Source organism: Hemiscyllium ocellatum, chromosome 11, assembly GCF_020745735.1.
Source record: "Hemiscyllium ocellatum isolate sHemOce1 chromosome 11, sHemOce1.pat.X.cur, whole genome shotgun sequence".
Classification (NCBI taxonomy): domain Eukaryota; kingdom Metazoa; phylum Chordata; class Chondrichthyes; order Orectolobiformes; family Hemiscylliidae; genus Hemiscyllium; species Hemiscyllium ocellatum.
The window spans coordinates 71898030-71970118 of NC_083411.1; the positions used below are offsets into that span (position 1 = coordinate 71898030).

The window sequence follows — 72089 nt, forward strand, 5'->3', positions numbered from 1 at the left end:
AACGTTGTTAAATAATCACATTCCTATGATTCTCCTCTGAGTATCATAATGTCTTACTTTCAATAAAAAAAATCGAAGACAGAGTGTATCATATGATAACATTAGCAATGTACTCATATTGCACACAAGTAATTTTGCCAAAACAGTGACTCCCAAGCTATTACCACTATGTTATGACTGGTCCCTGGGCAAGTGTCCCCCAATTTGTCACAATCCCAGGTGAGGAAGGATGAATGGCTTCCCTTCTTTATTCAACACCTCCTTTATTTAAGAAATACTTCCCTCATGGAAAGCTTTTCTTGGCACAACATATTTATGTTTAAAAGGTACTGAATTAAACAGGTTTCCTTGAGTTGAAGGAAAACATGAGTTTATTAGCTTCTAAAACATGAGAAAATAAAACATAATGTAACACACCTACACGCAGATCGGGAAATGAGACATGAGTCCAAAAGTAAAAGTATAAAAGACCAAACAACCTTTAGCTTGACCATGACAAATAGGTTGTGAAACCTTGTAGCTATTGTGACAATGCTGCTCCTTTAACAAGGTTATGTTGTCCTTAGCTTTTTTTCAGAGACAGACTCCAAAAAGTCTACGTTGAAGGGTTTTTGGGCCAGTGTGATTATAACTAACAGGTCAGTGCCTCAGGCAACACACTTTCAAGTTTAAAAATAACACTTGTACAATGAAAAGGGAGTGGCCAGTTCTCCCAGCTCAGCTTTTTTCTGGTTTGCTTTGGTTTTAGCAGTCTGGCTGTTCAGAGCTGCTGGGTCAGGTGTTATCTGGGAATCCAGTAGGAACAGCTGCATGGAAAAAAATGTTCCATGCTGAATCTCTCTATCATTTCTCTCTCCTGTAAGAAATTGTGTTTGATTTTACCTTTTTTGCCAAGGGAAGTTTATGGGGATTGTTGCTGGAATTTGGACCAACATCATTAATTTGGGAGAGTCTGTTGGGTTTTGAGATAGATTAAGTTATTCTGCAATCTGTTTTCTTTTGTTTTTTATTCAATGCTCTGTAAATAAATTTTGTTTTGTTTGAAACTAAGTGGTTTGACCAGCTACATCACTCCTGGAATATCCACTGTACATCTGCTTGAAACAACCAGCAAAGCTATGGGCCGAGCTACTTTCTTGAAATGTTTTGAGGGGTTCTGGCCTGGTTCATAACAGTATTAAGGTGGATGATTCTAATAACACTGTCTTTGGCAAGTGAATGGTGATTTGGAGATAAAAGTAGAGATTGCTGAACAAGCTCAGCAGGTCTGGCAGCATCTGTGGAGAAGGCTCAGAGTTAACGTTTCGGATTGTGTGATCCTTCCTCAGAATGGTTTTGTTTCTGATTTTTGTGCATTAAAAACCGAAAGAACTGTGGATGCCGTAAATAAGAAACAAAAACTTTTGAAATTGCTGGAAAGGCTCAGCAGGTCTGGAAGCATCTGTCCATGTTTCTGGTCGAATGACCTTTCCTTGGAACGATTCTGAGGAAGGGTCACTGGACCCGAAACATTCACCCTGGTTTCTCTCCACAGATGCTACCAGACCTGCTGAGCCTTTCCAGCAATTTGTGTTTATGTTACACATTTGTGATGTTTCTCTCAAATGATTCAGCCTAATTTTAAATTTGAATCGGGGGAGACTTAAGCCTCTTCTAAGCTTGCAACTGAGCACAATTAGCAGGAACACCTCAAGGATGATAAATTCATCTTGGAGACTGAATCAGTTTTGTGGAGGGGACTTATGTAGAGAATGTTTTATCAACATTAGTACAAAAGAGCATAGAATCTCTATTTGCCACAGATGATATTTGTGCTTAAAATTTTGTAACCTTTTGCAGCTGTTATGACAATTTCAGATGAGAGAAATAAGTCAATCCAGCTAAATTTCTGGAGTTTTACTGATGTACTTTTCCTTTAACATTCTGTTCTGAAGTAGAACAAGAATCATTCCTTCACTGTTTCTTATCAAACTGTTGGAACATCCTCCCTCACAGCATTGTGGATGTGCATGCACAAAATGGATTACAGTGATCCTTGAAGGCAGCTCATCACTACATCCTCAAAGGCAATGAGGGAACTGCAATAATTACTGGTCCAGCCAATGAAGATTACAGCTCATGAATTTATATAAAGAAAAATGACACCCTCAAAAGTTAATATTATTGTGTACAACATGCTTCCAGACATTTCTGGTTAGCAATAAAACACCAAAGTGTACAAGGCTTTTATTTTGTCTTTTTCTATTTTTTCTCTTTCCTGTAAGCAGGAAAATAACCAAAGATATTTGCTAAGTGTATGGGGGTAGAGTGTGATTATAATCTGGGAATGGTAAATTTCTGAGCAAATGAAATTATCTCACAAGTTACAGGATATTTGGGGAAATTAAAGCATTTCAACTTAGCCCACACATATTCAAACAGAAAGAAGAACTAACTGACATAAGCTAATGTTTATAGAGTAACCGACCTTCAAACTGCAGATAACATTACAGGAATTGTTTTTGTTTCATCCGGATGTGATTGAGCACTTTCTTGTGATATTCCAACTAGTTAATGTTTGATGTCGTATTGCTATGACATAGGAGAGGAATTTCAAAACACTCGGACGACAACATTTAGTGGATCCCAGAAGGTCGGCATTTACATGGTGAAAGTGCTTTAATCAAAATTAATTTTCTCCCTTACTGAGAAACTGGAGCAGTTCCTGAGACTCTCTTCAGTTCTTTCATGGGATGAATCACCAAATTACATGGAAGTTTCGGGAAAAGAGTCCAATCATTGTGAATCATTAAAATAAGTTATCTTTGACCCTTTTGCTGCTGTGCACAAATGTTAGCAAATTCCATTATTTTCCTTGTGACTTCAGAACCAATATATCCACTTCCAGCGGGTGTAAGATGGTAAATGAGGGGATGAGAAAGCAAAACACATTTTAGCATTAGAAATGAAAACCAACGTTAGTCGCATCTTATATTAGTGTCCCCAGACCATAGAATCATGAAGTAATGCTGACATGCCTATTGTTCTTCATAGATCCAGAGATATTACTACAATCTCATAGAAAGGGAATACTCTAACTTGGGAGTCAGTGTATTGGCAAAATTAAAGGAGGCTAGGACACAAAGCCTGAGGAAATTCAGGGCAACGCTCCTATACCAATTTTCCTGTGATCAAGCTGAAGAGAAATTAGCCAAAATACATCAAATTTTAGAGTTGTGCAGATAATTTAGTTTAAATTTAGTGACCTGGATCTGCTCAGCATACAGTAAAGTTTCATGTCAATTGGTCCCATCAACTTGATCAAATTAAATTAAATCATTGCCTGTTTGAACAAACATCTTGGATTCATTAGAATAAATCTATCCAAATATTTCTTCTCTGTCAAAAATGAAGATCATAGAAGTAATTTTCCAAGTTGATGCTGATGGCTGGTGCACCTGGAAAATCTTTCTTCTCTCATACCTTAAAACATTTAAACATCATTATTTATGGATGACATATGTAACTAGAATGGTCATGTCCACAGTAGTCATGCTAGATAAGACCACACTGAGCATGTGTGATTTGATATGGTCACTGTTTTGCAAGAAGGATAGAATATACCCAGCAGGAGGCATGTATCATCTAGAAAAAGAAGATCCACAAACTTCAAAGAGCTATAACATCCTCAGGGAAGGCTGAACAGGAGACTGAGAACAATAGTTTTGAAAGGATTGGGACAGAGATGGTAATGGCTATGGAGCTGAGTTGTGATAGGAGGGGGCCGAAGGGGCCTTCATAAATAAGAAAAAAACTGAGCTGAGGGAGCGATAAATGTAATGCTGGGAAAGATTAAGTAGAGAAATCCTCTCCTCCTGCAACTCGTCACTTCATTCATATGTTATTACCATTGTGAATCTGCTACTCCATCCACCCCTTTCAAGAATTGTTGTTGCAACCCCTGTTCTCAATAAATGAAGCCTAAGCCTCTTCATGCTTTCCAGTTATGGCCCATATCTAACATTGTCTTCTAGTCCAACATTCTGGCATGGGTTGGTGCCTTGTAATTACACATTCACTCAATTTTATTTTTCATTCCAGTCCTCTAACCTTACTCCTCCTTGTCATCTTGCCTGGAACCATGCTGGCCAAAGCCAAAAGGAATCCAGTGTAACTTTGACCAGGATGGTCTCACAATTCCTCATTATCTCTTCTCAGTCTCCTTACTGCTTTCTGCCCAGTTAACCATTATTTCTCCTTCAGTACCCCTGTCACTTCATTACAATCAATCTCCAAGGCAGTGCTCTCTTCTCATTTCTGTCTTACTTTCATCAAGACAAACATTATATCGTATCCAGTAGCCTGTCCCCTTCCACTTACTTATATTTTAAAATTCCTCACTGATTCATCCTTAACTCTTTTTCTTCCTGTTACTGTGCTGTTCTTCATTGACATAATCCAGGAGTGGCAATTAAGCTTTCATGTTTTACACTGACAGTACGAAGTGTTCTGATCCAAGTCAATACTGGCTAAGTCAGATCCCAGCTGAAACCTGGCTTGATAGATCATATTTGATTTGCTTTGGTTTTAACAAAGTATTAGCTTATTAAAATTAAACATGCAATGCTGCAGAGTTTGCTTTAATAATTAAACAGAAGTTTATTGAGAAATAAAAGGTAAAATAGAACAAATCAAACTATCTATTCATGAACAAATTAAAAGATTTTTTAACATACAGTAGAAGGATATTCCCAAAACACTCCTTTATAATTTGAAAAGGGAAGAAATAGATTTTTATATGCCAAAGACACATCCCTGGTACAGTTCCTCAAAATACAGCTTACACAGCACCCAAAAACACTACTGACACATTATTCACATCAGAGTCCCTGTTTCTAACATCTTAGTAGATTTAAGTCACTTATGATTTTAGTTTATAGACAGATACTGCAGATAACTACTTCCAGGAACTATTCACATACCTGAGCTTAAATGCGTTCAGTTTCCGGTAACCTTTTCAGAGTTTATTCCTAACAATTCTGGTCTAGGAATAACATTAACATTTAAAGTAATCTAGTTTCAATCTCTTCTCAGGAGCACAAGTCTATGCAAAGATTTTACAGGATGAAAACTCAAAATAAAACACAATAAAAATTTTCTTTCTCAAGAAAACTCTTAATAAAATAAACATATAACAGGATATGTAATCAACACACTCTATCTTTTGTTTTGCAAAAAAAAACCTTGAAGTTGTGGAAGTCGCATGATGAGGAAGCCATTTTGATGTCTGCTTTTAAATGAGCAAGCAGCTCTTGCAGACGGAGTTCCTTGAGAAAGCTATCAAACCAATTGCCAGTCATCCAAGCATGAATACATTAAAAGTAGAAGATCCTGAGAGAAAGGAAATGCTAAAACTCTGTTCCAATGTCGAGTTCCAAGAATTAATATGCCAAAGTTTGACTACAATGACTGTCACTGCCTGCTCAGTGTTTTGCTTTACAAGAGTCTTGCCTTAACCTGAAAGGATTGAAACCATCTAAGAAACTACAGGCCTGAATGATAAAGATTGAATTAATTATAAGTTGTAACAGAATATCTTCATCATTTGTATGTAGTCTTCCTCTGCATGTTGTGTTATTTTCAGAAAAAGTGAGTAAGATTAAGTATACTTTTTTGTTTTTAAACTGACTAAAGCTTGCTGGTAAAATATTTGGAATCCATATTCTGGTAGTAGTTAGATGCATCTGCCTTGACCAATGAGCGTACTGATCAAGGGTATTAAAGTGAATATATAATTTCTATAATTTTATGAACAATTTTCATCAAAGATAAAATAACAACTTATGAGCCACTAATTAAATTATGCAAATATATTATTTTGAAGCACTTGTTTCTGGAGAATGTGGTTTACTAATGGTACAGATGAACAATTTACCATAACTGTCACATAATTGCTCAGAGCAAATTATGCACCTCAATGCATTTAAATGTTAGATGTTGATTGATCTGACTGTGAAGGTACAATTATTTTAATGAGAAATAGCTTGAGGAAAACTGAGAAAAATCAGTTGTTTTCAGAATGATCGGATCATTGTAAACAGTTATATGCATGATCTAAACCCTATTAGCGCTATCTGGTGATATGATTATACTTTTAACCCACTATTACATTTTTATTAAATTTACTGATTATAGCAAAATCAGACGTTATGGGGGTTAAATTTAAGATGAAACTAGGGAGGGGTTGAGGGGTTGAGGGGGGGCTGTACATGCCTGCAGGTGATTATGAGGAATAATCTAACAGAGGACCAAATGATATAATAAATCATGAAAGATAAGAGACATGAAATCTGTTGTTACTTATGATCTGTTCGGTTACAATTTTGTTGTAATGGAGATGCTGGGGGGTGGGGGTGGGGGGTTGCGGGGGTGTGGTGATATGTAGGCAAGATGCTTTTAGCCAATTCCTTTCCTGACTGCAGCTTTCCTGAAGTGATTACTATTATTGCTGGCATATTATACTGTTTTATCTTGTTAACCTTGGCACTAATTACCAGAAAATCTCTACCAAATGACTACTGTATTCTCTACTGAACAACGTACTCAACTTTTCAAAAGTAATTCATTCTACATTTCAGGATATGTCTGAAAGATGTGATAAGAGACTGCATAGATTTAAGTTATTCTTTCTTATTATATAAACAACAACAGATGCTTGGGAGTGTGCTTTTTGGGCTCCAAGTGACTTTCAAATTCAGATGTGGAACAATTGAATCTCTTTCTTTTTACAGACTTATTCAGGTTATACCAAGTGTGTAAAAAACATTGACTCACTCTTCAAGGATTGAAAGGCTTTGATCATTCACTGTCATATTCTAAAGCACTAATGTTATGAAAGCAGGAGAGTTAAGGTAGTCCACACATGCTGGTTCCTCTGAATTAGAAATGGGAATTTACAAATGCCAGTCTGCTAACATCTCTCAGTGAGCAGAATTAAACCTCTCACCCAGTTACAGTAACTAGGACTGTAGGGTGTAAACTTAAAGGGGTCTGAATCAATTTCCATCCTGCCTTCATCTTCATGTGGTCTATCTCTGACTCCTCCCCTTCTTTGATATCTCTGTTTCCATTTCTGGGGATAGGCTGGCAAGGGAGTTTCTCCGACTCCCTCGCATTTGTTCTGAAGATGGCACCTTCTGCAGGGGGACCCAGCATGTCCACCTTTTTCTACAACTGGGAATTCCTGCCACCATGGCTGACAGAGGTCTTAGCCTTGTCGGAGCCATCTCCTGAGCTTTTGCCCTCACCCCTTTCTCTTCCGTCCAACAACATTGGACTTATCCACCTTATCCTCACTTATCCACCCCCACCTGCATCCATATCCAAGTGAGATACCATAGACATATATTCCCCTCCCACCACATTTTCAGTCATTTGCAGGAACCATTTCCTCCATTCCTCCACTCCCAACAGCTCCCCACACCCATAATCGCAGAAGATGTAAACCTACCCATTTTACCTCCTCCCCCTCACTATCCAAGGCCCCAGACACACCTTCGAGGTGAAACAGTAATTCGCCGACACTCAATTTAGTCTATTGTATTCACCACTCGGTGAAGTGAGATGAATATATGCTGTCCATCTACTGTGTTCATTTTTTACCCTCATTCACTCTCATTGTCTCCCACTCTCCAAGACACAATGGGGCTGGTTGCAACCGATTCCCCTTGAGCCTTTGTAACCTGTTTGATATCAGTTTCCACTGTTCTCCATCACCCATAGCCATCAGCTGCTGTTTAATTTCTGTCAGGCTTGATCGTGGTCACTTGTCCACACTCCCTTCATTCTCCATGCTGCCTTGCTGCATACCTGGATCAGTTTCAGATTCCTGATGAAGGACTTTTGTCCAAAACATCGATTTTCCTGCTCCTCATGTGCTGCTTGACCTGCTGTGCTTTTCCAGCACCACTTGGCCCCACTGTTCACAGCATCAGTGCAGTCACACAGCCAGGCAGCTTGCTTTGCTGCTCAGCGGTCAACAGTCAAGGGAACGATGTATAGTGTGCTGCATTAATCTCATAACTTCACCATCTGACAGCTAGTGGGCAAGTATACCTCACATGCAGCAAGCAAGCAGCCATGTCTCAGAGTCTTCGGGGAGTAATCCTCACCAAAACCCAAGGAGGCATCAGTCAGTCAGATGTCCTTGGCACAATAAGTTAAGGGCAGCTTCCTGCACCAGTCCAGGGGATTGGCCATGATTTGGGTGTCCTTGGTCAGGGATCCATACCTCCACAGTGTAAGGAGTGTTCACAGTCAGTTCTCTGGCTCAAAAGTAGCTATTTTGTGGGGGATGGGCTAATGTGGTCAGGGATATATGCAGCCACGAGTCAGGGGCCTTGAAATTTCTTTTCGGAGTCTGTCTGGTTAGCTGGTGGGCCCCGGTCAGTTTATTTGGTCCATCCACAGAAACCAAGGCAGTGGTGGTGGGGGATGGAGAGGGTTACTGTACAAAAAGGAGACTTGGGAACTGTTCTTTGTGATTGGGCTCTGAAGCTGGACGGAAGACAGATAACAATTGTGAAGCGAACAGCTGTTATTATAGGTGGGGTACAATAAAGCATGGATGGGCATCGGGTAAAGTGAAAGGAGGGGCCATCCACTGTCAGGAGTACTCTGGCTTCAAGGATTGGGGGCAGTGAAGGATTACACTTGGCATGGTTACCACAGATGCCAGGAGCAGGGGAGGATAGATGGTCTGGTGTAGGTTCATGTAGATGGTTGTCCGTGGACGTGAGGAGGCATGAAGCCTAAGGGCTTCAAATTGGAAGGGTAGCAGGAAGGGGATCTGGATGTTGGGGGCCCAGGCAACATGCAGAGGTGGAGGTTATAAACCCATGCAGAAGGTCATTGATTTTCTTGAGGCAATACTGGCCATTCCTGTGCAGACTACACTGATCCAGGTAGCCACCTTGGATCACAACGCCAAGGTCTGGTGGCAAGGCCTCCTTGGGAATGAGTATTTCTCTTCATTACAACCTCAACCAGGACCTCCAGGTTCCTGTCGGTGAATCATGGCTTCTACGTCCCTTTCTCCCTAGTTTTTGCACACTGCCTGTCACTGAGCAGGACAACTTCAGAATGCAATTGCACGTCTGGGCACACAACGCGCTTGTAATTATGCTGTGGGGCACCAGGGCTGCTGGTCTTTCAGTGGATATCTGTTGATTGGTGAGTTGTTCCAGAATGACACATGGCAAAATGGGGCTAGAATTGGATGAAAGGGATGCAGTAGGAGCAGGGCAGGAGGTTGATCTGGTGAGTTTGGTACGACATCATGGTGAGTCATACTGCACAGCCTCAGATTAAAGTATCCCCAAAAACATGACACGACTGGCATTTATCCACAAGAAAATCAGCTTCAGCGCATAGGAACAGGAGTAAGCCATTCATTCCCTCAATCTGTTCCATTCAGTCGGATATAAATACAGTCAGTGCTGGAGAAACTTAACAGGTTTGGCAGCATCTGTATTAATGTTGTGAGTCCTGTGACCTTTCTTCTGAAAAACCCATCTGTGGAACTGCTTGCCTAGCAGAATTCTGCTCATCATGATTAGTGAAACATACAGCAGGGATCAGACATGCCATATGGAAAACTGACCGTTCATTAACAGGAGATCAATTATTTTTACCAAATGCTAGAAAATTGGTGAGTCTTGATTCAATGCATCCTTGCACCGCTGTAGAGAAGGCTGGTTTCCAATTCTCAGGTGTTCACATTAGCTCTCACAGCTGAGGACAGCTGATATCAAGTAACTTCTCATCAATGATGAACTTTGTCCTCTTTATTTCTAACTGAGACACAGCGATAACTCCAGGTGTTACACATATCAATGAATGATGATTTTAACATTGGGTTAAGCATTAATAAATGACCTCATGCATTACTGACAACATGCATGTATAACCAGGTTGACTGAAAGATTCCAGTCCTTGCGTAATCTTGCTAATGCTGGTGAATAAGGTACGAAAACTGTACCTGGTGGCATTGAAGTCAACCTTTGAAACATTCTTCCCAAAATGAGTTGATTTGTCGAGTGTAAAATGTGAACTGTTGAAATAGGGGCAGGAGAACTTACTTTGTGCAATAGTCACCACACTTGGCTGCAGTGAGTAGATGTGACTTAAACCCATTTACGTTGCCTTGGTAACATGGGCCTAATGACCTGCCTGATTCCCTGTGTCAACTTATGAGGCCTATATAACTGCAAATTTGCATCTCTGAGCTGCAAAATTGAGACTGATTCCTAATGAAGGCTTTGCTCTAAACACGCATTTGTTAACTGAAACATCAGCATCAATTTATTAGTGGAACATAGCCCTCAAGGTGCAATTTGGCACCAAAACAAATTGGGTCATCTTTAGTGTCGGGTCACCATGTGCAATACTTGAAGTATTTGAATCCGTTAATACAATATTTAAAACAGCACAGCAAACAGATAAAGACAAACAAGTCATTTATAATTTGAAGGTGAAGTCATTTATAGGATTGGAACATTCAAAGTCACTGTTGGGTCTGTACACTATACAGCCAATAGCATAGCCGACGAAGGAATTAAAAATACTTCAAATTCTCATCTCAAACATTGTGTACATCATTTGCTTGCTCCTAAATGTTAAATATTACTGAATTGGAAACTGTTCATTAGTTAGAAATGAAAAATGCAATCCTTTGCAGCAAATGTTTATTTTAGGAATGGTATTATTTAACTACTGACTCAATCTATAACTCAGTCCCAAATTAATGAATAACTTCCTGGTAAAGATATCAGACTGTTACAACATTCACATTTACAGCAAAACTGTAAATTGTGAAAGAACACACTGGTTTTTTGAGGTAAGAATTTTCACTGTTTAATCATGGATCTGCCGCAGATAAGTCAGAGAATGTATTATCCTAGCCTGTATAATGTAGAATATAAAATAAGGGGCATCAATTTGCAATGATTCAATAAGGCACATCTTAGTTGTATGATCAAATGCGAAGCATGCGTGAAATTCAGACCTCCAGATTCATGTATATTTTCAGAAAAAAAGATGTCAATCAATGGTTTTTTTCCTCATTAAAAAGTGGTTGTTTAATTATAATATTGTTCTTAAAGGCTTAGAACAGAGAGGTAGATGATACGGAAGGTCTTTCTGATTGCATAAAAGTTAAACTTGGATAGCATCTTTTCTTCCTTTCTTTCCTATGTTCTAAAGTGCTTCAAGTTCAATGAAGTACAGTACTTCTGAAATGTCATCACAGTTGTAATGCTGGCAAACACAAGAATGAATATATATTCAGCAAGCTGTCGTGTGTAAAAAGGTTGGATATTCTGGCCATGATTTACCATTTTGAAGTTACAGTAAGGCAACAAGCATCGTTCATGGCATCATATCCACTCCTGTTCAGGATGAGTGATCACAGACGATTGCACAATTCTCAGCTGATTACCTATGCAAACGAGATCACCACACCTTGGCACCTCTCTCATAATCAGCAAAGTGGGTGACTGGAGATCCCCTCATCTATCAGGGGACCACACACCTATAAGCTGTGGATTGCAGTCAAGGTGCTATTGATAAATCTCTGGGATGGTGAGGGTGACAGTTAGGACAGTTGAGGGTAGTGGAGGTGTCCAATTTGCCAATTGTCCTGATGAATGCAAGGCAAAAAGCTTCGGCAAAACCTCTTTTCAGCAATACTCAAGTTCTGTGTTACCGAACAACTGTGGGCGGCACGGTGGCACAGTGGTTAGCACTGCTGCCTCACAGCTCCTGAGACCCGGGTTCAATTCCCGACTCAGGCGACTGACTGTGTGGAGTTTGCACGTTCTCCCCGTGTCTGCGTGGGTTTCCTCCGGGTGCTCCGGTTTCCTCCCACAGTCCAAAGATGTGCGGGTCAGGTGAATTGGCCATGCTAAATTGCCCGTAGTGTTAAGTAAGGGGTAAATGTAGGGGTATGGGTGGGTTGCGCTTCGGCGGGTCGGTGTGGACTTGTTGGGCCGAAGGGCCTGTTTCCACACTGTAAGTCTAATCTAATCTAAACTATTTGTCTAGTCAAGCCTTAAGGCAGAGGATTGAAAAGGTCAACATCTGATCTCATGCCATGACTGTATGGTTGAGGGACCACTTAGGGAAATTAAGTTTAACCAATGAGTGTGGAGCTGGAAAAGCACAGCCGGCTAGGCAGCATCCAAGGAGCAGGTGATTTGACATTTCAAGAACAAGCTTTCCATCAGGAATTATTCTTGGTGAAGACCTTATGCTTGAAATGTCGATTCTCCTGTCCTCGGATGCTGTCTGACTGGCTGTGCTTTTCCAGCACCACACTCTTTGACTCTGATCGCCAGTATCTGCAGTCCTCACTTTCTCCTAAGTTTATCCAAACCTCAAAAATTATTTTATGTGCTGTATGCGAAGGAATTTTAACAATGAATATTCAGGTCATGCAGTAGGTTGTAATTGAGGGCAACATTCTGATCCAAACACCTAGTCAGCAGTCTAGTGCTTTAATCAAGATGTCTGCCTTCAATTGCATTCTATTGTACTCTCATATGTCCACTGTTATCAGCATAATTTGAAAATGGACAACAGAAATTACACCAGCAGTTTTAAATTCCACTGAAATTCAAAAGAGTAACGAAATGCAATATGATGCCTGTGTTCCTTTCTAACTGATGGAGGTTAATGTATGTAATTGTACACAGAAAAAATTATCAATAATTGATCAAATGTTCTCTGCTGGTTGTTAACAGCAGTCTGATTTTGTCCAGACACAGCTGTAATGCTCTGTTTTTCTATTGGATGATACATTACATTGAGGCCCGAGCTTAATTTTCAGGTGAGCATCAAAGCATGCATGACAGTATTTGAAAAAGGGAAATTCAACAAGGTAGGGTCTGGAGCTCACTGCCTGAAAGACATCAATTCTGGATTCCTTTAAAAAGTATCAGGAATGCTGCTCAAGTGGCATAACCTGCAGGTCTATGGACTAAATGCTGGACAGCAGGGTTAGTCTGCTCGACCCATTTCAGGCTGATATAGACCTGATGGACCAAGTTGCCTTTTTCTCAGCCATAACACTTTATGATTTTATGATCAACATCTCTTAAAAAGGATTATTGATCTCTTATTATTCTTTTTGGGACTTAACTATACATAAGCTGCTATTATCACAACAATAACGATGTTTTGCAGTAACCAGGTAGAGATTGGAGTCCTGCCTGCTTCATTTTGGGCTTCCCAACAGAAGAGAAAATTCAGTCCTTTGCATTTTCTATATTTGGGTAATTTGATAGAGTCAGTTCTATTCTTTCAGACATATCATAGCTAAACATTTCTAGTTTATACATACTTAGTGAGGAGGTCTTATGGTATAGCGACAGTTTTCCGACCTCCAGCCAGAAATTCCTGGTTCAAGTCCCACTGCAGGCTATATTGACCACTGAAATTGTAATAAGGTCAAATAGTTTGATTTTCTGCCTGTAAATCTTTCTAATAAGATTGATGGCAAGTGATGATTGGGAAACTCTTCTGGTTTGCCAGCCTTTAAATTAAATTACTTATAGTGTGGAAACAGACCCTTTGGCCCAACAAATACACGCTGACCATCCGAACAGCAACCCACACAGACCCATTCCCCTACATCTACCATCATGGGCAATTCAGCAGGGCCAATTCACCGAACCTGCACATTTCTCTTTGGACTCTGAGAGGAAACTGGAGCACCCAGAGGAAACCCATGCAGACACTGGGAGAATGTGCAAACTCCACACAGTTGCCTGAGACGGGAATTGAACCCGGGTCTCTGGCGCTGTGAGGCAGCAGTGCTAACCACTGAGCCACCGTGCCACCCATTCCCTTTAGAAGGGAATGACTAATTACTGCAGTACTATGTGCATACGTGCGGATTAAACCACTGGCAGTCCATAGTCCGACCCTCAGAAATAAGGCTTTGTTAAAGGCAAATGGATTCAAATGGTATTCTAGAGCACCATTTCAAATGATACCTCTGAAAAAATACGCCTTATTGTGACAGATGTCAATAAGTCGTGTCAAGTGTTTTAAAAGCTGTTGCTGAATAAATGCATTATATGAACATTTCACCCTGAAAAAATCTCTGTAAAAGAAATGTTCAGGTTGTTCTACTCTGCCTACACTGTCTATTCTGAGTCTCTCTCCAGACCTCCCGGATTTGCTGGATAACATTAAAGCTCTCATTATTGGCAGTAATCCAGAAAAAAATCCTTTCAACCATGACTGATGATGTTCTGGAAACTCATAATCAAAAAAGACCTGATTTAAATTCTTCTTGGATGTATGAGTCCAACTCATGAGATTATATAGTTTAGAATAGCTCCAAGGAAATCAAACACCTCATTAACTTTTCCATGGGATTTCAACTTTATTTTCCCCATGAAGCAGCTACACGTGGATGGGATACAACGTCAAACTTTGAATTATATTCTGGATATGAATACAACATCCTAGCTTTGTTTGAATGTTAACTGGGCCCAATTATATCACAACATCAATGTGAGGAGCCTGGGTGAGCAAAAAGCCAAGGCCTAGAGAGATTTTAACTCCTTGCCCTGAATTCCATACTGAGGCCTGACTCCCACTTAAATCCAGCAGGAATCATTGCTTAGTTAATGAGCAATAGCAGGAATTGGCATGGAATGGTGACTCAGTGGTTAGCACTGCCATCTGATGGTGCCAGGGACCAAGGTTCGATTCCAGCCTCAGCAGACTGTCTGTGTGGAGTTTGCACATTCTCCCCGTGTCTGCGTGGGTTTCCACCGGGTGCTCCAGTTTCCTCCCACAGTACAAAGATGTGCAGGTTAAGTGGGTTGGTCATGCTAAATTGCCACATGATGTACAAGCTAGGTAGACTAGCCATGGGAAATGGGGGGGGAGGTGCTGGGATTTGGTGGGATGGGGATGCTGTTTGGAGGGTTGGTGTAGGCTCAATGAGCCTGAGAGGCACTGTCCACATTGTAGAGATTCTATGAACCTAGCCCATTAGTTAAACCACCATATAGGTCTTATCAGAGACCAATCAACACACTGGAACAACATTGTTCCACCTTTCATTGTGCGTTCTTATAGAATTAAACAGTATATTTATGCATTTGGGATGAAATTGCAGCTGTAAGTTTCTAACACTATTTCATCAAATGAAAGATTTTATATTTATTCTTCAGGATTCACCCCACCCAGTAATGTCTATGATTTGCTTGGATGACTTTGAGGCCTATGCTGAACGTTTCCTCCCTTCAGCAGTGTGGGATTTCTATGCTGGAGGTGCAGATGACTGTGAATCAAGAGACAGGAACCTGCTAGCCTTTAAAAGGTTGGTGTAATGTTTTGCACTCTGAATATGTGCCATGTTTTATTAAAGCAGTGTACCACGTTATCTTTAAACCACAAACACAATAACAGCATGACTGAACACTCCTAACTTGAACAAAGACAGAGTGCTAGAGAAACTCACCAGGTCTGGCAGCATCGACAGAGACAAAAACAGAGTAAATGTCTCAAGTCCAATGACCCTTCATCAGACTGGAAAGGATAGTAATTATTATGCTGATGATGGTGAGGGAGTGAATAGAGTAAATAAAGATGGAGGCCAGAGAGCGTGAAAGACAGAGAGAGAAAAATAGAAAGGGACAGGTAAACAGAGATCTGATAATAGTCCAAGAGAGAGCGAGGAAAACTAACCAGGGTTCTCATGCAAAGTGTGAGCAGTTGAAAATGGGTCGACTATGCAGGAACAAGGTGAAAGTAAGGACTGCACATGCTAAGCTGGAAGCTTGGAACTGAGGCAAGGTGGGGGAGGGGAAATGAGGAAACTGGTGAAATCCACATTGGTGCCCTGGGGTTGAAGTGTTCTGAGGTGGAAGATGAGGCGTTCTTCCTCTGGGCGCTGGGTGATGAGGGAATGGTGATGGAGGAGGCCCAGACCTGCATGTCCTCAGCAGAGTGGGAGGGGAGTTGAAATGTTGGGCCACGGGATGGTGGGGTTGATTGGTGTGGGTGTCCCGAAGATGTTCCCTAAAGCGCTCTGCGAGAAGACGTCCAGTCTCCCCAGTGTAGACGAGACCGCATCGGGAGCAACGGATGCAATAAATGACATTTTTGGTTGATTAGAGTCAACATTAGAGTGATGCTGGAAAAGCACAGCAGGTCAGGCAGCTTCTGAGGAGCAGGAAAATCAACGTTTCAGGCAGGAGCCCATCATCAGGAATGAGGCTAGAAGCCTCGGGGGTGGAGACATAAATGGGAGGGGGGTGGGACTGGGAAGAAGGTAGCTGGGAGTGCAATAGTTGGATGGAGGAAGGGGTAAAGGTGTTGAGGGATATATTTCCCTCTCCATCCCCATTCACTTTCTACAAAGACCATACCCTCCATGACTACCTGGTCAGGTCCACGCCCCCCAACAACCCACCCTCCCGTCCTGGCACCTTCCCCTGCCACCGCAGGAATTGCAAAACCTGCAAACACCTCCCCCCTCATCTCCATCCTTTGCACAACCAAAAATGTCATTTATTGCATCCGTTGCTCCCGATGCGGTCTCCTCTACACTGGGGAGACTGGACGTCTTCTCGCAGAGCGCTTTAGGGAACATCTTCGGGACACCCACACCAATCAACCCCACCATCCCGTGGCCCAACATTTCAACTCCCCTCCCACTCTGCTGAGGACATGCAGGTCTGGGCCTCCTCCATCACCATTCCCTCATCACCCAACGCCCGGAGGAAGAACGCCTCATCTTCCACCTCAGAACACTTCAACCCCAGGGCACCAATGTGGATTTCACCAGTTTCCTCATTTCCCCTCCCCCACCTTACCTCAGTTCCAAGCTTCCAGCTTAGCACCATCCTCATGACTTGTCCCATCTGTCAATCTTCCTTCCCATCTATTCACTCCACCTCCTCTCCGATGTATCACCTTTACCCCCACCTCCATCCACCTATTGCACTTTCAGCTACCTTCTCCCCAGCCCCACCCGCCCTACCACTTATCTATCCACCCCCAAGGCTTCCAGCCTCATTCCTGATGAAGGGCTCCTGCCAGAAATGTGGATTTTCCTGCTCCTTGGATGCTGCCTGACCTGCTGTGCATTTCCAGCACCACTCTAAACTATGAAGGGAACAACTCACACACAACAGGATTTAGGGATATGGGGATGGATAAGTGATGTGGAGGAGAGTGATTGCATTTTAAAATTGTTAAACTCAGTACTGAGTCCTGAAGGCTGTAAGGTTCCTGAGTAGAAGATGAGATGCTGTTCTTCCAGCTTGCATTGAACCTCACTGGAACACTGCAACAGGTCTGACATATAAATGTTGGTGTGGGAATGTGGTGGTATATTGAAGGAGCAGGCAACTGGAAGCTTGGGGTCATTTTTATGGATCAAGTGGTCACCAAGTCTGCATTTCATCATCCCATAATACAGGAGACTGTATTGCGAGCAGAAAATACAGTCGACTTGATTAAATGAAGTGCAGGTAAATCGTTGCTGCACCTGAAAGGGGTGTCTAGAGCCTTGGATAGTGAGGAGGAGAGAGGTAAATGGGCATATGTTACATCTTCTGTGATTGCTTAGGAAGGTGCCATGGGGGTGTGGGGAGGTGTTGGAAATGGAGAAGGAGTGGATCGGGTCCCAGAGGGACTGTCCCGTGTAGAAGGTTGACTAGGGAGGGGAGGCGAATGTATACCTAGTAGTGGTGGAAATGGTAGGTTGTGATTCTTTGGATACAAATGCAGGTGGGGTGGAAAGAAGGAGCAAGAGACCATATCGCTGGTATGGGAGGGAAGAGAAGGACTGAGAACAGAAGTATGGGAGATGGGTTGGACTCAGCTGAAGGTCCTGTCAACTACAGTAGCACGGAATCCTCGGTTGTGGAAAAAGATGGACATTTCTGGGGCTCTGCTGCAAAGGTGGCATCATCAGAATAGATGCAGCAGAGACAGCGAAACTGGGAGAATGGAAGGGAGACCTTACTGGAAGCAAGGTGTGGGAATGTATAGTCCAGGTAACTGTGGGATTCGGTTGCTTTGTAATGGAAATCAGTGGGCAGCCTATCCCCAGAAATGGAAAGAGAGGAAGGAAGGGAGAAGTCAGAGATAGACCAAGTGAAGGTGAAGGCAGGGTGGAAATTGGAAATGAAATTGATAAATTATTACAATTGCACATGAGAGAGGGAAACAGCACCAATTAACACTCCTAATTCCTCTGACAAGAAAGGGCTTTCACAAGTTATGTTATGCATGAATCATTCTCTCTTAGAAAAAAATTCCAATATCACTTATCAAATCAGACTGTGATTGACACAAATTTTTGTGAGTTTTTTAAATATTAGGTGGATCATCAGTCGAATGGCCAGATTCTGAAATAACATGCACAGCTATTATCATTAATCTGGACTGTTCCAGTGACCATTTGGGATGTTTTCCTATTTAAGATGCTAATAGGTGAATTTCAATATTATTCACCAAAACAATAAAGTTTAAAAAATACAGTTGTCTTAGTTTCCCACTGGCTAAGTTTATTCTTCAAAACCTTTCAGCTTTCCTAGCAGTGACTAGGACAATATTTTCCCAGGATGGGGGAGGTGAGAAGGATGCTGTTTACCATCCAATTAGGGGAGGTGGCAAACTCTGAAAGCTGGAGGGGACACGCAGAGGCTTTTGCAGCAGGCTGCACTAATGGGTCAATAAGGGAGAAAATTCTTCAAAGTGCCTTGTTCGTACCTCCCCCAATTCCTTTGGCCATACTGCCACCATTGCTGGGTTATGGCTGACCCAGGAATTGACAGTTGGATTAATCAGCCAGTAAGCAGACAACAAGACAATGATCACAAATCAACACAATGGGGAGACTTCATGGTATAGTTAAGATAGTTAACAATCTGCAAGCTAATAATTGCAATTAATAAATGTACCATTAGCATTACCCTTTGATGTGAAGGGCACTGCTTGTGACTGGCCACTCGGGTGTTTTCCTATCTTCCTGGTGGTGGAAATTGAATAAAGATTCATGCATTTTGAGTCTCTCACTGTGTCTTACACCTGCACACACACACCATGGGTGCTGGGGAACAATAAGCACTACCGCAGTTAGGCGGTAGTGTGGGGGTTAATTATTTTTAAAAAAGGAGAAAAAATTAACAAAAAAAGAAAAAAGAAAAAATCAGGGGTGTCAAACATACTGTTCAGTCTGAGAGAGAGCTGGAAAAATAAATAAATAAATGTACCATTGGTAATTAAGACAGCACAGGCTGTCAGATACCTGACAAGTGAAAGTTGCTGGTGTTGCAGTGGGAATTTCAAAGCTGTGTTCCACAGAAGGATGGAAGAAGTTTATAAAATTGCAGATCAGAGCATGGGCCAGCAGCCAATGACTTATTTTGTCATTTTAACCTCCGTACAGAACAAACTTGTTGACTTTGAAATCTAGGTTGTGTGAAGTACATGACAAGAGCAGCCCAATCTGGCATCACGAAATATAAGCAGTACAAAATTCCTTGTCCCTGTTACTCCTTTAAGTCTATTGCTTCTGCATTCATTAAATTAGCAAATTGGATTAACCTGTCTACTTTCTGACTCTGTGTTGGTACAAGCAGTATCACTTGGATTTAAAAAAAAAGGTCTTGAATAACAAGGGAATTGGAGTGCACCATAAACCTGTCTATCTATTGCCTGGGAAAATATAATCATCATAGAATCCCTGCAGTGTGGAAACAAGCCACACTGAACCTCCAAAGAGTATCCCACCCAGACCCATTCCGCTCCTACTCATGCACTTAACCTCTACATCCCTGAACACCATGGGCAATTTAGTATGGCCAATTCACCTAACCTAGACATCTTTGAACTATGTTAGGAAACTGGAGTACCCAGAGGAAACCCAAGCAGACACAGGGAGAATGTGCAAACTCCACACGGACAGTCACCTGAGACTGTAATCAAACCTGGGTCCCTGGTGCTGTCAGGCAGCAGTGCTAACCACTGAGCCACTGAGACACTGTGCCAGCCCTGAATACTTATTATAAGATGCTCTTAAGACAAGGAATATTTCAGAAAAATAATTCAATTTAAACTTGCACCAAAAAAAAATCAGCTAGCCAGCGTATTATTCTGGAGTTAACCTGGAATAGAACAAGGTTAATGCTTATCTGTCTCTAGATAGTGTAATTAAGCCTTCATCAGTTTTCAATGAAGTTCAAGAAGTTGGATTCTTGAGCAGAGCAAGGTCAAGGGAGGCGTCTTCCTTGGATGCTGCCTAACCGAATTTCCTGTTCCTTGGATGCTGCCTAACCTGCTGTGCTTTAACCAGCAACACATTTTCAGCTCTGATCTCCAGCATCTGCAGACCTCACTTTTTACTGTCTGTAGGCACCAGACAAGCCATAGTATTACCAGTGACTGAAGTAAAAAGACTAGTCTTGCCACATAATCAGACAAGGCCCATGTGCCACATTCCCTCATGATTAGCCATGGCGTGATTGCTCTTTTCCACCCCCTCAGGAATCCTGCAGACTTCCAGCTATGTTCCCATCTAAACTCCATCACAAATGCCTTTAATTAGATTGGAATACGTTAACTTTCCCCGTGTTTCTCTTTTTTTAATGGGGTTTCTAATATTATTGATCTGTTTACTTTATAATTTTGCATCCTTTCTCCACAACCTGACCAAAAAGGGAGATGAAGTTGTACCCACTCATCCCTTTTCAATGTAATGTACAGTGCCAGAATAGTGAGAACGTGATGCTTTTCTTTCTATGATGGAGAACATCCAATATTGCTCTCCAATGCTTTTAGTGGCAGTGCTAACTCATTCGTTGAATAGGGTTGTGTCTCCTCTCAAATAATCATTTTTGCTGGTTTAATTTCAAGGTTTTAGATTTGAGAAATATCTTTAACGTATCTGAGGTCTGTGGAGCATTCACTACCATTAGATATAGGTATCCAGCCACAAGTGATCATTACTGAAAAATGTGTTGCTGGAAAAGCGCAGCAGGTCAGGCAGCATCCAAGGAGCAGGAGAATTGACGTTTCGGGCATAAGTCCTTCTTCAGCCCTAACCCGAGAATGCAACTTTAAAAAAAAGCTTTTGTAATTTACACATCGCTTTTCTAACAGATGAAAGGCTTAACAGACGATCAATTTTTCAATGTATAATTTCAGTTACATCACACTGTAAATGTTTGCTATAAATTCTGTGTTACGATCGAGCCCTCCACTATCACCTGATGAAGGAGCGTCGCTCCGAAAGCTAGTGTGCTTCCAATTAAACCGGTTGGACTATAACCTGGTGTTGTGTCCTTTTTCACAAGTGATCATTACACAAATACAGAATAAAGAAAGAAGCAAAGTCAGACCAGTTATATGAATTCATATTTTAGATAACTCACAAAAATATAATAGGGGCATTAAGTGGCTTGTGGTTTCAAGGAATGAAGAAAATGGATCAGGAAGAATTAAACACAGAGTAGAGTGAAAAGAGCATATGAAGTTTGACATTGGGAACATCTTGAGAAAATATTATATAATAATGAAAGAAACATGGGAGGGTGGGCATCGGAAGGCTTGTATTCAGTCAGAGATTGGAGTTAATATTTTAACTGCTAGGCCAGAAAATTTATAATGTGACTAGGTAATAACACCATTCAGTTTAAATATCAAATTTCATCCAATGCAGTAACCTAGAAAAATTCTGGCATAAGGAGGCTGGATTTATGCACAATGCTTATAATAACATACATCTGGGATGTAGGTCTGACTATAATTCAAGCTATCTGATGTCAGACTCTGCATGAGTAGAGTTGAACTGTTTTAAATACCATGAGAACTTGGAATTGTAGCCTTCACCACCTGCCTTGGGAGTTTTTGTTAAATGGGTGATCAGCTTCATTAAATAGCTGAGAGAGGAATTTGATACAAGTGTGTTAACTATTTATGGAATAACATTGCACAGGAATTTCCACATTTATATTTTCACTCGGCCTTGATCCAGAACAAGACTGCTTCCTTTCTTATTGCTGCTACCTTTTATGTATTAGTAATTCTGAATGTGCAGTGAGATTTACATTTTGTTAGTTTGACAAAGTAGGACCATGTTTAATGGTCATCCCCTCATTGCCTGGAGATAATGATAGTGGGCCTTGGTCTTGAACCATTACAGCTCTTGTGTTGATGTCAGTCCCACACCAGAGCACATTCTGGGATTTTGACACAACAGAGAGAAAGGACAACAATACATGTCCAAGTCGGGTGTCTGACTTGGGGTAATTTGATGCACCGTTATTCCCATAAATGGCCGCTGTCATTATTCTTGATGGTAAAGGATGGACAATGGACAATACACAGTTAAAATTTTTGCTGTAATATATTCCAAAGAGAGTTTAACACAATCGTTACACGAGGAAAGGGATTCCTGCTGATTGACATCATTGATTGAGGCCTTGTCTGAGATAATACCAAACGTGTCTTTTCATTTTTCTGTATTTTTGATGATGGACTGAAATGGGAGAACTGTTTTGAAAACCAAGGCCGTGGAAAGGATTGCTGCACTATTTTAAAGCGAGTTACTTGACACTCCTTAAAGGTGCTGTTTACGGTCTGTTCTAGCAGTGGGGGACGTTACTACAGACCAACTGCAGCCAGGGGTATGTACAAAGTGAGATTCAGATGGCAATAATTATCTGACTAGTCTGTGGAATGGTAATCAATTGTCAACGAGAAAAGCCATCTGCCTGCCAACAGCTATGTGATTGGTTCTCAGATAACTGAATATTTGGTCAGAAGCTATTGGCCCTTTGAAAAGGAAGGGGCTGTATTTTCCTTTGTGGTAAAAAAAACACTTCAAGCCTGAAGAAAATCAACTTATTGCCTCCATTGGTTGCTGTGAGTTGTGGCTTTTAACTATAAGTCAGGGATATTCTAAATGCAAACCAGTCACCTCATACAAACAAGTGAAAGTACCTGCAGAAAGAAGATCAAGTCCTGACAAATTAAAAGGATCATCTCAGTGAACCCTGTGGACAGGGACCATCGAACTTCTCAGTCTTTTCCACCGCCCATAATACCCATTCCATTAGTGTCTGACTGTATGTGAGTATAGGGGAGTTTTGTAAGGAGGTTCGGGTTTTAATAAGTAGGGTTATATGTCAATAGTGCGCAATGGTTTATCTGTAGTGAGAATCTATTTACAAACTGATTTGTAAGTCTGTACAAATCTGGCCTGTGCTTTCTGTCAACGTATATCAAAAAAACAGAAATACTAGGGGATTTTGTGTAGTTTTGTAAAACCATTAACTTCTGTGATGACTCTGGGAACAGCGGAGCTTCAGTTCGAGTACAGTACCCCAGTGCTGCATAACGTAATCTTCGTGAGCAACCTGCCCAGAAGGCAGCCCATTATTAGTGGAAGAGACATGGTCTGTGATTGAAGCAGTGAGAAGTGCAACACAAGTGGTTTCCCTCAACCAAGGTGCAAACTGAGCCCTCAGGTTGGAAATGGCAAAGGATTTCAGAAGAGACTGACTGGAAAGAGGGGCAGTAAAGACAGGCTGGCATATTTGGTGGAGTTGGAAGAAGAGTTGAGGTGCTGAGGAGTTGATTGAGGGCGGGATGAGGATCGGGCTTCTGGGGTTAGAATGAGAGTCAGTCTACTGCTTTGTGGGAATGAAAGTTGGGTCTTCTTGGGTCATGGTAGAGGAGAGGGAAATGAGAGTTTCGTAATAAGCAGCTTTTTATAAATTTACAATTAAGTGCCATTCCAAAAAGCAGCTTTGTTGCTTGACATTTCTAAATGGCAATTTTATTGGTTACTTATTTAAATTACCAACATGTTGCTTTGCAACTATTCTTTTTCAAATATTTAGAGTGTGGCAAAACCTTTTCATCTTTATTAGAATGTGCTCACTGGCCCAGTGTGTGAGAGTAATGGGGCCCTCCCTGTCTGTGAAAGGTATAGTCAATCCTGTTCTAGAGATATAAAGCTGCATTCACACATCCATTAAGTATCCATCACACTGCTGGCTTGAGTCATAGAGTCAAAGAGATGTACAGCACGGAAACAGTCCCTTCGGTCCAACTTGTTCATGCTGACCAGATATTCCAACCCAATCTAGTCCTACTTGCCAGCACTTGGCCCATATCCCTCCAAACGCTTCCTATTCATATACCCATCCAGATATCTTTTAAATGTTGCAATTGTACCAGCCTTCACCACATCCTCTGGCAGCTCATTCCATACACGTACCACCCTCTGAAAGAAAAAGTTGCCCCGTAGGTCTGTGAGAACTGCCTCTGTCAATCATGATTATCTTCTTTGATACCAGCCATGGGACGGATATCCGATTGGACCAACACATCTTTAACCTTTGTTTTGTTGGACTCCCTAACAAATTGTTCACTCCATTAGCTAATTAAGAAATGCAGAATGGAATGCTCTGTTTGTGGGATGTCTGAAGTTGTCGATGGTGACTGTTCCTCAATTTGAGGATAAAGTCAACTCCTTTTCATCAGTATCTACAATGGGTGTTCATGTGACAGATACTTGACTCACAGATCCCAGGCAAATGGGACAGAATAAGGTTGTGGGATCCAAGGTGTGCTTTGTTTTCTTTACTTCTCTGGCAGCACTCTGCCTCGTCATTAAGACATGGGGTGGAATCTCACAGGAGCCAGAATATCATGGCTCTCTCTGGATCAATGCCAATGAACACAATGATTACAGCATTGTTACTGCAATCTACTTCTTTATTTATCACTCAGCCAGTGTAACAATGCAGCGTAAAATTGCATCAAGTTATAACACAAAGCTGTCTTAGACTCACTACTGAGACTTAAGTTTTACCCACACTGGTGAGGGATAGTTGTTTAGCTGAAGTCGCTCAATTGGGTCTGTCCTCTGAGCTCCAAGCTCAGAGTCCTAATTCTGTGATGGTTGTTCCAAGGTTATCACCCCCAGATGTCTTCAATAGTTTTACTTCTATTTATTTTTCTTAGTCTTCCAAAATGTTCAATCATTTCTCCTACCCAGGACACTCATGACTCTGGGATTATCCATCCAAGGCATGGGATGCATCTGTTTCATTGTCCTCTCCTCTATCTTTGATATCGTAGCCTCCATAACCAAGAAGGTCGAGTACCCCTTCTCATCAGATGCCTATTTAATCAGCACTGTCTGGTACCACCTTGCACAGGAGGCTTTTGTTCCTGGGGATTTGGCTTCTTTTTCCATCATGCTTGTAGAGACTTAGCTGTTAACCATACTGGTACAGTGTAGGAATTTAGACGCTGCCATTCAGTTAGATGGGCCATAGCGGGAATCTAGAACATAGCATCTGACATCGAAAAAGGCCTATCTCAATGTCAGGTGAAACTGGTTTTTATATCCCAACACAATTTTGCACGTTAAGACAAGATTAGTGTGAGACAGAGACAAGATTGAAGGGAATTCTTGATTGTTGACAGCCTAATGAAGTGCGGATCTGGCTTCAATAATATGTATCGTCTTATCCACTACAAACAAGCTAGATACCAAGAAGTGGTAACATGGAGGACTGAGAGGTTGCCTGGCACTTACTAGTAAATATCTCCATCTGGGCACTAGATACCAGCATCTCAGGCTATAATCCATGGGCACCAACAAGTCCAAAGACTTTGACATCCGAAGGTTGCCAACAGGACACATCCTAACCCACTCACAGTATGTATCTGCATGTTAAAGTTGCACTTTAGGACACACCATTAACTACTATTCAAATGCTGTTGCAAAGACCCAGCATTTATGCAGAGAGACATGAACCCAGCTCACAGATCAGAATAGGCTGCATCTCATGGCTGCTCACTTGCTTCTTAGTACTCAAGCCACCTTTGGCCTACATGGATACTCACAATATTCCTGCTTTGCCTTGACTTTGTGCGCTTTCCCCCCAGAGCTACCATGTCACTTCTATCTTGCTTTGCTGTTTAGTGCTAACGCAAATTCAGGGACTTGACATGGTTGTTCGCAGTCACATCTACAGAAGTAGCCTTTACTTGGTGGGTGTGAGAGGTCCCAGCACAGTAAGTCAAGGACCAACCTTTGATAGCAGTCCAGAGGATTGGACATAGAGATCTGCCCCCTACTTATTGTGAGGTTGGGATCCTCTCCTTGAAGGGGGTCAGGAGCCAAATGATAGGCAGTCTACCACCTGTCTTGATTCTTTCTGCCCTATTGTGGACTGCTTCCTCCTTGGATGAGAGCAAAGGAGGGATTGAGTGAGATGAAAGTGTTGGCACAGCTGTTAGTGCTGGTGCAGGTGCCGTTAAAATGATGACATGTCAAGAGTGAATGAATAGGTTGCGCAGAGGAATTTTTGCCTGAATTCTTGTCTTCAATATGGTTGCTCAACAGTCCTTTATTTGAATAAGGAGAAGGTGGCAAAGACATTTCAAACGGAATTTCTCTATCCCTGTGTATTGCTGATACAATGCAATCCAGCTCTCACTGCAGTACAGGAGTGTGGTGATGATGCAACCCTGTGTATTAGACCAATAATGAGTACAGGCAGTCTTCATGGCCTGTTCCGGAGTCTGTTCACAAGTGCTCGTAAGTTAGACATTCATAAATCAGTGACCCCAATATAGGGCATTCTGCTATAACGTGTGTTTTGTCAGCATGAGTTAGCCATAACGCGAATGACAAATTGTGGCCGTTGTTTGGATAATGTGTACATTTTCTGTTAGTGATCTTCTACAGTGTGATTTTCTATAGCAGTTTTCCATAGTATGATTTTCTATAGCACAAAGTCACAGAGGAACACAACAGTCACGTTACAGCAGAATGATCTGCAGCTAGACTTGCCATTCTAAAGTGACATCCTGGAAACACTAGGTGGCATTATACTGGTACAAACTGACAAGCTGCAAACTAGCTTCTACTACTGTCCCCTAATGTCAGGTCACAAACTACAACATTAACACACAACATTCTATTGAAAATCTTAGTGAAACTAAGGAGATAAATGACTATTCCTGATTAGAACATAGAACATAGAAACGTACAGCACAGGAACAGACCCTTCAGCACACAATGTTGTGCCGAACATGACACCAAACTAATCCCTTCTGTTTGCTCTCCGTCCATATCCCTCTGATCTTTGCATATTCCTATGCTTATCGAAAAATCCCATAGATGTCCCTATTGTATCTATATCCACTACCACCCCAGCAGTGCGTTCCAGACTCCTACCACTCTCTGTGTAAAAAACATGCCCCTGACATCTCTTTTGAACTTTTCCTCTCTCACCTTAAATGCATGTTCCCTCTTTTTAGATATTTCAGCTCTGGGAAAATGATTTTAAGAACCACTCTCCACATTGACACCAACAGGCACATGGCTGCTTGTTTAGTTGTTACAAAGGCAACAACTTTTAGCAAAACCTACCAGCAAAAAATCTGTCAATACTCCTGATCCAAATGACATGTGCGTATGCCAACTCCTCATCAAGATTGCTATAGCCTTGTAATTTATGATTTTTGTAACAAACCAACAAACCTGATTTTAGTCTAGCAAATCACCCTCTTCCATCCTGATAATAGCTGAAATTCAAAATTAATACTTCTGTTAAGTGACTCTTGATCAGATGTTTTTTCTATTAGAGTGAAAAGAAGGCAAATTTCACACTATATCTCTTACACACAGCACTGAACATTACATGAGGGGGTGCGCGATATGTACTGCTCTTGTCTAATGAAGGTTTTCCATTGAATTGCACATTGCTCTGGGGAACATTTAACCTTAGACTGCTCACAGCTTTTAATCCCTGTTGACTTAATTTTCAGACTCAAAAATGAAATGTTCTTTTTTAACTGCTATGTAATAAGCACATTAAGGGAATTTGAGACAATCTCACTGAGAATGTTAGAGTTTAATTATCGCATAACCTGCAGGATTAAGTGTCCTCTATTATGGGAACATTTAGTGATTTTCTGCAGCTGCTATGTGTATGTACACAAATGAGGAAATTAATGTTTGGAAAGTTAAAGAGAAGTGGATTGTTCCACAAGATGATATAATAAGCAGCTTTCTGCTTTGTATTGTACATATAGTTAAGGATGTATCATTGTCCTCAGATGGCTTAACTTCTTTTTAAACCATTTGTCAGATGCAGCTATGAATGGTTCAGGTCAGCTAGAAAACGCCTATCAAGTCTGTCATTTGCATGATGGTTTGGTGAAAACTATCCGGGTATTCTGTGGGCAGACACACAACAGAATTCTACTAAAGTTGCATTTAAAGCTACCTGACTGAGATTAGCAATTAGCCAGTCCAATTCAGGCAAAATAGATATGGCCTTGAACATGGTGCTTAAGAAGAGTGTTGTGATTCCAGTTCTGACATTTGCTTTGCAATTTAAACAAAAAAAACAGTCATAAACCTTAATAATGCATGGTTCCTCATCATGCTACAGAGCAGTAAATGGAAGACATGTGACTTAGTAAAGGGCTGGCTTTTGTGTGGGTCTGGTTTACGTTTCAGAAACTTGCAGATAAATGATCTCCAGACTGTCACAGCCAAATCCAGACAAGTAACAAACCTCATTCGCCTGCCATCTGGGGACTGGAGTTCAGCTGTACATGGGAGAGACCACATTGCTGTTGTCTGCCCACTCCCACTCTCATTCAACACCCAACCTTGGACTTTAAGTTCTACTTATAATTCAAAAAGAAACAACCAATAGCTTTCTACTGGTGTCATTACGTTATTGTATTTTACTGGCACTTAGAGTGAGACTTAACTCGTACAGTCATAGAGGTCAACTGCACAGAAAAAGGGACTTTGCCTTATTGAGTCTGTGTCATTCCACCCACCTAAATATTTTAATCCTGTTTTCCAGCACTGGTCAACAATCAAAATCCACCCACAAACACTGAGTTAAACGTGAAAATAACCAGCCTTTAAGGAACTGCCTAAACTGCCTAAGGGTGGCACAGTGGTTCAGTGGTTAGCCCTGCTATTTTACAGCTGCAGGGACCTGGGTTCAATTTCAGCCTTGGGCGACTGTCTGTATCAGTGTCCAGGAATGTGCAGACGAGGTGGGTTAACCATGGTAAATGCCGGGTTACAGGGATGAGGTGGGTCTGGATGGGATGTGCTTTGGAGGAGTGGACCTGATGGGCCGAATGTCAAGCTTCCATGCTGTAAGGATTCTATGAGATCAGGCAATTAATGTTATACACCCTGGACCACTGCTACACAACCATTAAAGATGCCTACAGCTCCATCCTCCATTCGCACTTTGGAAAATCAGATCACAATGCCGTGTTCCTCCTCCCAGCTTACAAGCAGAAGCTGAAACAGGAGGATCCTTCACAGAAAGTAATACAGTGCTGGTCCCAGGTAGCGGAGGAGCATCTCTGGGACTGCTTAGAATCAGTGGACTGGACCACATTCAAGTACTCAGCAGAAACCTTAGACAAGTACATCACCACTGCCACGGACTTCTTTAGCAAATGTGTGGACGACTGTGTGCCAAAGAAGTCATTGTGGGTATTTCCCAACCAGAAACCTTGGATGAACCTGGAAATTCACTACCTACTGAAGATCACACATGCAGCATTCAAGTTGTTTGGCCCAGACCTATATAGAAATTTCACATATGACCTCTGCAAAGCCATCAGGGGTGCTAAGAGGCAGTACCAGACCAATTTAGAGGCCCAAATCAACCACATGGACACTCGCCATCTTTGGTGAGGCCTAAACAACAAAATGGGATACAAATGAAGCAGGGCAAGATAGCAGACAAAGACGCATCCCTCCATGATGTGTTCAGTGTTTTCTATGCTCGGTTCAAGCAGAATGCCAGTGGTGTCATGTCACTTGTCCCAACAGCCCCAGACACACTGGTCCCCTCCATCACCAATGCAGTTCGGACTTCCTGAGAATCAACACAAGGAAAATGACAGGCCTGGACAGTGTCCCCAGCTGTGCACTTAGACTCTGTGCAGACCAGCTGGCGGAGACATTCACTGACATCTTCAACCACACCTTCCTAACAGGTGAAGTCCCTAACTGCTTCAAGAAGGCCACCATCATCCTCATACCTAAGAAAGCACATACAACATGCCTTAATGACTACCACCTAGTGGCTCTGACCTTCATTGTAATGAAGTGCTTCGAGGGGCTGGTCATGGCCCACATCAACTCCAGTCTCCCAGTCTGCTTCGTTCCCTACAATTGGCCCACTGGTGTAACAATTCCACAGTGGATACAATTTCCCTCACCCTGCACTCGTCCCTGGAACATCAAGGACACCTATGTCAAACTCCTGCTCATCAACTACAACTCCACCTTCAACACCATTATCCCCTCCAGACTGATCTAAAGCTCCGTGACCTAGGTCTCAGCTCCACCCTGTACAACTGGATCCTCAGTTTGCTGACCCATAGACTACAATCAGTGAAGATGGACAACTGCACCTCCTCCACAATAACCCTCAACACTGGAGCCTCCCCTCCCCAAGGATGCATTCTCAGCCCCCTACTGTACTCCGTGTACAGCCACAACTGTGTAGCCAAATTCTGAATGAACACCATTTACAAGTTTGCTGATGACAACATGGTGATAAGACAGATATCTAACAATGACAAGTCACAATACGGAAAGGAGACAGAGAGCTTGGTGACCAGGTGCAATGATAACAACCTGTCTCTCAGTGTCAGCAAAACAAAAGAACTGATTATTGACTTCAGTAAGAAAGGAGGAGAACGCACTCCCATCTACATCAATGGCGAGGGTTGAGATGGTCAAGTTTCGAGGAGTGACAATAAACAATAACCTGTCCTGGCATCCCACGTAGATGCGACGGTCAAAACAGCACAGCAAAACCTCTCCTTCCTCAGGCGGCTTATGAAATTTGGCATGTTCATAACGACCCTCACCAGCTTCTACAGAAGCACCACAGAAAGCATACTATCCAGGTCAATAATGGCCTGGTACAGCAATTGCGCTGCCTAGGACCATAAGAAACTCCAGAAGGTTGTGTGCGCAGTCCAACCCATCACTGAAGCCAACTTCTCATCGCCACAGGAAGGCTGCCAACATCATCAAAGACCACTCCCACTCCGGTAATGCCATTCTACAACCTCCTCCATTAGGCAGAAGATACAGAACACACGCATCAACAGCTTCCTTCCTATTGTTATTAAACTGAGAAATGGACTCTCTAACTTCAAATAATGTTGATCTTGCTTCACACACCTCCTGTGTGGTGTAATCTGTATGCCTCACACTGTCACCCCGGCTTCAATTTTTGATCTCTTGCCTCTGAGCTAGCAATTATCCATTCTTACAATAAAACATAGAATTATGAATGCCAGAAATCTGAAACAAAAGCAGAAATTGGTGGAGAAACTCAGCAGGTCTGGCAACATCTGTGGAGAGGAAAAGGAGTCAACATGTTGAGTCCATCTTCAGACTAATAGTAGCTAGGAAATGGTGGTATATATGCTGAAGATGGGTAGAGATGGTAGGGAGAGTAGTGGCAGTGGGAGTGAGTGGATAGTTGGAGATGAAGTCCAGAGAAAGAGAGAAAGACAAAGACAGTTAGACAAATAGATAGATAATAGGAAGGCAGGGAGAATGAGAAGCTGATAATGGGGATGATAAGTAGGTGAAAATAAGTTGAAAGTACTGAAGCCAGATTTCTCCAGCGTTTCTGTTTTCGGTTGTATGTTCATGTTCCACTCCAGGTCTTGAGAACGACTATCTAGGCTGACATTCCAGTGCTGCACTAACTCAAATGCTACCTGGTTGTTAATCTGGGGCCATGTCTGCCCTTTCAGAATGAACATAAGAGATTTTGTCCTACTGTCAAGAAGGGCAGCTGAGTTATCCCAGTATTGTGGTCAATGTGTAACCCTCCAGCAACATGACAAAAACTCAGCATTGCTATTCACAAATCGAGTCACATTTGATGCATTGTGGCATTGACCATACTTCAAAAACACTTTATTAGTTGTGAGAACACTTTGAAACATTCAGTGATCATGAAAGGTACTCTATAAGTCTTTCTTTCTTCTTTGGAATCCTGAGTAAATGGGAGTATTTGTGGATAGGTGTGTTGTCAGGTGGACATGGCAGTGTTCTTTATCCAGGGGCCTTCAGTAAGACTGTGAGTGATGGAGAGGTCAGCAATATAACACAATAGAATTCAATACAGCAAGAAACAGACCTTTCGGCCCACCAAGCCTGTGGTGATTCCTCATCCTTATTTAGACCCACTATTTACTGACCAGGTGCAGTTTCTATCCTTCTGTTTGCCTCTCTTTCATGTGTCGATCAAGGTATGCCTTAAACGTTGCTAACATGTCTGCTTCCACCACCTCTAGTGGCATTGTATTCCAGCCACCCATCACCCACTGTGTGAAAAATTTTCCCTACACTTCTCCCCCAACCTTTCCCCTTCTTGCCTTGAACCTGTGTAAATGACTGGCAGAGCATTTTAAGACCTAAGAATCTGGTGCAGCACTTTATGGCCATTTGAATTATAGCCACTGCTGTAATGTAGGAAACAATACAACTATTTTATAATTGAAATGTCCCAGGAACAACAATGAGATTAAGACCACGAGTTGATTTTTATTCTTGCTGGATGTTGCTTAAATATGGGCCGAGGAAACTGAAGAGAAACCTACCGTTACTTCATTTTGCAACTGAACATTGTTGTACGTTGCAAAATTTCACCAAGTGCCTCACTGTTAGAGAGGGAATTTGTCTGCAGGGAACTAATGGTGCAGAAGCTCCCCTTGAAACTGAATATCCAACAGGCAGCTAAGAGGAGAGTGAGTCTTTCATTTTACTCCTCTTAGTTTCAAGATGGATGATCCCAAGGACAAACTAGAAAATGTGATCAGACCTTTAGTTACCACTCTTAGCATCCATCCCTTCCAATCATTGCTTCAAGGTGGACAGCAGCACATAGCGAAGGCTTCTTTGATTATGCCTTTTAAATTTAAGAGCTCTACACCCAGCAGGACAAGGATAGCACACGCATGGAGACAGCATCATCAGGTTTCCCTCATGGCAAACCTCACAGCTGGTTTACTGTCCACTTTTACCTGTTCCCTGACTCTATATGTTCTGTACTCAGTCATAATCATCTGCTGTGCCATACCAAATTGAATTTCTGACAATGATCTTTGTTAATTTCTTTAAAATTATCAAGTGATTCTTCTCTTATTTTCATTCATATTAGATGCATGGTATCTTTTGGATTTCTTTCATTTGTTTTTTTGTGCAGGATACAACTACGCCCTCGAGTCCTAAGAGATGTTTCAGCAATAGACATGAGAACCACTATTCAGGGCACTGGGATTAGCTTTCCTGTAGGGATTGCTCCAACTGGCATTCCCAGTATGGCCTGGCCTGATGGGGAAATCTGTATTGCCAAAGGTAAGTGTTGGCAAGTTGGTAATTATGTTCCCTCTCTGGTACTTGCATACTTTCCACTTCAGATTTCAAACTTGATGAGAGGGCTTCCCAACCCTGAGACATATCAAGACATTTTCAAGCTATTTAAATACAGTACTCCTGAAATGTAGTTGCTATTGTAATTTATGTAGTGCAGCCAATTTGCACATCGCAAACTCCTATAACGAGTCATAACGACCAGATAATCTATCTCCGGTATTCATTGAAATGAATAATAATTGACTGCAACTTTAGAAATAACTCATCTGCTCTTACCACCTGAGAGAATGTCTCATTTGACAGTGCTGCACTCTTTCAGTACTGCACTGCAATATTAATTTACATTTTGTGCCTCTTAAGTAAGACTTGAACTCAGTTCTGATTCAGAAGCAGAAGTGTATCACTGAACCAAAGCTAGCACAGTCATATTTCTGGATTTTGTGTGAAGTGACTTTTTAGCAATCCCAAAGCATTGTTACACTCAGTCTTCAGCAGTCTACAAGCATGTCTGACGAATTGACAAATTTACATCTTTGGCTCTATCACTGAATATCTGTCTTAATGTGCAAAGCAGAAATCTGATCCCTTATATCGAAACCATAGAAAATATCTTAACTTGTGAAGAGGTGAACATGTAAAAACAATCAGAGGTAAAGGGCATTCCAGTCTAACTAAAATGGGTGGTCATCCTTCCATGTTCTTAATTCCAGTGGTTTTGCATAAGTGTCTACCTATTTCCAACCATTTTTTTTTGTTTCTGTTTTATAGATTTGTCCAGTTTCCTGTCATCAAAGCACACCTTAGGCACACTACTTTAAAACCATCTCATCAAATAGCCTTATGTTACTGGATCTATTTTGGTTTTTAATGTCTAACCTGATTCACATGTTTATAATACCATTCCTTTGAAGTTGGTGTGCTCTAGCTTCATAATACATAATGCAGAATACTGTATTTTTCCATGAAACAATTTTTCACATCAATTGACAACACATTTTAACCTTGAAAAAAAAACACTTGAACCTGATTGCTAAAGAAATTTCCTGTCATATGATACAAAGTCCATGAGCTGTAGTTCAGGGAAAAATAAAGATATTTTTGAATTTTATTTCAGAATAGACAAAAATCCAATATCATACTGAAATCTTGAGCTAAAAACCCTGGAATCTTATTGGAGAAGACAGAATTTAGCTTAGAATGCCTACAGTGTAGAAGCAGACCATTCAGCCCATTGAGTTCACACCACCACTCTGAAGAGCAGCCGACCCAGACCAATTGCATCCCTGTAATCCTGCACTTAGCCTGCACATCCGTGGATACTATAGGCAACTTCACATGGCCAATCCTCCTAACTAGCACATCTTTAGACTTTGGGAGGAAATTGGAGCACCCACAGACAGTCACCCAATGCTAGAATCAAAATTGAGTCTCTGGCACTCTGAAGCAGCAGTGCTAACCACTGAGCCACTACATCAACTGTGTTTCTTTTTTGGTTATCAGAGGTGACTTGATAAAATAGCAGTCCTTTTTGTATTGGTGCCCTACTTTTCTTTGCTGGGTCTGGAGAGCAAAGCTATAACATTCTCTTGTGCCACATGTCCAATTCAGTGTGGGGATGAAAGTGCACCAGAAGATTGAATCTGCAGGGTTCCTTGGGAGGTGAGCCAAGTGACCTCTAAGCAAGAGTGGAGGCTTTGGATACAGCCTTGAATACAAGGTGGCACTGGGACTGTACTGCAGTTCAAAGTAAATAAAGAAGTACACTTATAGCGTCCTCCAGCTCTCACCCTCACAACCCACCCCCATATCCATGCTATCTCTCAATGTCTTATATCCTCCATTCTACCCTGTGCACCTTACTACCCTCATGGCTCCTCTTACCCTCAGACCACCCCATGTTCCTCTGCACAACCACCCTAAAAGTTCTCATATACCCCACGAACATGTGATCCTGTGCCCATTGCCCTTCGTCTGAGTAGCCTCCAATGACAATTTATTGCTAGCTTATACCAACCTAAGCCCTCCACATTCCCCACACCAACCACACAACCCCCCCACCATCCCCAACCTTTGGCCTGCATATCTGGTATCAAACATGGGCAATGATGTTATTGGTTTAAAAAAATCTTATTGATTAAAAAAAACATTGAAAATCTTTCAAATAATTGCCTGATGAAAACAAACATTTGCATTTGAAGTTCTTTGAATGCATGGACCATTCTTTTACAGTTCTGACATTACCAATGGTTCAATCTACTATTATGCACCTTCCTGTTTATTTCCACCCTTCAAAGGCACCCGACCCCTCCCTGCAAGGGCATCTGATACCCCTAAGGGTGTCTAACCCTTCACCCACAGAGCAGTCCTGAGACCATATCCAAAGGTTTGATTCTTACCTCTGCTGGGTTTCCACAACAGATTTGCTCTGGTCTGGACTGCTCTGCCTACTCTGGGTGAGGCAGCTAGGATACCAAAGACTATTTATAATGGAGTCATGCACATATGAAGCCCAAGGCAACCAGAAACATGCCTGTTAAAGATTGGAAATAATACATGCGGGGACAGGAATTCTTATTCTTATTATCAGCATTTTCGCGGCTGGGCTTTATTTACAGTTTCAGTAGAAAGAAAAGGAACAGAATATTCACAGTTCAGCTTTTGCCTGGATTTCAGGACAGTTTTCAGGCTATGCCCCCTATTACTGCAGTAGAAGGACTGTCAGTACAATTTTCCAAGAGGTGTACAATTGGTTGGAAAGCACTTTTGGATTTGTTCGGATATAAAAGGCCACTACATAAATTCAAGTGCTTGCTCCTGTCCCATGCTGAAAACAATAATGACCTGTGTCTTTTTTTGCTGGTCTATTCAATGCTATAACAAAATATGAGTATCTACTGCATGTGAGATAATATGCAACACAGCAACCTTCAGTTGCTGATGAAACTATAGTGTTCAGTCTCTTGATATTTCCCTTTGTAATTCCCGGAAAATATAATGCATTGCTTGTTATAGTTGGTGTCAATAGAACATCTGAAGTATGAGTAGTAGACCTAAACCATACTGCCTCCTCAGGCCTGCTCCATTCAAGCAGAATAGAGATGGTCTTCTAGCACAGTTTCACCTTTCTGACTTTGGTGTCAATTTGATATGTTCCTAGCTAGGGATGGAATCATGTAAGGAGAGGGCATGGTGTGGGCAGAAGGGAGGAGGTTTGGTCTTTAAATTGAACCAGGAGACTTGGCAATTCTTTTCTCACACCAATCTGACTGAGTCCAATTTTAAGACAAGTGCACATCCAATTTGAAGTTGCAGGAGACAAATGCACAGGTCCTAGCAGGCATAGGATTCTCTGATCATTCTCCAACATTGGGGCCCAGTCTACTATTTTAACATCTTGCCTGTGCCACAGCAATGAGTTAAAATCAGACCCTTGCCATTTCTGCCAATGTTGAAGTTAAAATGGAACTATTCCTTACAGCTGCCGATGCCATGAAGACATGTTATATTGCCAGTACATACGCAACGTGCTCCCCGGAGGATATTGTCGCAGTCTCCTCAGGCTGCTGCTGGTTTCAGCTCTATGTTTTCAAAAGGCGTGATGTTACTGAGAGGCTAGTGCAACGGATCAAGAGCCTGGGATACAAGGCTCTTGTGGTGACAGTTGACGCGCCTTACATTGGCAAGAGAAGAAAAGACACAGTGAATGACTTCAAGATACCTGACCATTTAAAATTGAAGAACTTTGAAATATTTAAGGCAAGTGATACAACAATGATGATATTCCATAGATGAAACACTGGATAGCTGTTCTGAATACATAAAGTGATAGTAGTTGTTTCAGTTTCTTAAAAGTAATTGGTTTCATTAAAAGTGTCTGTGAAGTTGTCAGATTGTTATAATGATTCACTAATGTCCTTTGGAAAGAAAATTTGCTGTCCTTATCCAGTCTGGTCTATGCATATGCCAAGGCAGTTGACACCTTTAATGTAGGCTACCAAATGCTTAATTTACCAAACTGCATCCAAGGCGGTATTCTCAGGGCAAATAAGATGGCCAATTAGAGCCAATATTTGCAACAATGCCCTCATCCCAAGAATGACATTTTAAAAATTCACTCATGAGAGTCAGCGGCTCAGCCAATTTCCTGAGATAATGTTCACAGTTAGCCAAAGGGCTTTAAATGAACAGGAAAATAGTCAAAAGATATTGACATTACCACACTGCAGTCAGCCTAGGCATCTGGGAGCACTGGGACTACTGCTTGGGCTCTGACACAATTTCATAATGTGATGGGTGCTCCCAGGGTCTGAATGCACTTGGAGATGGAACCAGGTTCTAGGTACAGATGTCAGATAATTTTTATTGGACGTGGGTTCAAAGATTGTGAGGAAGTCGAGGAAAAGGACCTTGTGTTGGCCTCTTGATGTGAGTATCTGAGTTGTGCATGTGTGATTCTGCTGGGTAAAGATTGGAAAAAATGTAGACAGCCCTTTGTGGTTAAATGTTTGGACCTTTTTATGTGAGAACTTTGTGTCACCTGGGCCTTGAAATATAATTCTACATGGCTGGATTTGTAATAGTGGTTTAACCCATTTCAAATGGTCAACCAAGATGATACCACCTGTACCAATGTTAAGTTTAAACTCTCTATTTAGTATTTTAGCATATGAATTAACTGATCAAAATCTTTGTTCTTGATTTGTCATTTCATCGAAGAAATTTGTATTCTTCTATGTTTCTTCATTTCCAATTACCTGAACTTTCTGGTTTTAAAAGACATTTTCTTGAGTTCTTCTCTTACGTGTTTCAATTTGTAGAATTCTTTGAAGGATTTGTCTATCTGAAGTAGAAACACTCCTGTGCTCCCTACTCAGCACTCTCTTGTTCGATGCTACTTTCTGGCTCCATAATGGTTCCAGTTTTACTACAGTTGGCAAAATTTTGAGTGAGTCAGACATTGGTTTTACCCATCTAACTGACTCATTCAAAGTCTTGGCCTCTCCATGGATACTGGCCCATTTTTGAGTCCTCAGTTCAGTCTGCAAATTGATCTATTTGCTCGAGTGTTGTGTCTTTTCTCTGCAAAATATGTGACAGCATTTCCATTTGCACTCCAATCACAATTCAGTCATAAATGAGCCCGTCTTTTCATTCATCACATTCACAACAACTGGCTTTGCTATTTGGAGCAGCAGGTTCATGTATGCACCAAATTCTGTTAGGATAGCTTCAAAATCTGCGGAGATCTCAGTTACCCCCTGGCATTTACAAAGGACCCCACTGCATTCAGAAACATCCACACTTGATTCTTCTGCTTTTTGGCAAGCTAACCCAATGCTGGGTTCAGTTTTTCCAAAATTTGATTTTTCCACAACTCTCAGCACACGCCTCTGTGGACCACTGAGGTTTTCAGAAGGCTGAAGAATGGCCAATGACTGCTGATGTCGCTACCAACTGTCAGTGTACTTCTCACCAAAGTCAGTCACTGATTCATTCTTTGTCAAAGTCTTCCTTCAATTTCACCTGATGATTCCCATCCACCAACATAATTTTCTTGTATTGTCACCACCATTGATACCTCAGCTTAGGGTTTGATTCCAAATATGGTGGGATAGGGACATGAAAGTGGAAATAGCTTCAGTGTGGAGAGCCCATTGCCTTTCTGAACAACACCCTCACCATCATCCAACTCTGGAAATAGGTCTGGGGGGCCAAAAGACTTGAGAATAGTGTCCTGTCCAGATGCCAATTTAAACCCTTAGTTGTCCACATAAGGAGCTTATCACTGAACAAGCTGCTAGATAACTCCTGGCTGATGTCTACAGCCTGGAGGGTTTTTTTTCCCCCTTCTCCTTGGGTATTCTGTGCCTAATATTTTGAAGTCCTTGCAGTGCCAAGGAAAGGCTGGGGGAAAGTAGTACCTTAGCATTTACAACAACTTCCTCCTTCCCACCTGCTTACCAGACCCACTTGAGGATGCCCCACTTACTTTGATCCAGGGATTGTCCATAGCCAGTAACGGCAATCTGAAGTCCTGAAGAAGGGTTACACCTGAAATGTCGACTTCTCCACCTCCTGATGCTGCCTGGCTTGTTGTGTTCTACCTGCTTGTTTACCTAGTAGCTGCCAGCCTCCAATTAGTGAGCATTTGAAGATGGATCAGGCATCACCCCTTTCTGAGGAAGAGAGTTCCACAGATTGAGAAAAATAAAAATCTCCTCACCTCCTCTTTAAAAAGGAGACCTCTTATTTTGGAACGGTGTCTCCTAGCTTTACTTAGCAGATCATAACCCATTGCAAAATAGACAAATTATTGTGTAAAGGTGATATGAAAGGAATTAATGTATGTGCATTAATTGTTGGTGAGATTTAATGAAAAATATTTCCTCTTTAAAGAGTATCTGAGGGCGAGAGAGGAGGATAGTTTGGTAGATCATGCAGTGTATTTATTAGCTCTATCTGAAAGAAGAATATTTAATTTTAGACAATAATATCCAAATGAAAAATAACTCTCTTTTTAAGATGTCAAACATGTATTTCAATTTTTTAAGTGGTACAATGCAGTACCTGTAGATTAGCTTTGGAGCCAGTGTCATGCTTCAAGACATGAGGAATCTGGTTTGAATTTCTTCACGTGTGGTGTAGCATTTGAAAATAATAAAAATGTCTGGGCATCAGAGTCATAGGTAACCATTCCCTAAGAAACTTGAGCAACTGCAGTATTTGCAAAAAAGCTAACGTTGAAATGAATTTAATTGATATATTGGTCCAATGGTTTGGTTATTGGCATCAATAACCTGCATAAATATGTGCAGATAATTATAATTTAGATTTTTAAAATAACTACCCATAATCAATGTAAATTTCTGACCACAATATTTTTGTGCTGATACTTTCACAGAATATCAGAAATAACCAATTTATTTCCATAATTAAGTAATGCATTCCTCACATCATTTTGTGATACAGAACGACCAAGATCGTAACAACAATCTTCCTCTGTACAACGACGTCTTGGATCCAGCAATAACCTGGTCAGATATCCAATGGCTACGATCTCAGACTGATCTCCCAATCATTCTGAAGGGCATCCTGACAAAAGAGGATGCTGAGCTTGCGGTTAGGCACGGTGTCCAAGGAATCATTGTGTCCAATCATGGAGGAAGACAGCTTGATGGAGTTTCGGCAACTGTAAGTTTAGACACAAACTACTTTAAGAATCTGCTTATTTCCTTCTAACTATACATCACCCAGATTAGGGAAAACAGGCAATGATGCCTTGACCCATGGAATGACCATATTAAAACCCAAAACCTAAAATTAATAAACTGAGTTAATTTTTCAACTAAAGTAGCAAAGAGGGAAGCTTCGGAAAAAGAAAGTTTATCTCCTCATCCAAGACGACACACTATCCTGAGTCAGAAATATATTGCCATTTATCATGGCTCAGTAGTTAGCACTGCTGCCTCACAGCATCAGGTACCCAGGGTTGATTCTAGCTTCGGGCGACTCTGTGTGGAGTCCGCACGTTCTCCCAATGTCTAAAAGAGTTCCCTCTGGGTGCTCTGATTTCCTCCCACAATCCAAAGATGTGCAGGTTAGGTAGACTGGCCATGCTAAATTGTCTGTAGTTTCTAGGATGTGCAGGCTAGGGGGATTAGCTGTGGTAAATATAGGGATAGGGTAAGGGATTTGTCTGGGTGAGATGCTCTTTGGAGAGGCGTTGAGGATTCATGGACTGAATGATCTACTTCCAAACTGTGGGGAGCCTATGATTCTCTATTTTTGCTGGGCTAAATGTCTAGAACACCCTCTCGGACAGCATCCATATCACATGGACTTCACCAGTTCAGAGGCATTTCACCTGCACCTTTTGGAGAGCAATTAGAATGAGCAATAAATATTGACAAAATGTGTTGAAACAATGCACTCATATTAATTCCCAGGTTAAGTCTACACAAATATCCAACCTTCAAATGATTTTTTAAAAACTATTCAGCAGGTTAACTTTTATTCTTTCAAAAGAGATCAAGAGCTGTCTCTAGCTGGGCAGAGATCATAGTAAAAAGTGCAAAATATCATGAATAAAGTGTTTTTCAATTACCCAAATAAGTCAAACTAAATTTTCAGTTCTTTTCACTCCTGTCCCTCATAGTTGCGTGTTTGTTGCATGTATTGTCAGGTGTTGTATGACATTTTTGTTTTAGCTGGTACCAGAAATGTTACATTTCAAAATCTTTTTCTGCTTAAAAGAAAGGGTTTCATTTAAAAAAAAGATCTCCAGCCTCAACATTTTTTAACTGGCATTGAAAATTAAATGCCCACTTAGTGAGGTAGTCATTATGGCACCTGAAAATTTGAAATAACACATGATACTCTTTGTTCCTTGTTATTAGTAACGTGCTTGCAGAAGTGTTGATTTGACACTCAAGTAGGTGTACTGCACCATTGCAGATTGAAGTGCTGCCAGAGATTGTTGAAGCCGTGAGGAACCGTGTTGAAGTTTATGTGGATGGTGGAATTCGAAGAGGAACTGATGTCCTGAAAGCTTTAGCGCTTGGTGCCAAGTGTGCTTTCATCGGCCGACCAGTGATTTGGGGATTAAGCTACAAGGTAAATTATCTTCAATGTGGTTTTTTTCTGTAATTCTCACTTTTAATGTTACTTATTGAGAGATAATGCTTCTACAAGCTCCTTAATGGGTTACTTAGTTTTTGCCTCTGCAAACACACACACACACCCTTTGTTAACGTTTTGTGCTCAATTGTAACAGAAGCAGTGTAAACAGAAGAAGTGGGCAGTGAGCCAGATGAAACCAGGTATTCACTTAGAAAATAACTATAGGCAGTCAACCCAAGTCCTGCATCCCAGTTAGGTGTTGCTGCATGGAAATAGTAAAGAAGCCAGATGCTACTGCCATTTACCAATAAGCATCTTGAATGTAATGCCTGTAAAATAACACAATCAAGTAATTTCATACAAAGTCAATCAGTTGGAGGCTGAGGGGTGACCTTATAGAGGTTTACAAAATTATGAGTGGCATGGATAGAGTAAATAGGCAAAGTCTTTTCCCTGGGGTAGGGGAGTCCTGAACTGGAGGGCATAGGTTTAGGGTGAGAGAGGAAAGATATAAAAGAGACCTAAGGGGCAACTTTTACCCATAGAGGGTGGTACAGGTATAGAGTGAGCTGCCAGAGGAAGTGGTGGAGGCTGGTACAATTGCAACATTTAAGAGGCATTTGAATAGGTATATGAATAGGAAGGGTTTGGAGGGATATGGGCCGGGTGCTGGCAGGTGGGACTAGGTTGGGTTGGGATATCTGATTGGCATGGACGGGTTGGACTGAAGGGTCTGTTTCCATGCTGGACATCTCTATGACTCTAATATAACAGGATGTTGGGTGTTATAAGTAAACTCTCACAAGGTTAATTAAGAATTTCTCATTAAAATATATGTACAACAAATTCCTCTTTATATCAACATCACTAAACCTATTTAACTCCTCTGAATTAGCTGCAATTGGAATCCATAGATTCAGCTAGATCGAGATGGAGGGGATGTGGATTACATTATCAAAATCTAGTGCAATTATGACCAGAAATCCAGGAGGTACAATTTAGAATTCAACAAAAGATAGCACAAATACTGTTGTCAGGTTGCCTGATGGCAGTACCAATGGCAGGCTAGCATATCTTCTACCACTTATGATATAAGCTCTGACTTTGTGGTCTTGCTATTATTCCCAAATATCACTGTCTGCAGACTCATTAGAATGTAACCTGAACATTATGGACAGAACAAGCAGAAATTGCATAAATAACTATTCTATGGAAAAGAGAGGGTGATTTATTTGAGATATTCTGGTTTTCAAAGTAATTGATGGGGTAGATCACGAGTAACTTGCCCAGTAGTGGAGGGTTTTAAGGCAGAGCTGAACTATTCAGGAGAGAGGTTTGTAAACACATTGTCTTGGAAAGGATGCTGAGTGGTGCTGTGTCCAACAAAAAATACAGTAGTTTCTAGCTCAATTAATAATTTATAATGCAAAATTAATAGCTTTTTACAGGAATATTAAGGGATATAGATACAAGGTGTGCAAATGAAATTAACTTACAGATTAACCATGACCTCACTGAACAGGGAAACAGATTTGAAGGGATTGAATGGCCTTTGTATTCTGGGTGATACAGTTTGGAATTTCTCTCTGAAGTTGATTGTCTTCTATTAAAGCTCTTTTGTGAATTATGGGCCACGAATTCATAACAATAAATAGTTATTTGATACATTTTTGTTTTCATTTTGGCAGTTTGGTTTCACTTGGAATCTTGTACTTTATAAAGATTCTGCTCATCTCCTGTGCATTGTTTTGAAAAGAGAAATTTACATCTACATTCACTCAATGATTCAGAAATGAATTACAATCCAGTCAAGTTGAAACAAATTTGTATTGTCATAATTCTTTTCAGCAACACCATGAACCTTCCAAATTTCAGCTGACCATTAGGAAGCAGAATTAATTTGCATAAGTGTAAATTTAATAAGCAAACACATACATCATTGCTGAATATTTATAGAATAACTAATAATTTAATATACTTCAGTTTCAATCTTGTCCATCAGTCAATTTGAACAATTATAATATTATTATTGTATTCATAAGAGATACTAACACAATATAATGGTTGTAAAAATCTAAACTGAGAATGACGCAGATGCTATATTGATTTTAGAGACTGAAGCATTTCTAAATTCATTCATGGGATATGAGTTTCACTGATAAGCAATAAATGCTGGCCTATCCCTAATTGTCCTCAGAAGGTGGTGGTAAATAGCTTTCTTAAACTGCTGCAATCCTTGAGGTTTACGTACACCTCTGTTAGGGAGGGAGATCCAGGATTTTGATCCAACAACAGTGAGGAAAGTGATATTATTCCAAGTCCTGGAGTAGCTTGTAGTTGATGTTGACCCCATGCATCTACGGCCCATGTTGTTCTTGTTTATAGTCACGCAGTTGGAAGGTGCTGTTCAAAGGTGATTTGCTGCCGTGCTGAGTCTCAATATTGGTAATTTAAGGTGGCTGCGTATAAATACTTAACAAGCTGCAGAGTCCATTAATCAATCATGCACTTCATGACCAAATTTTAAGGGAATAAAGGAAATACTTATGAACTGATATTGTGAAACAATGCAGTGTTATATATTACGACACGGGTAAACCCTCCTGCTTAATTTAAACCAGCAACACAGTAATGATTTATCCCCATGCAGTAATATGTGAAAATTCGAGAGGCTAAGAATTACTTAAAGTAAAAATTAACTTTCCTAAAGCATAACAGAGAATAATTAACTAACAACTATTTACAACTCCTTCCTCAAACCTATCTTTTACTTTTCCCTCTACAATTCTGGTCCGATAAAAATCCTGATTAAGATTTATAAAACAAAACTTCTTACCTCAAAACCAGGCAGCTTTTGATTCTTCTCTGTATTCCTGTCTTCTTTTCTTCTTCTTGGGGATTCTGCATCAGAGGTGACTGATCGATAAAGGTACCTTTAAGAGAGCTATTTTTTCAGGCAATCTCTACATGCTGGTGGCGTGGCAGTTCTCCTCTCAACTGTGCAATTCCCGCCCCCTCCTCCCCCTAAAAGCATCCGATTGTGTCATTGGCTTTTAATAAACTGATTGGCCTAATTCAAATCTGTTTTTGTCTCCAGGCAACTAGCTACCCTAACTGCTTGACCAAAAGTTTACAATATATCTTTTTTCAGAACACTTGGTGCTGTCAGGTAGTTCTGTTGCTTTTAACTCTCTTAAAGGTACAGTATACCTACATCTTCATAACATATAACTTTCAGCAGAAAATGCTGACAGCTATTCATTTACATTATGAGAACAGACTTCAAGGAGATTTGAACAGGCCAAGTGAATGGGCAAGAATGTGGCACATGGAAGAAACATGAATAGGCGTGAAGGCAGAATATTTCTTAAATGGTGAGAGATTAGAAAATGTTGTTGTCCAATGGGACCTGGGTGTCCTTGTTCATGACTCACTAAAAGCTAGCATGCAGATGCATCAAGCAATTAGAAAAGTTTGAGTTTCTTTACATGGAGATTTCAGGACAGGAATGGATGTCTTCTTGTAATTGCATAGAGCCTTAGTAAAGCTGTAGCTGAGTATTATGCATAGTTTTGGTCTCTTATCCAAGTACGGATATACTTGCTATTAAGAGAGAGTGCAACAGAGGTTCACCAGATTAATCCATGAGATAGTGGGACTACCATGTGAGAAGAGATGAAGAAATCTCAGCCTGTACTCTCCAGAGTTGCAAAGCATGAGAGGTGACCTTATCGAATTGCACAAAATTATTACTGGCTTGCACTGTTTCCAGCATCAGCATTTCAAAAACAAATGAAGTTGTAATGACCATTAGCGATATGGGGATAGAGGAAAACAGTCATAGAGGTAGATGATCAGCCATAATCTGTTTGATTGTTGAACCAGGCTTGAATGGCCACTGCTATTTCCTATGTAATCTAAAATTAACATCCTATTTTACCATGATGAGTTATACCAATAAATGTACATTAAAGATTAATTGTCCCATTCAACGTTCCATGAGACTAGTTTCAGACTATCAGATAACAACTAGAACATGTATCTTGCACAAACTTCAACTTCAGTGAGTGTTGGAGCTTTTGGAAGAAGCCGTTGTGGAGCAAGTCATTTCTTAATTTGTCAGCATTATTGAAAATTCTGACAATCATCAATTTAAATGCCACCATTTGAGACAAACTAGGCATAATGAACATGTTGTATCTTCTGGATTGAATGAGTATTTTGGCACACTTCGCCAAAGGTGCTCTTTCAAACAATAAAAATGAAAGGATCAATATTGCTCTTCTCCTGAGCACAGGTGTTATTCTCGCAGCGTGTAATGTTGGTTTGATAGCCACAGTAGTACTCCATCATAAACCAGTCCTTACACCTAGTAGCTGCATTGGCCATTAGCTTCAGGGCACTTTGGCCTGCTACCCAGCAGGAGCTGGGTGCCCTATCAGCCCTATCAATTTTGCTTTATCTGAGAAAAACGTAACCTTTGACTCATTGTACAGATCATTCACGAACTACCTGATCAGAATACGATCCACTATCATTGATTATTTAATAACAGCTTTGCAGATATGCATTTATATGGTTAAGAAAGATAGTCATGAGAGACAAGAATTGATAATGCAGGAAGTATATTTATTTTTATTATGTTACATAACATCCACTAGTTCCTTAACATGTTATATAGCAAATGAGCTTTTCTTACTGATAAAACTTATGCTGATTTTTAATAAGCTAATCTATTTTTTGATCCATAGTTAGCAATTCAATTCTCATTATCATATTGACAGTGCTCCTGTGCCCAGAAATCCCTTGTGGTTTCTAAGAAAGTGTTCTTTTATATTTTCATTCAGTGTGTAATTCCCTTATTATCTTTTACCTTTACACTGAGATGTGTCGCAACAAGTTAGTGATCCAATAAAGCAAAACCACAGATGTCCTGTCAGAGTTATGACAAGATGCAAAGCCTAGTCTGCTGAGAGGGCATGGGGCCTTTGATTTGGTTCCAAACTTGATTAACTCAGCCTTTCATCCTTCTGAGATTGGGAAATTGAGGGCTACATCTTAAAATATGATCAGGAATAGGCAAATGGAGGTCTGCGCTCTGCTTGTTATTCTATTACATGTGTCCTGGGTCTTTGAAAATAGAGAAGGAGATCACGTTGCAACCAACAATTGTTTCACCTGATGCATACTGACCACTGAAGATAACATTTCTGTAAAGGACTATGATATTTTTCCTTCTTCTATTTAATTTTCCATCTATTCCACTGTGGGCTGTGGTGACAGGAGGATGGCAATAGTTTTGCTGAAATTATGAAATCGCTGGAGAACTGGGAGCAGGTGGATGAATATCCTTGAAATACAAATACTGATCCATTATTTTAGTGACCTTCATTTTCAACTGTGTACATTAATTCACCTTGACCGCTTAAATAGCAGGTCCTCCAAGCTAACTTAAGAAATTAGTATTTCTTAAAACAAATCATTTCTTAAAAGCAGAAACAAAAGCTTCATAAAATGGAATATAATATTACAACACTTGTTAAAGCACATATAAAGTTTCCATTTTCAATTCAATATATTTTATTTAAAAACTATTAGGAGGAGAGATATCTTTCTCATACTCAGTTGCAGTTGTCTGCAATTCTGGTTCAGCCTGAAGACAGACTGTTCAACAAATGACAGGCTACAGTAAAAGCTAATAATTTCTTGCATTTTCACAACAGGGTGAAGAAGGAGTTAAACGTGTGCTTCAAATATTAAAAAGCGAGCTTCATACAGCAATAGCTCTATCTGGTACGATATCTAAAAGCACTCACTTTACAAGATCAAGATATTGTCAAAATATATTGATGTCTGCAATGTACAGCTTGACCTTAAGTCACTTTCAACTTTTTTTTCCATTGCAGGATACAAAACTCTGTCTGAGATTGACAGGACACTGGTGAAATTTGCAAAGCTGTAGGAATGGATCAGCATTAATGATTAGAAACAAAACTTCAAAAACGAGTATGTTCCATGGTTTGCACAAAGTGATTAACTGTAGAGATTAGGATCTTTCACTGATTAAAATCATGTCACCCTTGTTTATTTTCTTTGCTCAGTTAATTGCTTAGATTAGATTAGATTCCCTGGTGTATGTAAACAAGCACTTCGGCCCAACAAGTCCACACCGACACTCCAAAGAGTAACCCACCCCGACCCTATATTCACCCTTGCCTAATGCACTTAACACTATGGGCAATTTAGCATGGGAGGAAACTGGAGCACCCAGAGGAAACCCACGCAGACACTGGGAGAATGTGCAAACTCCACACAGGCAGTTGCCCGAGAGTGGAATCGAACTCGGGTCCCTGGTGCCAAGAGGCAGCAGTGTTAACCACTGAGCCACCGTGCTGCCCACAAAATTAATTGGGCATTTGTGCACAAAGCAACTTAAGAAGGGCTCATTCGGGATTAGTCGGTGTCCAGCATTTGTTGTTTTCACACATGCAAACATTGACTATCTGTTAAAACCACAGGTCACTTGAATTATTTTGTATACAACATCATGTTTAATTATCCTTAGGACCGGATCATCTTTAATTTCTGCAGGGTTGGAGATGAAAGATGAACAGGATAGGGTGACTGCGTGAATTTATGATGGAATCTTGATCCACCATATTTCTGATCTATTTCGGATCTTGATCTGGGTGAAGGGCAGACTTGAGAGTGTGTTGCTGAAAAATTACAGCAGGTCAGGCAGCATCCGAGGAGCAGGAAAATCGACGTTTCGGGACCGGAACCCTTCATCAGTCAAGGGCAGATTGCTTGCCCTCTCCATGATCCATTCTAATTATGTACAGAATAAAAGATCGTTTTACTCATACTGGCAGAAGAAAAAAAATTATCCTGAACCTCATTCTGTCTAAACAATCCCCACAATTCAACTGTCAGCTTGAGTACAACTGACAACCTCGATCCAACCTACTTTCACACCAACAAGAAATTGTCTTTACATAGCAGCTTTAAGATAACGAAATACTCAAAGGTGATTCACAGGAGCTTCAGAAAGCAAACAAAAAGCTGTGAACGACATACAAACATGTCACCTTGTGAACAAGTAGCAGTAGTAGGCATTCAGCTCCTTGAGCCTGCTTTGCTATTCTACAAAAACATGGTTGATCTGATTGCAACCACAAATCCATATTCCTACCTATCCTGATAACCTTTCTCTCCATTGTTTACCAAGAATTGATCCATCTTTGAACTTTAAAATATTGACATATTCTGCATCCACCACCTTTTCAGGGAAAGAGTTCTAAAGACTCACAACCCTCTGTGAGAAATAATTTTTCCACATCACTATTCAATGGGTGATCCCTTATTTTTAAATAGTGACTACTAGTCCTAAATTCTCCAACAACAGCAAACATCCATTCCACATCTTTCTTATCAAGATCCTTCAGAATCTTCCATGTTTCAATCAAGTTGCCTCTTCCTTTTCTAAACTGCAATGGATACAAACCTAGCCTTTTCAAACTTTCCTCATAAGACAGCTCTTAAAGAAAAAAAAGCAAGATATGTGAAAAGTGCAGGGAGGGAATTCCAAAGTTTGCAGTCGAGTGGCTGAAGATGCAATGATCATGATGAATTAGTTAAAACTGAGATTATGCCAGAGACCAGAACTGAAGGAGATCAGTCATTCTGGAAGGTTGTGGGGTTGGATGAGATTACAAGGAAGAGTGACACCTTGGCAGGAATTGATAACAGGCATGAGAATTTTAACATCAAGTCGTCACTTGACTGGGAGGCAATGTAGATGAATCAGGACAGGGACGAAAAAGGAACAGGGCTTGCTGGGAATTAAGAGACGGGTAGCACAGATCTGTGGACATGAAGCTTATACATGGCAGAATGTGAGATCAGGAAGGACTGTGTTAGATTGGATGACTCTAGAGGTAACAAAAGAATTACCTGAGGATTTCAACAGTAGATGATCTGTAGTGGGGAAATCAGGTGATTTTACAGACAAAGAAGTTGGAAGACTAGCATTGGCTGGAAAATAGTGCAGAAGCTCAAGGCATCTGTACAGGCCTGACATTTCCTTGGCACCAATTCATCTTTTGTTCAGAGTCTGCACTCTGAATGGGAACAGAAAAAATAAATCACATAAAGTAACAAACACATATGGTGAGGAAAATAATCATCCAAAGCTATTGCACAAAGACAAAGGGGAAAATTGCTAATGAACCAACAAAGATGTTGACTGAGGTGATCAAATACCTGGTCAAAGAAATGGGTGTTAAAAGCAGGTGGAGAAACAGAGTAATTCAGGGAAATTTGGAAACACGATTAAGCCCTAGGTACAGGTTACAGACTTTAATGATGAATAAAGGGAGAGAAGCAGCATAAGAGACCAGAGCCATTGGAACAGAATGATCAAAATGATTATAGCACTGGAGGAAATTACAGAGTTGGAGAGACATAAGGTTTTCGAGAAGTTCAAAAATCACAAAACCTAAGCGAGCTGAAGAGCAATGTGTCGAAAATAAAACAAATAACTGTGGAATTGTCATTTCTATTCCACAAGATGGTGCTGTGTAACTTTCTATTCTCGTCTGACAATGCCCACCTTCTGGATTAGTGGTGCTGGAAGAGCACAGCAGTTCAGGCAGCATCCAATATTCCTGATGAAGGGCTTTTGCTCAAAATGTCGATTTCGCTGCTCCTTGGATGCTGCCTGAACTGCTGTGCTCTTCCAGCACCACTAAAACAGAATCTGGTTTCCAGCATCTGCAGTCATTGTTTTTACCTCATTGATTTTAATGCCTACCTTCCCCAGTTGCCATTTTAAGAAGGAGGGATGCTGGAAAAGTGCTTATCCTGTTTACTTTAAAAAAATTTACAGACATTCATCTTCTTCATTTGGTTGAAAACTGCTTTCATAATTGTTAGCCAATGGCAGAAATTATTTTACAACTAATTCATAAAGTTGTACAAGCTGTTCTGAATGCATCAAAATGTTATAAAAGCTATTCTGAATGCATCAGCAAGACTTTATGTGAAAGAACATTCAGTATCACCAACATTCAGCGCGCTGTGTGATCAGCTTGGTTTATTGTAAGATCTGAAGACTTGGGCTGGAATTTACTCTGCCGATGGGTTTGAAGATAGGTGGTGGAATAAGAACATATAAATGCAGCAGCCCACAGGGAAAGAAAGAGGAACACTTGTAGTGGTGATTCTGGACCTCCATTATGAAGTATACGAGATGGCCTGGACCAGTATGCCTCTTTCAGATGTATTACAAGACTTTCCTTCTGTGAGGTGCCCTTCCCACCACCCCTCACCCAGGATTTGTCTGAAATTTTACAAGTGCCTAGGGAGGTCCTTATATTCTCGAATCTATGTTGCCTTATTTGGTCAATTAATGGCAACGTAAGAGGTTCATCCCAACCCTATCAAGTTTCACAAGAGCGGGGAGACCAGAAAATATGATAAGATTAGATGCATGGGTCCATATCAGACAAGAAGTGGTGGACCTCTTATGTGAATTCTCTGGACCTCTCAGAGACTCAGCTTCCACTTTGACCCTTCCCCTAGTCTCTTGAATCCTACCCTCTACCAATCCATCTTAGCCCTACCACCACCACCTGCATCCATCCCCATCCCAACTCTCAAGATATAACCAAACTCCTCCTCTTGGTGGGACTGCCTGTAATCCCAGCAGTGACCAAAAACCCCTGAGTCATAACACAGAGTCTAGAGAACTGTCAGCCAACCCGGTGGATTGCAACTATCTAGGTGGGACTTCCTCCAGAGAAACTGGCCGTAAAGCAATTAAAGCTGCTCCCAGTATAGCTGCAGGGCAACTATTGGAATTGGGGGTCAGGGAATCCAGTGCACAATGTAATTCCATCCCTTATTACAGGGTTGGATACATCTGAGCCAGAAGTGTCATGTTTCTCTGATGTCAAGCTTAAATGCCTGGGCTAACAAAATTAATTCCTTTGTAAACATGTTCTAGCTATTTGTAACTCAATTTGCAACATCATATTACCTCAAAAAATGCACTCAATGCAGTCTTTTTCATGAACGGGAGGAAAGTAGTTGAACATTAATTCAGAATCTTTTTTTAAAAACTTCTGTTGAGAATGGCATATGAGAAAAAAGTTACTATGCAGGGTCCTATGTTTATCTTACATTATGAACTCATATTATAATATGTCTTGTAGCTCAGTTCATTTCCTGGATGTTGCCAATAGAAGAGTTCCTGTACAGTGCTGCTTTTAATTGCTGTTGCATTCAACAAGAATCGGGTGTGTGCACTTCACATCCTGAAATAATGAAGAACAACGCCTAATGTTAAAGTTCTTCAAAACTAAACCAAATTCTGCTGTTATATTAGATTCCTTACAGTGTGGAAACACGCCCTTTGGCCCAACAAGTCCATACCGACCTCTGAAGAGTAACTCACCCAGACCCATTTCCCTCTGACTAATGCACCTAACACAATGGGAATTTAGAATAGCCAATTCCCCTGGCCTGCCCATCTTTGGATTGTGGGAGGAAACCAGTGCACCCAGAGAAAATCCACGCAAACATGGGGAGAATGTGCAAACTCCATACAGACAGTCGCCCAAGGCTGGAATCGAACCTGGGTCCTTGGTGCTGTGAGATGTGTTACAGTTTATCAGTAACATGTTCTTTTAACAAATGTATATTCAACCTGGTAACTCAGCCACACAGCTCTCTTTTCTAGATATTTTCACAATTATACATTCTGCTGAATAAATATGGATGAAATTTGTAGCTAAGACAAAGTGTACATTTGGATTATATGTCCCACCACGAAGAACATTGTCTTCCCTCTCAGGTTGATGTTAAAAACATCATGGCACTATTCCAACACATCAGGTGTTCTGGTTACTATGTATCTCTATTTCAACATCAATAAAAATCAATGACATGGTCAGATATCTTATTATTGTGTATGGCACCTTGTTGTGAGCAGTAACTGTGATATAATATCTTGCATTACAACAATGCCTACAAATTGGCTGAAGAACATTTTGTGAGGTCCTGATGACATGAAAGATGCTTAACAAATGTAGAGTAATTTTCAACCTTTGAATTCTCACTGCCGCTTAAGGGGGACACAGTGACTCAGTGGTCAGCACTGCTACCTCACAGAACCAGGGTCCCAGGTTCGATTCCATCCTCGGGGTGACTGTGTGTAGTTTGCACATTCTCCACATGTCTGCATGGGTTTCCTCCGGGTGCTCCGGTTTCCTCCCAATGCAGGTTAGGTGAAGTGGGTATGCTAAATTGCCCCATAGTATTAGGTTAATTAGTCAGAGGGAAATGGGTCTGTGTGAGTTACTCTTCGGACAGTCGGTTGGGCTGAAGGGCCTGTTCCCACACTGTAGGGAATCTAATCTAATCATACAAAGTCAAAGATTTTAAGAGTGGTTGTGGGTGTTTGCTTTTGCAAATTGCTTGATGCTCCTCCTACAATATTGTTTCTACACAGATTGTCACTTCCAAACTAGATTGCAAGAATATAGAGCAGAGTCCCTGCAGTGTGGAAGCAGACCATTCAGCCCATCGAGTCTACACTGGTCCTCTGATGAGCAACCCACCCAGACCATCTCTGCATTTTCCATGGCTAATCCACCTAACCTGCACGTTCCTGGACTGCGGGAGGAAACCTGAGCACTCGGAGAAAACACACACTGACACAAGGAGAATGTGCAAACTCCACACAGTCACCCATGGGTAGAATGGAACCCAAGTTCCTGGCACTGTGTGCCACTGTGCCAATGTGGGCCTAATTTAGTTTGGAAAACCTGGTCGCCTTGGATGAACTAGACCAAGGTTATGTTTCTGTGCTGTACGACCTTCTGATTCAGAGATCTCACAACTTGCCACACCTTCTCAGGTGAAACTTTGAAAACAGGAGTTTTGCCCTGGCGGATAACTGTAAGATGGACCAGTCCACTGCCCCATTCACAGATCAGCAGCAGCCACAGGGGATGCTGGGTGCCAAAGCATGCTATTGAAATGGCAGGTCTCAGTACTCTGGTATTTCATTCCAATTGCTTTGTTAAAGATTTGACTCTGTAGCCCTCAGCTCTCGCACCCACCACCTTGTTCCCCTATCCTCTTCATCCACCTCCAGGGCCTACTCATGCTAATTCACACCAACCCATTCTTCTCCAACATTTCATGATATCCTTTATAAATATTATGTCAAATTAATACCAACTCATGGAAACTCATCCACCAGTGCCAGAGACCCGGGTTCAATTCCCGCCTCAGGCAACTGTCTGTGTGGAGTTTGCACATTCTTCCTGTGTCTGCGTGGGTTTCCTCCAAGTGCTCCAGTTTCCTCCCACAGTCCAAAAATGTGCAGGTTAGGTGAATTGGCCATGCTAAATTGCCCGTAGTATGAAGTGAAGGGGTAAAGGTAAGGGAATAGTCTGAGTGGGTTGCTCTTTAGAGGGTTGGTGTGGACTTGTTGGGCCAAAGGTCCTGTTTCTACACTACAGGGAATGTAATCTAATCTAATCTTTTACCCTCCATGTCAATTCTGCCAGTATCCACCAAGGGCTGACTTCAAGAGTCACGTTGAAATGAAACAAACTAAAATTTTACCAATCTATTACATGCTCCAGCCTTCACTCTAATAAAAAAACACTTCATAGCAATCTCCTCAAATACATAAGCTTTTCTAAAAATTAAAGACTTGTGTTCATAACTTACCAGAGACAGTTAATCCTTTAATAATCTTTTTAAAGTATAAATCAAACGGAGACATTTGCAGGTTGTGAAAATAGTCAATTAGTAACAACTAGATAAAGGGTAATGTCAACAAATAGCTATTGTAATTTCAAAAGCAGATTTATTTGAGCCCCCACTGATACAGTAGTCCAATTACAACATTTTACAAAGCTGGAGATTTAAATGACCTTATAGCAGGAGAATTTTTCAACCCATCACTGACACAGGCAGCTATTTTTAACTGTTAAAGGTTTTCGGATTGAAATAATTTCACAACTTGACTATTTGACAGTCTAATTGGATGACAAGGGCATTTATGACAACTGTAAAATTTCATAAGTCCTGGGTTAAGGACTTTGCTACCATGAAAACTGGATATGTCTGAACTCAGCATGAGTTAAAATGGCTCTGCTGTGCTTTCACTCCTATAGCCCTTTCCACTATCAGAGAAAATGGCTGCTACCATAGACGGGGGTAGGACATCCCATTCTGCCACCCATTCACCAATTTGGAGTCTTAGTGGTACTTCCACAACTTGGAAAATATTTGGGACTAAATTTCTAAACCTCTTTGTTGGCTGTAACTTGATGTAGGATGTCTACTTTGATGATTTAGTTTTCTGCTTTTTTGAATTGTACAAATATGCAACAAAGATTTGTCATGGTGATACTTAAGGGTTAGGGTTAAGATTATGTTATGTCGAAATGAATTGGTAGTAATTTTATTGCCTTTAAACTTGGATTTTAGATTTCTTGCTTCCAAAGAATATTCTGTTATGTCTCACAGTTAGTCTGACTAGAAGGTGCCAGTGTTGGACTGGGGTGGACAAAATTAAAAATGAGAGTCGAGAAAGTGGTGCTGGAAAAGCACAGCAGGTCAGGCAGCATCTGAGCAGCAGAAGAATGGAGCAGGAATGATGAAGGGTTTATGACCGAAATGTCAATTCTCCTGCTTCTCTGATGTTGCCTGACCTGCTGTGCTTTTCCAGCACCACATCTGATCTCCAGCATCTGTAGTCCTCACTTCCTCAAATTAAAAATCACATAACACCAAGTTATAGTCCAACTGGTTGAACAGTTATAGTTCCAAAAGCTGGGAACACTAGCTTTCGGAGCGCTGCTCCTTCATCAGGTGGTTCATCATGAAGGAGTGGTGTTCCAAAAGCTAGTGCTTCCAAATAAACCTGTTGGACTATAACCTGGTGTTGTGTGATTGTTTAAGTTAGCATGTAGTATTCCTTTAAGAGAGATGCACATGACATCATCATCATCATAGATCATGTGACCTGAGAGTATAAAATTCTAAGACTCCAAGTCTCAGGTAATAGCCTGCCAGAGGTGGAATCCACACCACAGTGGCAAAATAAAGGGGAAAAGGGAGCCAGGAGGCACTGTCTCCTGTCTCTCAAATTTGAAAGAACCAGGGTGAGAGGAGATCAGTTACCTGTTGCCAAATATTAAGCAATATCTGGAATGTCAGATTTTTGACCATATTTCTGTTGCCAGAAATTTGGGATGGGATATCAACAGATCTTCAAATCATATACCATCTCATCAAGGTGTGTAATGAATTCCTGAAGCACCTGAGATTGGGTCCTATATGTTGTTGCAAAAACCTTAGTCCCTCATATGTGGCATTGATTTTCAGTTAGGCATTAGGATCTTGATGCCCAGGTAATTTTTGCATCACAATCCTGTGTCATACGTGTTGCTCAATAACATAGAACATATAGAACAATACAGCGCAGAACAGGCCCTCCAATCCCTCTACAAATAAAACCTAACACAGTATGCCTTCTTAACAGCACTATCCACCTGGGTGGCAACTTTCAGGGATCTATGTACATGGACACCAAGATCACTCTGCAAATCCACACCACCAAGAATCTTTCCATTGACCCAGTATCCTGCCTTCCTGTTATTCTTCCCAAAGTGAATCACCTCACATTTATCTGCATTGAACTTCATTTGCCACATTTTAGGCCAGTTCTGCAGTTTATCCAAGTCCTGCAACCTGCAACATTCTTCCACACTGTCCACCACTCCACTCACTTTAGGATCATCTGCAAATTTATTAAGCCATCCACTTATGCCTGCATGCCTACAAAGATGACAAACAGCAATGGTCCCAAAACAGATCCTTATGGCACACCACTAGTAACTGGACTCCAGGCTGAATATTTTCCATCAACTACCACTCGTTGTCTTTTACAGAAAGCTAGTTTCTAATCCAAACCACTAAATCACCATCAATCCCATGCCTCCACATTTTCTCCGTAGTTTCCATGTGGAATCTTATTAAAGGCTTTGCTGAAGTCCATGTACACCACTTCAACTGCCCTACTCTCATCCACATGCTTGGTCACCTTTACAAAACACTCAATGAGGTTTGTGAGACATCACCTGCCTTTGATGAATTCATGTTGACTACCTCCAATCAAATTGTTGCTTGCGAGATGATTATAAATCCAATTTCTCATAATCCTTTCCAAAACTTTTCCTACAACAGACATAAGGCTCACTGGTCTATCATTATCTGGACCATCTCTACTGCGATTCTTGAACAAGGACACAACATTTGCAATCCTCCAGTTCTTTGGTACTAAACCTGTAGATAATGACAATTCAAAGATCAAGGCCAAAGACTCGGCCATCTCCTCCCTAGTTTCCCAGAGAATTTTCAGAAAGATCCCATCTGGCCCAGGGGACTTATCTACTTTCACACCTTCTGGAATTGATAACACCTCCTTCTTACTAAACTCAATCCTTTCTAGTCTAATAGCCCAAATCTCAATCTTCCCCTCTACAATATTCTCCTTTTCCTGAGTAAAAACAGATGAGAAATATTCATTTAGCACCTCTCTAATCTCCACAGGGTCCACACACAACTTCCCACTTCTGCCTTTGACAGGCCCTATTCCTACCCTCGACATCCTTTTATTCCTCACACACCCATAGAAAGATTTAGAGTTCTCCTTTATTCTACCTGCTAAAGACTGTTCATGTCCCCTTCTTGCTCTTCTTAACTCTCTCTTTAAATGCTTCCTCACTACTCTAACTCTCCATCGCCTCATCTGAGTCATCTTGTCTCAACGTCAGTTAAGCCTCCCTTTTCTGCTTAACAAGAGATACAATTTCTTTAGTAAACCACAGTTCCCTTGCCTTATCATTTCCTCCTTGCTTGACAGGGACATACCTATCAAAAACATGCAATATCTGTTCCTTAAACTAGCTCCACATTTTGATTGTCTCCATCTCCCTGCATTTTGCTACCCTATTCTATGCCCCCTAAGTCTTACCTAATCACATTATAATTGCCCTTCCCCCATCAATAACACTTATCTTGTGGCATGTAGCTAACTCTTTCTATTGCTAAACTAAATGTAACTGAATTATGGTCACTCCCTCCAAAGTACTCACCTATCACTAAGTCAAACACCCAGCCTGTTTCATTACCAAGTACCAGATCCAGTGTGGCCTCCCCTCTTGTCGGCCCTTTGACATACTGTGTCAGGAAACCCTCCTGCACACATTGGACAAAAACTGATCCATCCGATGTACTAATGTTATAGCATTTCCAGTCAATGTTGGGGAAGTTAAAGTCCCCCAATATGACCACCGTGTTCCTATCACTCCCACCCAGAATCATTTTGCCAGTCCTCTGCTCCACACCCCTAGAACTTTGCGGAGGCCTGTAAAAAAACTCCCAGCAGTGTGACCTCTCCTTTCCTGTTTCTAACCTCAGTAGACAAGTCCTTGTCAAATTTCTTTCAGCTACTGTTTTACTGTCCTTGACTAATAAAGCCACATCTCCCCCCACCTTCCCTGATCTTAATGAAAGACCTAAACCCTGAAACCCTGTAACATCCATTCCTGACCTTGCTCTATTCATATCTCAGTAATGGCCACAACATCAAAGTCCCAGGTATCTATCCATGTTGCAAGCTCACCTACCTTATTCTGGATACTCCTGGCATTGACAGCTTGCTGTCTGCCAGCACACTCCTGTGACTGTGAATTCTGCCCATGTCCTCCCTACTCACATCCTCCTGTGCACTGGAACTACACCACAGGTTCCCATTGCCCTGCTGAGTTAGTTTAAACCCACTCGAAGAGCACTCACAAATTTCCCACCCAGGATATTAGTACCACGCACCCCCCCCCCCCCCCCCCGGTTCAAGTGAAGACTGTCCTGTTGGAAGAGGTCCCACCTTCCCCAGAATGAGCCCCAGTTATCCAAGTACCTGAATCCCTCGCTTCTGCACCATCCCTGCAGCCATGTGTTCAGCTGATATCTCTCCCTGTTCTTTGCCTCGTTATCAAGTGGCATGGGTAACAATCCAGAGATAACAACTCTGTTTGTGCTCGCTCTCAACTTCCATCCCAGCTCCCTGATATCCTGCCTTACATCCCTATCCCTCTTTCTACCTATGTCATTGGTAGCTATGTGGACCATGACTTGGGGCTGGTCACCCTCTCCCTTCAGTTCTCCAAAGACAGGATCCATGACATCACAGACCCTGGCACTTGGGAGGCAATACACCAACCGTGAGTCTCTTTCGTTCCCAACAAACCTTTTATCTGACCCTCTGACTATTGAGTCCCCCCGTGACTAACACTCTTCTCCTTTCCCCCCTTCCCTTCTGTGCCAGAGACATGCACCTCAGTGTTTGCCCCGGTAAGTTGTCCCCCCCATCAGTAACTAAAAGGACAAGAATGGCAGATACATGGGAACACCGCCACCAGCAAGTTCCCCTCCATGCTACACATAACCGTAACTTGGAAATATATCACTGTTCCTTCAATGACACTGGGTCAAAATCCTAGAACTCCTAGCAGAATGGTGTGTTGTTTCCCTGGTGCCAGGATCAAGGATGTCTCAGAGAGGTGGCAGAATGTTCTCATGGGGGAGAGGGGCCAGTAAGAGGTCATTGTCCACATTGGAACCAATGATATAGGAAGGGAAAAGGTTGAGATTCTGAAGGGAGATTACAGAGAGTTAGGCAGAAATTTAAAAAGGAGCTGCTCAAGGGTAGTAATATCTGGATTACTCCCAGTGCTATGAGCTAGTGAGGGCAGGAATAGGAGGATAGAGTAAATGAATGCATGGCTGAGGAGCTGGTGTATGGGAGAGGGATTCACATTTTTGGATCATTGGAATCTCTTTTTGGGGTAGAAGTGACCTGTACAAGAAGGACGGATTGCACCTAAATTGGAAGCGAACTAAAATACTGGCAGGGAAATTTGCTAGAACTGCTTGGGAGGATTTAAACTAGTAAGGTGGGGCGGAGGTAGACCCAGGGAGATAGTGAGGAAAGAGATCAATCTGAGACTGGCACAGTTGAGAACAGAAGTGAGTCAAACAGTCAGGGTAGGCAGGGTCAAGGTAGGACTAATAAATTAAACTGCATTTATTTCAATGCAAGGGGCCTAACAGGGAAGGCAGATGAACTCAGAGCATGGTTAGGAACATGGGACTGGGATATCATAACAATTATGGAAACATGGCTCAGGGATGGGCAGGACTGGCAGCTTAATGTTCCAGGATACAAATGCTACAGGAAGGATAGAAAGGGAGGCAAGTGAGGAGGGGGAGTGGTATTTTTGATAAGGGATAGCAGTACAGCTGTGCTGAGGGAGGATATTCCCAGAAATACATCCAGGGAAGTTATTTGGGTGGAACTGAGAAATAAGAAAGGGATGATCACCTTATTGGGATTGTATTATAGACTCTCTAACAGTCAGAGGGAAATTGAGAAATCAAACTTGTAAGGAGATCTCAGCTATCTGTAAGAATAATAGGGTAGTTATGGTAGGGGATTTTAACTTTCCAAACATCGACTGGGACTGCCATAGTGTTAAGGGTTTAGATGGAGTGGAATTTCTTAAGTGCGTACAAGACAATTTTCTGATTCAGTATGTGGATGTACCTACTAGAGAACTTGCAAAACTTGGTAAAAACAATGACTGCAGATGCTGGAAACCAGAGTCTAGATTACAGTGGTACTGGAAGAGCACACCAGTTCAAAGTGCAAAACTTGACCTACTTTGGGGCCAGCAACCATAATTCTATTCATTTTAAAATCATGATGAAAAAGGTTAGACCAGATCTAAAAGTTGAAGTTCTAAATTGGAGAAAGGCCAATTTTGACGGTATTAGACAAGAACTTTCAAAAGCTGATTGGAGGCAGACGTTCGCAGGTAAAGGCGCGGCTGGAAAATGGGAAGCCTTCAGAAATGAGATCACAAGAATCCAGAGAAAGTATATTCCTGTCAGGGTGAAAGGGAAGGCTGGGAGGTATAGGGAATGCTGGATGACTAAAGAAATTGAGGGATTGGTTGAGAAAAAGAAGGAAGCATATGTCTGGTATAGACAGGATAGATCAAGTGAATCCTTAGAAGAGTTTAAAGGAAGTATGAGTATACTTAAGAGGGAAATCGGGAGGGCAAAAAGGGGACACGACATAGTGTTGGCAAATAGAATTAAGGAGAATGCAAAGGGTTTTTACAAATATGTTAAGGACAAAAGGGCAACTAGGGAGAGAATAGGACCCCTCAAAGATCAGCAAGGCAGCCTTTGTGTGGAGCCACAGATAATGGGGGAGATGCTAAATGAATATTTTGCATAAGTATTTACTGTGGAAAAGGTTATGGAAGATATAGACTGTAGGGAAATAGATGGGGACATCTTGCAAAATGTCCAGATTACAGAGGAGGAAGTGCTTGATGTCTTGAAACGGTTAAAGGTGGATAAATCCCCAGGACCTGATCAGGTGTACCCAAGAAGTAACAAAGAAGATTGATGAGGGCGGAGCAGCAGATGTATATGGACTTCAGTAAGGTGTTCGACAATGTTCCCCATGGGAGACTGATTAGCAAGATTAGATCTCATGGAATACAGGGAGAACTAGCCATTTGGATACAGAACTGGCTCAAAGGTAGAAGACAGAGGGTGGTGGTGGTGGAGGCTTGTTTTTCAGACTGGAGGCCTGTGACCAGTGGAGTGCCACAAGGATCAGTGCTGGGTCCTCTACTTTTTGTCATTTACATAAATGATTTGGATGCGAGCATAAAAGGTACAGTTAGTAAGTTTGCAGATGACACCAAAATTGGAGATGTAGTGGGCAGCGAAGAGGGTTACCTCAGATTACAACAGGATCTGGACCAGATGGGCTAATGGGCTGAGAAGTGGCAGATGGAGTTTAATTCAGATAAATGCGAGGTGCTGCATTTTGGGAAAGCAAATCTTAGCAGGACTTATACACTTAATGGTAAGGTCCTAGGGAGTGTTGCTGAACAAAGAGACCTTGGAGTACAAGTTCATAGCTCCTTGAAAGTGGAGTCGCAGGTAGATAGGATAGTGAAGAAGGCGTTTGGTATACTTTATTGGTCAAAGTATTGAGTACAAGAGTTGGAAGGTCATGTTGTGGCTGTACAGGACATTGGTTAGGCCACTGTTGGAATATTACGTGCAATTCTGGTCTCCTTCCTATCGGAAAGATGTTGTGAAACTTGAAAGGGTTCAGAAAAGATTTACAAGGATGTTGCCAGGGTTGGAGGATTTGAGCTACAGGGAGAGGCTGAACAGGCTGGGGCTGTTTTCCCTGGAGCGTCGGAGGCTGAGGGGTGACCTTATAGAGGTTTACAAAATTATGAGGGGCATGGATAGGCTAAATAGACAAAGTTTTTTCCCTGGGATCGGGAGTCCAGAACTAGAGGGCATAGGTTTAGGGTGAGAGGGGAAAGATATAAAAGAAACTTAAGGGGCAACTTTTTCACGCAGAGGGTGGCGCATGTATGGAATGAGCTGATACAATTGCAACATTTGGATGGGTATATGAATAGGAAGGGTTCGGAGGGATATGGGCTGGGTGCTGGCAGGTAGGACTAGATTGGGTTGGGATATCTGGTCGGCGTGGACAGGTTGGACCAAAGGGTCTGTTTCCATGCTGTACATCTCTATGACTCAATGACATCATGGACTGACCTATAGTAGATAGGCTGCAACGATTCAAGATTGCAGTTCATCACCATCTTCTCAACAGCAACTAGGAACAGGCAATAAATACTGGCCCTGCTTATGATGTCTGTATCCCACGAATGAATAAAGCAAAAAAAGACCTAAGATGGAATGTGGTAATTGAAGTGCCAGTGCTAAACATTTTTGGAATGCTTTGAGTCCTGTTCCTGCCAAAATCCAATATCTTCTGTCAGAAAATTGGCACTACTTTTTCTAACCCTTTAGCATTAACTTTGGAATTAAGAGGGGAAGATAGTGAATTATCATACATATGATTCTAGGAGCACTGTTAAATCAGGTCTCACCACTAATAGGTTGTGGGCATTGTATAGGACTGTAGCCTGTGAAACCATTAGTAGAACGAAAGGAAAGTGATCTTAAAGTCTTCCCAACTAATATTTTTATGATTTGGAGGTTCCACTGTTGCACTGGGGTGTACAAAGTTAAAAATCACACAACACCAGGTTATCGTCCAATAGGTTTAATTGGAAGCACTAGCTTTCGGAGTGCTGCTCCTTCATCAGGTGGTTGTGGAGTACACAATTGTAAGGTACAGAATTTATCACAAAAGTTTACAGTGTGATGTAACTGAAATTATATACAGTAGTGCCTCGACTTATGAACTTAATCCGTTCCGGGACCCGGTTCGCGAACCGAAAAGTTTGCAAACTGAATCAATTTTTCCCATTTGAGTTAATGTAATTCCAATTGATCCATTTCACCATGCCGTACTGCTTAGCGAGATCAGATATGCGAGCACCATTCTTGTATTTAGCTATTATTTCCTTCTTTGTTTCCACAGTAAAACGTTTAGGCTTCTTAACACCACTATCACTACCACTTTTCACTTTCTTGGGAGCCATAATGAGGGCTAATATAATGCAAAAAACAAAAAGAAAGCGTAAGAATGCTTGGACGTAACAACGAACGATGTTCAGAGCGCGCGCGCCAAAGACGAACTGAATGAGATCACGCGGGGCCCGAGAGCTTTTGCGTTCAAAGCGCGCGTAGCAAAGCAGAACAATGAAATCACGTGGTCGCACACAGGCTTTTTGTGTTTATACCTTCATTCGTACCTTGAATTTCGTACGTACATTGAAGCAAAATTTTATGTACAATCCTGTTTGTGAACGGGGTTGTTCGTATGTTGAGGCGCTACTGTATTGAAAAAGACCATGATTGTTTGTCAAGTCTCTCATCTGTTAGAATGACCATGATAGTTTTACTCCTTTCATATGTAAATCACAACACTTTTTTCAAAAGTCACATTCTCAGGTTAACTTTAACAGTTGGTGTCAGCCCAGATAATGCGTTGAAGCTATTAGCCCCCTGTGTGCTGTTGTCTGTGCCATAATGTTTCAACTGATTCTAATCTCAAACATGAATTAACAAGGTCTTACATGGATTCATGCAGTTTTTGAGGAAAGTATCATGTAATTCTGCAAGTACAAATTCACCTCACAAACATATACACGTATGTGCGTGTGTGTGTGTGTGTGTGTGTGTGTATGTCTGGGGTGGGGAGTTGTGAGTGTCTGTGAGAGTGTATATGTGTGTGTGTATGAGTGTAAAGGAGTTTAAGTCTGTGAGAGGGTGCATGTGAGAGTATGGGAGTGTGTGTGTCTGTGCATGTCTGTGTATAGGAATGTCTGTGTGTGTGTGTGTGTGTGTGTGTGTATATAGTGCAATGATGGTCACAAGTAGTGTGACATGAACCCAAGGTCCCGGTTGAGAATTGCACCTTCCAGTTGGAGAACACTTCAGTGGTCCAGGACATTCGACCTCAGACCTTCGGGTGACCATCCTCCAAGGCGGACTTCAGGACAGGCAACAGCAAAAAGTGGCCAAGCAGAGGCTGATAGCTAAGTTTGGTACCTATAGGGAGGGCCTCAACCGGGACCTTGGGTTCATGTCACACTATTGGTGACCACCATCATACAATGCACATACACAGGCACTCCTACTCTCACACATGCACATACACACATACATAGACACTCCTATACACAGACACTCACACATACTTATACAGACACACACACTGCCAAACTCACATATGCACTCTCTCACAGACTTAGACCCCTTTACACTCACAGACACACATATACACTCTCTCATAAACACACACACACACACACACACACACATACATATATGTATGTGGGGAGAATTTGTACTTGCAGAGTTACATTGTATTTTGCTCAAAACTGCATGAATCCATGTAAAACTCTGTTAACTCATGTTTTAGATTAGAATCAATTTAAACATTATGGCACAGACAACAGCACACAGGGGCTAAGAGTTTCAACACATTATCTAGGCTGACACCATTCCTGACGAAGGGCTTTTGCCCAAAACGTCGATTTTGCTGCTCGTTGGATGCTGCCTGAACTGCTGTGCTCTTCCAGCACCACTGATCCAGAATCTGGTTTCCAGCATCTGCAGTCATTGTTTTTACCAACTGTTAGAGTTAACCTGAGAATGTAACTTTTAAAAAAGGTTTTGTGATTTACATATGAAAGAAGTGAAACCAACATGGTCACTCTAACAGATGAGGGACTTAACAAACAATCATGGTCTTTTTCAATGTATAATTTCAGTTACATCACACTGTAAACTTTTGCTATAAATTCTGTGTCTTACAATTGTGTCCTCCACAACCACCTGAAGGAGCAGCGCTCCGAAAGCTAGTGCTTCCAATTAAACCTGTTGGACTATAACCTGGGGTCGTGTGATTTTTAATATTTTTACATTTGTGAGGAGAGTTTGTTTCTTTCTAATGATATTGGTGAACATTTCACTATCAAGTGACTGTCACATTGATTGGCTAGTCACTCCTGGTGCTTCATGTAAACTCACAGATAAAAGATGTCTTTCCTCTTTTCAAAACCTTCCAGAAGTAACCATGTTATTAAAGGAGGGGCCTCAATGCAGGAGTATAGGTTGGTGTTCATTGCGAGCAGCAGCCAAAAATAACCTGCACTGTCAAAAAATCCACAATAGCCATCCAAAAGGAAAAACCCCTTCAGAGCTTCAACAACATTTTTAAGCACAGCACAAGACAGCAGAAAGCCAGCACAGTCTTTAACACTGCGGTGCAGGAACTTGAGTGCTGGCCTCGATAAGATCTACGCCCTTATTTCTTCACCAGCACAGCAGACTGCCTGAACCAAGTTGTAATGCACATTGCCTAATTTTCATGTGAGACTGTACAGTTCCTTCACTAGAATAATTAAAAAGTTAAGCGATGCACGCATTTTAAAAAGTTTAAATTAAATTTGGTAATAATCATATCAACCTGCTCAATCTTCAGTTCTGTTCTTCACAATTGATAAGCTATTGGAACATCGTTGCTGGTGTTTAGATGCCCATAGATGAAGTAAGACCGTGGGCCCCCCATAACTTTATCAAGTCAATTTTTAAAGACTATGTTGAGTGACTAAAATGAGACAAGAATACTCACACTGAAGATCTTGAAAGATAACTAAATATGCTTAAGTTCAATTGGCAGTTTGGTGCTTCCTGACATCCTGAGAACACGGGAAAGGGAGTACATAAATGCAAACAACATTCTTTTCTACCCTTAATTTATCTACCATCTTATAAAATTTGCTTAAGTGCAAGTAATCTTGTTCTTCAAAAGCAAATCAAAACAGATGTTGGAAATCTGAAGTAAGGGTCTAAACTTCAAAGGGTTCCAAGTCATGGCCTGGGCCTGACAGATTCTGGCCACCTGAGCTGAAAATGTGTTGCTGGAAAAGCGCAGCAGGTCAGGCAGCACCCAAGGAACAGGAGATTCGACATTTCGGGCATAAGCCCTTCTTCAGGCCACCATCTGGCCACCATCAACTCCCTTTGATCCACGGTCTATTATCAGTCTTCGCTCAGCAAATATTCACCCAGACAATATCTCTAACACTGTACTTTTTTTATTTAACAATATAAACTACATTTAATGCTCTACACACAAGCTCAATGCGTTGGCAGGAACCGTTACTAGTTTTTGCTTTTTTGTTTCTTTGCCTTCCAGCAAACTAAAATGACATTTGGTTCATAATTTGGCACTCAGGCATTTCAGCCAACTAGCAGCTTAAGTAAACAAATTGTGGTCATTTGTGCCAATCATGATCCCTTCTCTAGAATGCAGTGCATAACAATTTTGTGAGGTGTTTTTGAAGTATATTAGATCAGAAAATTAAGGCACCCCCTGAATGGATACAGTCAAACACAAGAATTGAAAATCAATCATGTGGTGCTTCTATTGATTTTTACGTCATTTTTAAAAAATAAGTTTTAGTTTAATTGCCGTAATTTCTTTAACATTCCATATTGTAAACTTGTAAAGAGTTGACCAAAACAGTGCAGAATGTCATCTTAACACTTTTCCTGAACTTTTACAGCATATTTAAAGTTATCTTCTTTAACACATTGCACCAAGTTTGAGCAGTCATTGCCATTTAACAGAGAAAAAAATCATAGTAGAATAATTGCTGAACTCTGATCAGTGCCCTGTTAAATTACTTGTGTGTCAAATGCCAGTTTCTCTGGGCTTTAAGATTCATTCATGTGTTTCTCTTACAGCAACTACATCTCTGTATAAACTTGCACTCAAAACATTGACTTAATAAATCAGTTTATTGAACAAAATAACCTTGAATGTAGACAGCTCATAAAAGCTGATGGCCACGTTGTATTAAGGCAAACTGATATGGATTTGTTCCCTGATATTATCACTATTGTCATGGATTCATACCAATTTACTTTAAGGTTGATACTATAATGCTTTTTATGTTTAATTTTCAATGATATTTCTTTTAATTAACTTTTGAGTAAATGGAAAACAGCCAGTTAAACTGTCAAAGGCTGCCATCAATGAATATTTTAAACTGGTTGTTACTAGATGTGAAAGAGTGGCACCTTTTCCAATTCCAGGGACTCAGACTATTGGAATTTGGATTTTCTGCCACAGGACATCATCAGGACAAATAGTCAATTCAACATTACTTCAGTCTTGGTCAAGCTTGCTTGCTGATAACCCTGTAGCTATCAGGTTTTGCCTTCTGCATGTGTTTGTCAAATATTTAACTTGTCTTTTTTTCTTTTTTATTCTTTTAATCTTATTCCAGGAAACTAAATGTCTCAAATACAGCCAATCCAAAGAATTAGATAATCCCATGGCAAGTCACTATCTGAAATTTACAGTGACTGACTCAGCCATATTTTCAGAACTGGTGAGAGTGTGCCTGTCAGTAAACATGACTCTTGAGGTTCCCAGCGCACACAGATAGATTGTAGTGTAAAGTGCAGAAGAACAATGAGGGGATCTTTAAATGGAGAAAGATACAGATTAGCAGTTTGAATAACAAGCCATGTCAAACCAAAAAGTTTGAATTGTATCAGTTAAAGTGATAACTAGCTATTAAAGAACAAAGGGAGATGGGAATAGTTCTCTGAGCAAAGCTGAATGCAGATACCAATTAGATGGCTGTTGTCAAACATTGAGACATTATCAAGTGTCCTGTGGAGAAGGTCTAGAGCATTTTACAAATGGTATGTGAGTATGCTATCATAGGGCAGAACCTCATCAAATTCTATACGTGTAAATTTCCAGGTATTTTAAGTAGTGTTTCTCTCTATGAGTGCGAGCAAGCTATCTTATGCAATTCTCTGCTGGTCACACTTGTTCTATTGTGCGCTCAGCACCATCAGAGATTCCTGACATTGCTGGGATCTTCAAGGATTTCTCCTGCTGGCACCATATTTAAATCCCAACTGTACACCGGATCAATTTCTGCGACCAGGAGTAGCCCTTCACAGTACACATAGTGGGAGGGACACAATAAAGAAAACCTTCTAAGAAGAACACATAGCAAACAGAAGCTACCATTTGTAAGTGTATTACAACTGTATATCATCACCATCATCACAATCACATTTACAAGAATGAAACTCCTGAGGCTCCCGTCCTTACTGCTGTATCATGATGGAACACTGTTAAGGGAGTGCTACTCTTTCCCAAATGCACAACAAAGCATAATATCTGGTCATTGTTCAGGACTGACCTAAGGCTCCCCACCTTACTGACTTTGAAGTACGGCCTCAACTACTGAATGACCAAACCCTTGATTAATCTTTATGCAAGTCCCTGACTGACTTACAACTAATCCCCCTGTTAGTTACACTGGACCCGCAGGCTGAACCATGGCCCACTCCCCGGGCTGTAATGATATAGAACTCTTGACCCTAACTAGCCAAAGGAGCTGATTGGCCTCCATTGTCTGAGGACTATTCCCCTTTACCTTTGAGCTGAGGCCATTTGTCTGAAGTACATTTTGTTTATTTGCCATGTGACATTGACATAATGCAGTGCTGTACAGCAACATTTCCACACCCTTGACTAATGACTGCTGACAACTTTAACAGGCTTCCTGGCTTTGTCTTTGCATTAAAAGGCAAAACAGAAGTACAGTCAGCCTCCAAGTTCTGAATGGAGTGTCAGAGTAGGAAATGGCAAGATGAAGCAGAGATGCCATGAGCATCCAAAAAGGCATAAGGAGAGTCGGAGTTGTTCCACGATGATGTGGACATGCTTGTGCATGTTGGGCCAACCTCCATGGTTGGGTATTATAGAAAATGTTCAATCGGCAGCAACCGCATGAGATGTCAGGAACCGCTGGCCAAGATATACGCTCAGAGCAGCAAGTTGCAAGCTGAAGCTGTCAGGTACTCTGGGACTTCAGTCTCAGAAACTGTCTCCACTCACAATGACTATGCCCCTGTTAACTGTGCAGTGCAAAATATTCACTTCTTCTATGGTTCTGCTCAGAGTCAATTCTTGGCTACAGTTATTCACATTTCATTCAGACAAAGGATTTCAAGTGCTTGAATACTAACTGCCATTACCATGCAACTGCCTCTTTTAATTAAGTTATTTTATTTGAATGGCGGCACGGTCGCTCAGTGGTTAGCACTGTTACCTCACAGTGCTAGGGACCCAGGTTCGATTCCAGCCTCGGGCGACTGTCTGTGTGGAGTTTGCACATTCTCCCTGAGTCTGCATGGGCTTCCTCTGGGTGCTCCGGTTTCCTCCCACAGTCCAAAGATATGCGGGTCAGGTGAATTGGCTGTGCTAAATGGCCCATAGTGTTATGTGCATTAGTCAGAGGGAAATGGGTCTGGGTGGGTTACTCTTCAGTGGCTTGGTGTGGACTTGTTGGGCCGAAGGGCCTGTTTCTGCACTAGAGGGAATCCAATCTGGTCAAAAAAATTACTGTATGAATCTGACTTAATTCTACAACTGAACTTGGAAAATTGAACTCCCACTTTGAACTACATTCCCAGTTTTACTCCTTTGGCTTCATTCACATCGAACTGCACTTCTTACTTAAGAGATTTAAGGTAGTGAGAAAGACAGAACCAACCTTTCCAGGGACAGCTCTCGCCCTGGATTCACATTGTTTCCTTTCAGAACCTGCCAATCAAAAATTTAACCCCAGAATCAGAAACGAAATGGAAAGGTCAGGGAAAAGAAAGTGTTTTGTCTGCTGAAAAAAAAAATTGGACAGAGGAAGAACTTTCAATTTGGATGAAGCTCAATCTTTATTCAGAGAGAAAAGAGTAGCAGCAGCACGTTCTTCCTGGGCAGGAGTATGATGCATGCCTTCACTTGCAAAGAGAATTCAACTATCACTGAGAAATAGAGGGGCTAATTATGTGATTCGCTCCCAAAACCTAAACATCTAGTTTCATTTCCCATCCTCCAAAAATTATGATCCTTCCAAAGAATAACAGAGAATAAGAGCCTTTGTGACCTCTGTATTGCTACACATAATATTAAAGTGAGTGTCAAAGGTGATTACTGCTCCTGAAGTAGCAAACAAGGAATACAAATAGTCAGAAACCTTAACAGATTGAAAGAGATCACATTAGATTCCAAATAAAGTGATGTATTTGTGTCAAGTGTAATGTTATACAAAAGCCTAACACTCATGCATGCAAAGTTATTTCAGTGTTCTTTAACCTTTCTTTTCTGAACGCTGTATCTCCTAATTGTTGGTGTGCCACGGCACAATCTAACCAGTTGGTGAGATAGGGCACTTTAGACTCTGTCAGCTAGCCAGTAAATGAATACTTCCATAGATTGTGTGAAGGCCTGAAGGCTCAATGCGTATCCAGCAGCCACTGATTATTCTGCTGGACATGGTTCTCCATGCCAGCTACCACCCAGTTCAGCGAAGCAGCCATGGACCCACTAGAGCCACAAGACTGACACTCCTCTGCCCTTCATTTAAAGAGACTGTTTCTTCCTTCTATATCTGCAGGTCCATGTCAGTGCTCGGATCACCAGGAAGTGACCGCAAGCTTACGCTAGATATATGATCACCAAAGTGAATGCTTGTGTGTTAGTGGAGGAAGGACCTGATGCTGCATTCCCAGAGATCAAGGAGTGGTTTGGCGGGCTGGTAGAAATAGACCCGGGGCTTGACCTCTTCCTTTTTTGTCATCCTGGCTTAGGAGTGAGAGCCAGAGGCTGCACAGAAAAATATGAAGTCTTTTCGTGTGAAAAAAACCCACCATTCTTATACAAGATTTTATTATCTTTGGCAAATTGCATTGATGTGCAGCTGGGAAAAGTAGCTTGGGCACTTTCTCACTAGGTGGCTGTAAATATCGAATCTTCCCATCAGTATAGGATATTCCCCTTGCTAGTCTGCCAGGTCAACAGCCTGCCCCTTAAGGTAAACCAGGCTACAAATGCCAAACACACCGGCTGTCAACTGCATGGGCACATTTTCACCGTTTTGTATATTCTCCTTTGGAAGGAGAGAAGCATTGAGATTTTGGTACAATAATTGTGCAAGTATTGATAGAAGATGGAAATATCAATTCTCAGAGTTGTAATTTCGATGAGTAAAAAAAAATAGCATGAGGAAAGTTAGGAGTTGAAGGGTTCTGATGGAAAGGTGGCGTCAGCATCATCAAAGAGCCTGAGTTGATACAAATCAATAAAGTATTATATGATGTGTTTGCCCAAGAAACGTGAGATGCTCATCTCAAACCCATGTTTTGTGCATTTGTCCCAGCCCCATGCATGCTACTGTGAAAAGCTATCAGGTATGCACACTCCCCTAGTTGTGATTAAATGTCACTGCGTGCTGGAAATCCCTAGAGAAAAACACCCCACCTCTCCTGC

General features: G+C 41.3%; 1 protein-coding gene across 1 annotated transcript; it reads left to right on the plus strand.

Annotated features, from left to right (window-relative positions):
- The first annotated feature begins 15245 nt into the window (after positions 1-15245).
- On the plus strand, positions 15246-48077 carry LOC132820456 (2-Hydroxyacid oxidase 2-like). Its single transcript, XM_060832607.1, has 7 exons — positions 15246-15376; positions 33327-33478; positions 36975-37252; positions 40466-40687; positions 41951-42109; positions 47839-47908; positions 48022-48077. Exons 1-7 carry the CDS (start codon positions 15246-15248, stop codon positions 48075-48077), a joined length of 1068 nt encoding a protein of 355 aa, XP_060688590.1.
- The last annotated feature ends 24012 nt before the right edge of the window (positions 48078-72089 follow it).

What these genes read in the sequence shown, in the direction of transcription:
- LOC132820456 (XM_060832607.1), top strand. Translation starts at nt 15,246, where the DNA reads ATGTCTATGATTTGCTTGGATGACTTTGAGGCCTATGCTGAACGTTTC. An exon ending in GGAAATCTGTATTGCCAAAG is followed by an intron (nt 33,479 to 36,974) that starts GTAAGTGTTGGC and finishes TATTCCTTACAG; the next exon opens with CTGCCGATGCCATGAAGACA. An exon ending in TACAGCAATAGCTCTATCTG is followed by an intron (nt 47,909 to 48,021) that starts GTACGATATCTA and finishes TTTCCATTGCAG; the next exon opens with GATACAAAACTCTGTCTGAG.